The 71,305-nt window shown below is 35.6% G+C and overlaps 1 protein-coding gene and 1 pseudogene across 3 annotated transcripts; one reads left to right on the top strand and one right to left on the bottom strand.

The window, feature by feature from the left end:
• Positions 1 to 14,007: 14,007 nt before the first annotated feature.
• On the bottom strand, positions 14,008 to 69,086 carry CLINT1 (clathrin interactor 1). Of its 3 annotated transcripts, none has more exons than XM_057730054.1 (12): positions 68,853 to 69,085; positions 42,432 to 42,536; positions 41,783 to 41,879; positions 40,224 to 40,332; positions 39,121 to 39,285; positions 36,118 to 36,295; positions 32,328 to 32,574; positions 29,856 to 29,925; positions 22,676 to 22,750; positions 18,297 to 18,589; positions 16,484 to 16,688; positions 14,008 to 15,500 (listed from the first exon to the last, which is right to left on the bottom strand). In XM_057730054.1, exons 1-12 carry the CDS (start codon positions 68,891 to 68,893, stop codon positions 15,154 to 15,156), a joined length of 1,932 nt encoding a protein of 643 aa, XP_057586037.1. In that variant the 5' UTR covers positions 68,894 to 69,085; the 3' UTR covers positions 14,008 to 15,153. The 3 variants fall into 3 exon arrangements, with proteins under 3 accessions (XP_057586037.1, XP_057586044.1, XP_057586050.1); XM_057730061.1 differs by having other exon boundaries at positions 16,484 to 16,634; XM_057730067.1 differs by lacking the exon at positions 22,676 to 22,750 and having other exon boundaries at positions 68,853 to 69,086.
• On the top strand, positions 35,478 to 35,676 carry LOC130842921 (U6 spliceosomal RNA; annotated as a pseudogene).
• Positions 69,087 to 71,305: the final 2,219 nt, after the last annotated feature.

The raw sequence follows: 71,305 nt of genomic DNA, 5'->3' as shown, positions 1-71,305 counted from the left end.
AACAGAGCGATGGGTATACATTTAGTTGTGAAAGTGCAAGCTCTTTTAGGTCTAATCTCTCCTCATCCATAATCTTAAACAAGGCTTCCATGGATGTATCCCTCAAGAAATCTCATCAATAAACTGGGAAAGTGTGGTCCTGATCATGCAACTATTAATATTAGGTGGATGTACTTACTTACTTACTTGAGGGTCTCATTTAGACGGGTTATCAATACGTGACTCACTGCCTGCACAGGGAGTGAGGGGTTCCCTTAGTGGGACCAAGCAGTTCCCAAGTTACCTGCAGACACAGAATGTTCATTCTAAATAGTTTCTAATTCACTGCAAGTCCACCTTGTACCAACCTGACCCTGATATTTCCTGCCTTTCCCACCTGGAAAAGACTTCTTTGTTTTAAAAGAGTCTTGGCAAACGTGTGGTTTAGTGGAACAAATGGAAGACATTTTTGAAACACAGACGTTGTAAGCCTCAAATCAAGCACTCAGGAGAAAGAAGTGGTACATCAAAAGCATGGCCACCAGTTTGAGGAGAGTGTTAGCACGAGTGTAGAGCTACAAAGACATGAGTACCTAATAGTGGATTTTTAACCTCCCAAACTCGATTCAATGTGACAGTGACACTTCACAGCACATTGCATCCAATCTCATTTGAAGCTGACAAAGATTGTTTCTGCTTTACATCTATTGGTTTATTAATGGTCTACAGCCTCTCAAGCAGATGCATATTCATTAGGTAGCCAGCTGTTAGGAGGTTCCCAGATGTCGAATGTAACTCCGTCTTGGAACATTTTTTTTCTCCTTATCATGAAACAAAGTAATTGAGGCCTTATTAAAGAACCAGTTAATTACTAAAGCGATACCTTATGGCACCCTTTTTATCATTCAAATTTGAGAGCTCTTGGGACATCTAAAAAATTTGGTGAAGAGACAATATTTAAGAGCCAACCTTTATTATATAATTATAAATATATAGAGACAGATATAGTATGTGTGGAGATATACATACACACCCTTCCATGTTGGAGAAATTAAAAGTAAGTGAAATGTTCCTAGCAACTGAAAGACTTCAGCTGCAATATCCTTTCCTTGGTTCATTATAGGAATTAGGTCCGAAGGACAACAATGATAAACCTAGTAAATTAATTAAAATTAAAGTTACTTTAATATTTCTTTAATCTTATCACTTTCCTATGAAATATGACTTGAAAATGGGTCTTTGTGTAACTTATGCCTCAAACTTACTTTTATATTTTCATTAAAGCTACTATTTTTTCCCTGTCAAAAATAAGATAGCTTAATTACTGACAATCAAACTAGTGTTTTTAAATTGCCGAGTACTTCTGAATGCCCTTTATAGCGGTCTATATCTGTATATGTGATTGTTTTCAGTTGTTGATCTCTTAATTTCAAATGCATTTTAAAAACCCTGCATTTGTACTCTCCTTCCTTCTTGTTAACTGTTTTTTATATCATATTTTACATCTAATTGTTTCGTGTATCCCTTAACTGCTTATTGTGAATATAGTAACTCTCCTACATACGAATGAGTTCTGTTCTGAGAGTGCGTTCATAAGTCCAATTTGTTCTCAAGTCCAACGAAGTTAGCCTAGGTGCCCAGCTAACACAATCGGCTATATAGTACTGTACTGTAATAGGTTTATAATACTTTTCTCACAAATAATACATAAAAGAACAAAAAATAAAGCAAATGTTTTTAATCTTATAGTGCAGTATCTTGAAAAGTACAGTAGTACAACAGCTGGTATACAGGGGCTCACATTGAGTGAACAGGCAAGAAGAGTTACTGACTGGAGGAGGGAGAGGAGGTGGGAGATGGTAGAGTTTAAGGATTGTCAGCGATAGGAGACAGAGTGTAAGCTGCAATTTCACTCTCGCCTGACATTAATGGCACAGGTTCTGGTTTCTTGCTGGATTCAATTCTATCTACTCTCTTGAAAAAATGATCTAGTGATGTCTGGGTAGTAGCTCTTTTTTTCTCTTCATAGATGACATGGTAGCACTGGATTGCATTCTGAATGGCTGCTGCAACATCTGTATACTGTTCTACGTTTGGGTCCTTTTCCTCAGAAACTAACAGTTCCTCCTCAAGTAAAGAAAATCCCCTTACCTTTTCCTGCGTCATGAATCTCTTTGGCTCTTCAGTTACTTCTTCCTCTCGTCTCTCTTTGTCTTTTCTCTGGGTCTCCAATTCCATTAGGTCTTCATTAGCAACCTCCTGGTGTTGCACAGCAAGTTCCGTCATTATCACATGGTGCTTATTAGCTGTACTAGTTGCATCGCCGCTGCTCTTACACTTGCTTGTGGACATCTTGGGCTTGAAACAAAAATACTGTACTACTGAACTCTATACAGTACTGTACAATAAAGTGCAGAAAAGCACAACCACTTGTAGAGGATGCATGCATGTGACAACGTTCACCAAACATGTAAACTAACTTACGTGATTGGACATGCGAATGCATGTTCGCATCTTTGAAAGTGCGCAGCTTGAAGTCTCCTATGTAGTGGACTTATTGTATAATTTTACTGCTTTTGCCTTTTAACCTCCCGACTAGCTTCGTGTGTGGATGATTTTGTACCTTTACTGTATGTTTGCCTTTACCAGTGAGCTTTTTCATTTTATAATTTTCTTGTTTCTAGTTGTGGCCTTTTCTTTTTTGCCTGGAGAAGTTTCTTTAGCATTTGTTGTAAAGCTGGTTTGATGGTGCTGAACTCTTTTAGCTTTTTCTTATCTGTAAATCTTTTGATTTTTCCATCAAATCTAAAAGAGAGCCTTGCTGGGTAGAGTGATTTTGGTTGTCAGCTTTCCGCCTTTCATCACTTTAAATATATCATGCCACTCCCTTCTGGACTGCAGAGTTTCTGCTGAAAAATCAGGTGATAGCCTTATGAGAATTCCCTTGTATGTTATTTGCTGCTCTTCCCTAGCTGCTTTTAATATTCTCTATTTTTTGTCATTTTGATTACAACGTGTCTTGGTGTGTTCCTCTTTGGGTTAATCCTGTATGGGACTCTCTTTGCTACCTGTACTTGGCTGACTGTTTGCTTTCCCAGGTAGGAATGTTTTCAGCTATTATGTCTTCAAATATTTTCTCAGCTCCTTTATCTCTCTATTCTCCTTCTGGGACCCCTATAATGCAAATATGAGTGTACTTGATGTTGTCCTGGAGGTCTCTTAAACTATTCTCATTTCTTTTCATTCTTTTTACTTTTTCCTGTTCAGCAGCAGTGATCTCCACTACTCCATCTTCCAGCTTGCTGCTCTGTTCCTCTGTATCGTTTAGTCTACACTGAGTCCTTCTAGTGTATTTTTCACTTCAGTTATTGTCTTCTTCATCTCTGGTTGTTTTTTTACATTTTCTAACTCTGTTAAAAACTTCTGACTTCTCTGTGCACCCATGCTTCTTCTGAGTTCTTTGATCATCTTTAGATCATTACTCTGAACTCTTTCTTGAGTAGATTGCCTATCTCCACTTCACTTAGTTCTACTTCTGGGGTTTTATCTTGTTCCTTCATCTGGAACATGTTCCTCTGCTGCCCCATTTTGTCTAAGTTGCCTTTTTTTTTTTTTTTTTTTTTTAATATCTGCAGTTAGTTTCTTGACCTTGGAGAAGTGGTCCTCTGTAGGAGATGTCCCATGTGTCCCAGTAGTACACTCCCCTCTGGTCACCCAAGCTATATGCTCTACAGGTTCCTGGGGCTAGTGCTGGCTCACTGATCGGTGAAGTCCAGGTGCAGAAGACTCTGGGGCTGTTGCCCACCCTTAGGTGGGTGAAACCAGGTCCTGGGGTTAGTGCTGGACTACTGGCAGGCAAAGCTCATCCTTGAGTCTGGATGCAGGGCTCAGGGGTCTCAGAGCTAGTGTCAAATCACTGGGGTCAGGGGCAAGGCAAGGGGGCTGGTTCCTGGCACACAGTTGGATATGGGGTCTGGGGTGTCCTGAAGATTGCATTGGCCTGCTAGTGGGAAGGGCCAGGACCCAGCTGGTCTCAGGGCATGGTCTGGTCTGCTATGGGTGGGCTGAGTCCAAAGGGTATGGGATTGTGGTTTTCTTCCGCCTGATATCTGCCCCCCTTGTGGGTGAGGCTGGTCCAGTGGCTAGTGCAAGCTTCCTGGAGGGCAGGGCTGGTGCCTGCACACTGCTGGGTGGATCTGGGTCTTGGCCCCCTGGTGGGCAGGGGCATGTCTAGAGGGTGGCTTAGGAAGTCTTTAGGCAGCCTGTCTGCTGATGAATGGGGCTGTGCCCTTACCCATTTAGTTGTTTGGCCTGACGCATCCTAGTACTAGTACCTACAGGCTGTTGGGTTGGGCCAGGTCTTAGTGCTAATGAGCTAGAGGGAGGATTCCAAGATGGTGGCCACCAGCAGGAGTGTCCACGCAGTAGATAACTCCCAAATATAGCTGCCATCAGTGTCTATATCCCCAGGATGAACTGCAGCTGCCACCCTTCCCCACCTTGCCTCTCTGGGAGACTCTTCAAGACCAGCAGGTAGGTCTGGCCCAGGCTCCTATCCAATTACTGCATTTACCCTGGGTCCCAGTGCATGTGAGATTTTGTGTGTACCCTTTAAGAGTGAAGTCTCTATTTCCACCAGTTCTGTGGGACTCCCCAAATTAAGCCCCTCTGGCCTTTAAAGCCAAATGCCCTGGATGCTCATCTTTCTGGTGCAGGACCTCCAGGCTGGGGAGCCCGACTTGGGGCTTAGAACTCTCACTCCTGTGGGAGAACCTCTGCAATTATAATTACTCTGCAGTTTGTGGGTTGCTCACACAGAAGTATGGGACTTGATTATGTTGTGAGTCTGCCCCTCCTACCCATTTCACTGCAGGTCCTTCTTTATGTCTTTAGTTGTAGAAGATCTTTTCTGGGAGGTTCCAGTCTTTTTTTTATTAATGGTTGTTCTGCAGATAGTTGTGATTTTGGTGTGCTCGTGAGAAGAAGTGAGAACACCAAGACTCAAGATCTTTCTACTCTGCCATCTTGGCCCCTGAATATCTCTAAATGCCCTTTAAAAATCCTATTCTAAAAATGTCAATTAAAATATTCCGTTAAGAGCACCTTAAATCTAGAAATTCCATTTCTACTTTTATTTAGTGACTAGACATCTCAGTTCTATTTCTTAAATGCAAGAATCACAGGAGCAAATTAAAAATTGCCTAAAGCACATAATCTTTAGAAAACATTGCAGTGCTCTTTTTCGAATGGATTTCCTAAACAAGTAATCCAAGGCCATCCAACCGTACTGTGACTTGCTCTCAATATGTCTTTCCATCCCTTGAGGAGCTTTTATGTTACACTACTCCAAATCTGCTGGAATTTTCTGCCTTTGAGATTCGGGTAATGTCCTCTGCAAGTTATATCACCATTCCTACAAAAGAAATAAAAGGTTTACTCTTCAGAAGAGATCAGTTTTTATTTGCTTTGTGGCTCATCTCCTGCTGGTAACCTTTAGAAAATGTAAATAGATTTCATAAGCATTCAATGCTTACTTAAAAAACATACTAGTTAACAACCATTTACTAGCTGTCTACTATGTGTGGCATCTGGGACAATGTGGTCAGAGATCAGGGATATGCAAGAAAAAACTGACAGTATATCTGTATGGCCCGTGCAGTCTTTAAAAGGTCTGAAATATTAATAGAGGAGTAATGAGGGATATTAGAATAAAACTGGATTTGGATTCCAAAAACCTATCCTAGGAGACATGGCTTCACTCATAGCTTTGCTCTCTTGTAGCCTGTTTCCTCATCTTTAACAAAGAGATAATAACTGTTTTACCTTCTTAGCTTAGGGCTATTGTGAATATCAGGGAGGAAATGCATGTGAATCCATTCTGTAAACTACTATGCAGATGCAAGTTACGACTATTTGAAATACTCAACTCGTTTTTATAAATGCCCCTTAGATACCAAAAATTGATCTCTTTCACATATAAATTCACTGATACTGTGTTTCAGGTTCAACAATAAATATCAAAGTATTGCCATACAATTTTCCACTCAAGTTTTTAAAGTCCAAGTCAAGTTTTTAAAGTGAGCCCTATGATACTCTGTAATGACTTATATATGAAAAGAATGTAAAAATAAAGGATAGATACATGTATATGTGTAACGATTCACTTTGTTGTACAGCAGAAACTAACACAACATTGTAAATCAACTATACTCCAGTAAAGATTTAAAAAGTAAATAAAATGAGCCCTATGACAACCATGGCAATGAAAGCAAGCCAGGCCTTTAGAATAAACAATCTCTGGTGGTCATAGTTCCCTCTGAGGAACTTTTGAGGAGAGTGAAGTAATTACTTACCTCAGCTCCCAAAGCACCAATTATTATTTTAAGCTTTGAAACTCTTTAATATGATTTATTAAAAGATTATAAAGTATTTGTGCATTTTTAAAGGGAGGAATTTGTGACTCCTTTTTTTAAACTGAAGTATAGTTGATTTACAATGTTGTGTTAATTACTGCTGTACAACAAAGTGATTCAGTTATACATACATACATTCTTTTTTAAAAATATATATTATTTTCCATTATGGTTTATCATAGGATATTGAATATAGTTCTCAGTGCTATACAGTAGGACCTTGTTGTTTATCCCTTTGATATATAAAAGCTTACATCTGCTAACCCCAACCTCCCACTCCATCCCTCCCCCAACCTCCTCCCCCTTGGCAACCACCAGTCTGTTCTCTATGTCCATGATTCTGTTTCTGTTTCATAGATAAGTTCATTTGTGTCATATTTTACATTCCACATATAAGTGGTATCATATGGTATTTGTCTTTTCCTTTCTGACTTACTTCACTTAGTATGATAATCTTTAGTTGCATCCATGTTGCTGCAAATGGCATTATTTCATTCTTTTTTATGGCTGAGTAGTATTCCATTGTATATATGTACTACATCTTCTTTATCCATTCATTTTTTGATGAACATTTAGGTTGTTTCCATGTCTTGGCTATTGTGAATAGTGCTGTTATGAACATAGGGGTGCATGTATCTTTTTGAATTATATATTTGTCCAGATATATGACCAGGAATGGAATTGCTGGATCATATGTTCATTCTATTTTTAGTTTTCTGAGGAAACTCTATACTGTTTTCTACAGTGACTGTGCCAACTTACATTCTAGAAGGGTTTCCTTTTCTCCACACCCTTGCCAGCATTTGTTATTTGTAGACTTTTTAATGATGGCCATTCTGACCAGTGTGAGGTGGTACCTCATTGTCATTTTGATTTGTATTTCTCTAATAATTAGCAATGTTGAGCATCTTTTCATGTGCCTGTTGGCCGTCTGTATGTCTTCTTTGGGGAAATGTCTATTTAGGTCTTCTGCCCATTTTTGGACTGGGTTGTTTGGTTTTTTGTTGTTGTTTGTTTTTGTTGTTGAGTTATATGAACTGTTTATATGTTTTTGAAATTAAGCCCTTATCGGTTGCATCACTTGCAAATATTTTCTCCCAGTCTGTAGGTTGTCTTTCGTTTTGTTTATGGTTTCCTTTGCTGTGCAAAAGCTTGTAAGTTTGATTAGGTCCCATCTGTTTATTTTTGTTTTATTTCTACTGCCTTGGGAGACTGACTTAAGAAAACATTGGTATCATTTATGTTAGAGGATGTTTTGCCTATGTTAGCCTGTAGGAGTTTTATGATGTCATGTCTTATGTCATGTTTAAGTCTTTAAGCCATTTTGAGTTTATTTTTGGTATGGTGAGAATGTGTGCTCTAACTTCATTGATTTACAATACACGCAGCTCTCCAGCTTTCCAATACCACTTGCTGAAGAGACTTTTTCCCATTGCCTCTTTTGTCTGAAGATTAATTGACAATAGGTGTGTTGGTTTATCTCTGGGCTCTCTGTTCTGTTCCATTGATCCATGTATGTGTTTTCATGCCAATACTGCACTATTTTGATTACTGTAGCTTTGTAGTATTGTCTCCTGCTTTGTTCTTTTTCTTCAGTATTGCTTTGGCAATTCTGGGTCTTTTATGGTTCCATATGAACTTTAGGATTATTTGTTCTAGTTCTGTGAAAAATGTCATGGGTAATTTATAGGGATCACATTAAATCTGTAGATTGCCCAAAGCACCTATTATTACCATGTCCTAGCTTCTCTCTCCAATCCCCCTCCTTTTACATAGAGCTCCAGACACACGCTGCTGAACTTCTGTTTCTTGTCCACTTGGAGTTTTCACATGTATAGTTCACAGGGCTGGCTCCATATCATTCTTCAGATCTCTGCATGAATAAACACGTGTGGGTAGTGGTCCTCTGGTTTAGTGGCTCATTACCATATTGTAGTCTTGTTTCCTAGCTGGGAGGGTTTGGACTTTCTACATTTTTATCATGACTATTTTGGGATTGTTTTCCTTGATTTAATTTTTAAAGATTGAGAAGTGAAATATCATGAAAAAATCTAGGAATACTGGAACTCAGTCTACTATTGAATATTTTAGCTACATTTTAGAAAATACAGTCCAAACTGGTTTATAAATTATGAGACATAAAAGATCAAATCTTCAATGCTTGATTCATTAACAAAAGCTGATTCTGTGACTACTATATGCACATTTCCAAAATGAAGCTCTTCTGATATGAGAGGGAATTCTGCCTACGATTTTCTTCCCATTTCCATGATTAAAACTCTGCAGGCATACTTACTGAAGGCTGACCATGGTGATCAGTTACTGGAAATCTGTTTTGGGGACCCGGCACAACAATCTTTGCAAAACTGCTTTTGGTTATTTTGTTTCTGACACGCCTGTTCTGTATTCATCAGAGGGAGGTCATTGTTCCATAGGTTATGACAATGAAGGGAGCTGATGTGTATAAAGACAGAGCTAGCTACTGCCATTTCATGAAGAGGATGGAAACCTTTCCGGATTCCTCCAATCTTAGGGATCAAATTTATCTAGAATTTATAAGGAACACTATGAATGTAGATGCACTATTTCTATAGCCATATCCTTCTGTGAAGTGTTTGCCAGAGAACACAGTGTACTAAGTTGCCAGGCCCTCTTGCAAACAACTCAGAGGCCTTCAGGCTTGACCCATTTTACTCTCTTCTCAAAGGATGGAGAAGGAGGTTCAAAAGGTTTATAATTCACCAAGCACTCAACACCCAGTCTCTCAATCTAAGCTTTCCTAAAAAAACCTAAAGTGGATAAGACACTTACTTCTTCATAATTATAAAAAGCTAGTAAATATGCACTATGTATAAGAAATAATCTCAAAAATTTAGCAAAAGTTCTGGGGTCACCAATTTTTAATATTCAGGGTCCAGAGAGCAAGTTCATGACAAGCATTTCATTTTGCTTGTGACTGAAGTGAAAGGCAGAACTAAATTCTTTGTACCTCAAGCAGATACTTTATAAACAGAATAAATCAAGTAAATGGATACCTAGTTACTAGGAAATACTTATCTGTTAATTCTCAACAGACAGCAGCAGTTCCCGGTGTGGCGTGAGGACCCCTGGGGGTCGCTGAGACCCATTTGGGGAACCTGCGAGGTTCCACCTTTTCCAACCACATATTCCCGAAGCTAGATTTTTTCATGTATTTCCACCAAAACAACATGGCACAGCATACTGAATGCAGAAGCAGGTAAGAGAATCTAGCTGTATTCTTAAGCCAGGTAATAGATTTTCAGAAATGTAAAGCAATGCCACTCTTCTCACAGACTTTTGTTTTGAAAAACATAGTTTTTAATAAAATTGTAATTTGGCAGGTGATGGGCTTGTTACTGTAAAACCAATTAATATTTTTGAAGTTTCTCAACTTTTATTTCAAATACAGTTAATATTGACAGATATGACACATATAAACGAAAGCTCTTTGGGGTCCTCATTATTTGTTAATGGCATTAAGCGGGCCCTGAGGTCAAACTGCTCCATATGCCATCTATGCACTCTTATCTCAAATGGAAGAATGTGCTTGGAGCATTTAAAGAACATATGTGCAAGATGGACAGTTAAGAAAAATCAAATGGAAATGTAGGGTTCCATAGTCCAGGATTCCCTTATTTAAAGTGACGACACTTATTTTATTATTTTTATTTTTATTCTTTTGGCTGTGCCTCATGGCTTGCAGGATCTTAGTTCCCTGACCAAAGATTGAACTTGTGCCACCGCAGCGTAAGCACTAAGTCCTAACCACTGGACCACTAGGGAATTCCTGACACTTAAAGAGTAACAAATGAAAACTATGTTTGCCCATCAGGACTTTAAAATTCACCTAAAATCCCTGGGAAACTAAGCATCTGAATTGGCTGCATGCTGATTCCCCACCCACTGGGGTAAGCCGGTGCAGTGTGAGGGGGTCCTAGGAGCTGCTTATTATGTCTGTGAGAACAGTGCATTAGCAGGGCTGCCACTGTCATAGAAGGAAGATGTAAGAATTAAGGTCATAATGAGTTAAATGTAAACTTAAAATCCTCTTTTAGGGACTTCCCTGGTAGTCCAGTGGTTGGGACTCTGCACTTCCACTGCAGGGGGCATGGGTTTGATCCCTGGTCAGGGAACTAGGATCCTGCAGGCAGTCCAAAAAAAAAAAAAAAAAAAAGGGAGACAGAGAGAGAAATCCTCTTTTGCCACTATGGAGAACAGTATGGAGATTCCTTAAGAAACTAAAAATAGAATTACCATATGATCCAGCAATCCCACTACTGGGCATATACCCTGAGAAAACCAGAAATATACCACAATGTTCATTGCGGCACTATTTACAATAGCCAGGACGTGGGACCCACCTAAATGTCCATCGACAGATGAATGGATCAAGACGTGGTACATATATACAATGGAATATTAGCCATAAAAGGAATGAAATTGTCATCTGTAGTGATGTGGATGGACCTAGAGTCTGTCATACAGAGTGAAGTAAGTCAGAGAGTAAAACAAATACCATATATTAACACATATATATGGAATCTAGAAGACTGGTACTGATGAACCTAGTGGCAGGGCAGGAATAGACAGATGTAGAGAACGGACTTGTCGACCCGGGTGGAAGGGGCCGGTGGGACGAATTGAGAGTAACATAGACATATATACACGATCATGTGTAAAATAGCTAGCTAGCGGGAAGCTGCTGCATAGCACAAGGGGGATCAGTGCCGCAAGTTGAGGACCTAGAGGGGTGGGGTAGGGAGGGGATAAATATATATACATATAGCTGATTCACTTTGTTGTACAGCAGAAACTAACACATTTTTTGTTGTTGCTACAAAAGGTATTTTTTTAAGCTCTTTATTGAAATGTAATTGCTTTACACTCTTGTACCAGTTTTTAAGGTACACCAAAGTGAATCAGCTGTATTTATACATGTATCCCCATATCCCCTCCCTCCCACCCTCCCTGTCCTGGCCCTCTTAAGGCATCACCCATCATCGAGTTGATCTCCCTTTGTTATACAGCAACTTCCCACTGGCTATTTTACAGTTGGTAGTGTATTTATGTCTATGCTACTCTCTCACTTTGTCCTGGCTTCCCCTTTGCCCACCCCTCCCCCCGCCTCCAGTTCGTTCTCTACATCTCCATCTTTATTCTTGCCGTGTCATTGGGTTCATCAGTACCATTTTTTTAGATTCCATATATATGAGTTAGCATATGGTATTTGTTTTTCTGTCTTCGCTATAACACAACATTTTAAAGCAATTATAATCCAATAAAGATTTAAAAAAAAGAACCCTAAAAAAATCCTTTTATTTTTTAGTCTTTACATCAGATTGCTTACCTGGATATCAGAATAACAAGATCTTAGTCAACAAAATTGCAAGAAGTCAATAGAAAAATTGAGGTCTACGCCTTCTAAAAACTGAGAACATTCTAATGAGGATTTAAGATTGTGTGGTAAATCAAGAGTTCACTTTCATAGTTCTTTTCCCTCAAATCTGCACTAATGCGGTAAGTAAAACTGAGTCAATACATTCACAAAACAACTCATTTACAATTTCCTTGTCTGTTAAAAAAAGAAAGTAGAATTAAATTCAGGTAGATAGGAAAATCCTCAATTAGAAATCAACTTAGTCAAGTCTCTCAGGCTTTCTTAGCTACATACACACTCCTTTAAGTTAGGAGTATGAGGTTTTGGGGTTTGCTATGCAGATTAAATGACATGCATGTGAAATGGTTAGCACAGTGACTGGCACATAGTAAGTTCCTGATATGTAAGCACAATTTACGTAAATAATAAAAATGAGAGGCAGAGAAACATTTACAGCATATATATGTCCATGCTGCTGATCTCACATATCCAGTACTTCCAGATTTTAAGTTCATTTTAGAAAAAAATGTATTAGGGCCCAGAAGTCAAGATAAATTGATCAAGGTGTCCACACAAGGGTTGAAATGGGATTAGAGTTGTCTGCTTCCAAGTCCATGCTTTTTCCACAAGGCAATGCTATCTTCCAGGAGAGCTGAAACACGAAGTCAGTTTATTTCAGAAATCTATTTACCATAAGGTGTGTTCTGAGCTTAGGACAGTTAACTTTATTTTACTGTTTCACAAATATTTGAGAAGAAAAAAGTATTAACCCTTCCCTCCAAATATAAGTACCTATAGGCCTCAGTTTATTAGTAACTAGCTCCTAACCAATACCATTATGGGTATCATTCAGGCAATTTATTTTAAACAAAAGTTAACATCCAAAGTACTACACAAGAACACTGTATACGTTTATGGTTCCTAAAGATATCAGAGAAGTAAAAAACATTTTAAGAGGGAAAAAAATGAATCTGGAATGGCAGTGGAGATTCACACATTATATGTAACTTGCAAGAATAGTAACTAATTTCTTTTCTTCCTAAAATATTAGGTGAAACTGTTGAAAAAGGAAAGAGGTATAGGATGGGCAAAAGGGAGCCCAATAGATTATGAAAGAAGAGTATTGTCTTGCCAGCTTCAAATTATTTGAGGGTTCAGACCTTTCATTAGGTATTATTTAGTAACCCCTTCAGAGACATCATTAAATTGAATGGAACCCCAGTGAGGCAATTCTTGTTTTCCACTTTCATGGGCTCTGAAACAAAATATACTGGTAAGACAGCAGACTGTATGCTGAGGTACAGTAATAACTGAGGTAGGGGCTCCCTTCTGTCTTCAGAAATACAACATTGGAAGAAGGCATAGTACAGAAAATGCTTTAGAGATAAATCTGTTTTACTAGGAAAAAAACTTAAACACAAAAGTTTAGAAACAAAATATTTATTTCCTTTAAGAACGATATATATTTGAAAAGGTGATGCCATACCTCTCAATTTAAAGAAAAACTTCATTTAAGATTAGGGGTTTTAAATATCAGTGAAGATGTTCTCCATGCTGCCACATAGTCTGGCTTGATTGCTCTGAACTAACAACACTTGAAAGCTCCTATTCTTTGAAACTAATTTAAACACACTAAATTGTTGAAAGATTAAAAACCACAGTCAGCTAATTACACTCTCTCTCATCTCTTATTCAGCACATGAATCACTTTTCATTACCGCTTAGCTGAAGTACATGAATTTCTGCCTAATTAGAAATGTTGTAGATGGAACATTAGCAAGAATGGAGCAGGTCAGGGTATCTTTGCTGCTTCATTTTTAATTCCTAACAGTAGAGTCTGATAGGAAGGAATAGAGAAGTCATTAAATAATTTTAAATTATTTATAAAAATTACTTTGCCCAAATTATAATTATTTTTTCCCCAAATGGTCTCAAATGTCTAACATAATGAAAGAAAAAGCAGTTCAACATTGATTTTAATGAACATTTTAATGTTATGTATAACAGAACTTTATGAATACAATGGAAACAAAATTTCATCAATTTAATAAAAAAAATTTCAACACAAAGTAGGGAGGTAATAATTTGATACCTATATTATAATATTTATTTTAAAAAATATTCCCAGCTTAAGGGGAAACAATTTTGCATTCCAAACTCTAGAATCATGATTTTCATGTGAGCTTAATGCAGAATTACAGCAGGAAAACAAAAACATTTTAATTAATTTCCTTTATTTGCCATTAAATCAATAAAATCTTTGACTGCTACAGGTCTCCTTTAATAATATATATATTTAACTCCTTTCTATTGGAACCATATTGCTAATGCCATATTATATACACTCAAAACCAAAACAAAACAATACTGTATAAAATTTAAAAGCCAACATTGTTGAGTTCTAACATTTGTATTTAAGGTCTTAATGGATTTTTACCCTTTTCAATTGTTGAAAAGACCAAAAAAATATAAATAAATATTTTTCTCTTTTGACTGCTCCTATTACATGGTGGCTACAGGGATAAACACAGAAGGAAGCCTTGCCAAGTTAATCACTGCAAAGTGTAAATAATGACTGCTAAAAACAAATAAAAATACTGGAGGTTTTTTTTTTTTTTTTCTTTTCTTTTCTTTTAAAGGAAACCATAGAGCAGTCCTGAAAAAAATACTTTTCCTAGTTCTGCACAGGATAATTATAGCAGAAGAAATAGGAAAAGTCCCATAGCTATCACCAATTGCTTAAAGAGGTTTTGTTACGATAAAAATTTGGATAGTATAATAGCAGTGTTGCTGGAACATTAGCAAAAGTATATACATTCCAGTTACCTTTGATTTAGCCATAATCACATATGTATGCCTTTTTTGGACAAAAATATATATTTTTATAAAAAACCGATCATCCAACTTTAATGATTTCATATATGGACTCAAGAGTGGTAGTAAAAGGAACAGACCCAATTGTGACAAGGCAATTCAGGGACAGAAAAATCAAGTTCTTCAGGAAAAGAAAAGTATAAAATTAGAGATTCAAACACATTTATTCAGCCCTATTCTAGTACTCCCACATATTATGATATTAAAATGGGCTCTGCATTTTATAAAGGCTTTCAACAGCCTCTCTACCCCATTTGTGGTCTAGTCTCACTGGGAAAAATGATTCTGACTGCCTCATCTGAAGTGCCCTTGCCTGGCCATCTGAAATACTAGATATTTCACTTTTATAAAACAACCTTTTTGGTTCTTAACGTAGGTTTATTTTAATTAACTGACAAAAGAAAGGGGAGTTGTTTAGCATTTTCCATCCCAACCTCACCTATCTGCACCGCTAAAAATCCTTCATTCAATCTGCTCCTTTACAATCTCTCATTTGCTAAAGTTGGCGAAATTTGCAAAGGCATCTTGCTTGGGTTGCACAGTTCCAGAAGTCATGGCTAAGTTGGGCATGCCCATTCCCATCGTGCCTGTCAGGCCCATCCCAGCAGCTGACATCCCCATGTTCATGTTCATGCCAATCATGCTCTGGTTCATCATTGGACTATTTCCAAGAGGGGCCATCGCCATGGTGCCAGTCATCACATTGGGCACGCTCATAGGCATGGGTCCTCCCATGAGAGGGTTAGTTTGGGGCCGGACAGGAAGCATGTTCGATGGAGAACTGAGGTTTACAGCTCCGAAACTTTGGGTCATCACATTCATAGGCTGTTGCATATCTAACAGAAGAAAATAGACAAAAGAACTTTACAACACTGAATCAGATTTGTAGGGCAGAAAAATAATACAATCTTCCTGACCATCAATATTTGTAAGCTCCAATAAAATTCCTTCACAGTGATTTTATAAGAGAAGTCAATTAACTTGTATTGTTTACTCTTGAGAAATATTCAGTAGCTGTTAGCTCTGGTTTCCCCAAGATGTAGGAACAATAAGAGTGGGCTGGGTGAAAACAGCAGGCACTTTAAAATCACTCCTATAAAATCCATTATTGAATCACACATAACAAGCTGTCAAGAGCTACTGTGTATCAAAAACCTTAAAAAGTTTATATCCTTTGACTTGCTCTATTTTTAGAACATTATATTAAGAAAAAAATCACAAGTACAAAGATTTATACAAAAACATGGAGTTATTTATAATATGAAAAAGCTGGAAACAACTGAACCAACAAAAGAGGAATGTACACTAATATGATGGATAACTATGAAGATCCCCAAATCATGCTTTCTTAAGAATATTCAACACAGGAAAAACAATAATGTTGAATGTGAACAGCAAAAAACAAAATAAAGACAGAATGATCTCGTGTATTAAAAATGTAGTTAGAAGAGATGGAATATGAAGAAATATAATTAATGGTGACTATCCCTGGATTATGGAGTTCAAATGATTTTTGTTTCCTTGACATACCTGTGTATATTACAATTTTTTTCTACAACAAAGATTTTTATTTTAGTGATCAGGCTCCCAAAACTCAACACCATACAATAAATGTTATCATGTCAAGAGCAGAATACAAAGCAATTCAATGTGCCAGGAGGGATACCAGGTATTATGTGAAAAAAATCTTAAGTGAACACACAGTTGCTTTCAGTACAATTTGTGCTATGTATTTTTATTTCATGGCTTGAAGCAGTCCTGGCATAAGGGCAAAGGATTACAAGTACACAAAGAAATGGGATGTCTTGAAGTAACTTACTCTGTTGTTGTATCATTGTATTGAGTGATGGTTGCTGGGGTTTGGAGGGCTGCATACCAGGTAGTAAGTTGTCTAGGCTGATGTTTACACTGGGGTCAGACCAAGTAGAGGGCAGGGTTTTGCTGACTGACTTCTGGACCATATCTGTATTCTGATTATAGAGAGGATTAGGCTTCTGCAGCACTGTGCTAACATTTTGCAAAGGCTGGAAAACAGAAAAATGCTCTAAAAATTAAGCATTTGCTCTATAAAGATTATCAGATGGCAATTTAATCATAGTAACTCCAAATATATACTAGATTTTGTAATAAACTCCTGAAACCAATAAGAACCACAAATGTTCTATGTTAAGGTCTTCAATATCCTGACTCACTAGCCTTCCATAATATTCCTCTAAAGTCCAAATCATGTTTGGGGTGGGGAAAAAACAAACATATTTACACTAACAATTATCCTCCCATCACCCCAAGTCTAGAAACCACAATCCCAGGGCAACTACTAACTTCAGGTTAGTACAACTTTAAGGAAATATACAAGTGGAAATTTATTCTTACAAAATGGAATTTAGGGTATGATTTCTCATGTTAAAAAAAGCAAAACCATTAAAATAGCAAATTATATTTCACACACCTGACATATCCCTGTTCCATTTCATTTCTATTGTCTAAAGTGAGCAACACTAGTGGAATTTGATATATGGACCAATTCAGAAGAAAGGAGAAATTCAGGAGAAAGAAGCAGAGGTGCCTGGTAGTTACTACCAGAATAACTGTAAAAAGACAGAAAAAGGGAAAGAAATAGGAAGAGGAGGAATAATTAAAGATGGACCAATGCAAAGAATCACAACAGTTGCAATTAAGATTGCAGATAAGTAGATTGGCTTTATGCTTAGACCATATGAAAGAAACAGAATAAACTGGCTTGGGCTTGTTCAGTTCAATTTAATGGTACTGTTATGGCTTTCATGTCCTCTTTCTTAATGTTAGGTCTAGTATCTGTTACACAGATCAGTCACCTTTCTGCTTCTTTCTTCTATTCCTTCATCCTAACACCCAAAAAGAGAATCTACCCATTAAAATGAATAATTAGCATCATCAACAAATATTCTGAATAGCTTGAGTCAAAAATTGCAAGTTTCTGGTACAACTCAGACACATGTATTCTTCACTTGTTTGAGTTCTAAGCTAATACTAGGTAATTTAGATTTAATTATAAAAAGTGAATTAAAAAGTTCCTATTTATAGTTGTTTTCATTTATGAAAAAGAGAGCTGAAAGCAGAGCCTATATAAACATTATGTAATGTAGCGCAGGCCCAGAATAGGGAATAACATTCATTATTTTAGAGAAGAATTTTCTATAATCCTTCTTTATCTTTTTATTTTTAGGTCATGCTGCACAGCATGCTGGATCTTAGTTCCCTGACCAGGGATTGAACCCACGCCCCTGCTGTGGAATCACAGAGTCTTAACCACTTGGCTGCCAGGGAAGCCTTCTATTCCTCCTTCTTAAAAACAATTTTTTTAAACTATTAAATACCAATGTGTTTGTTAACTCAATAGATTTTTAGCAAATGTCTCCTCTGTGCAATGCATCACACTTGGCTTTGCATGGACAGCAAGATGGTAGAGAAGGCCTTGCCCCGGAGAACCCAAATGACTACTCCAGGGGAAAGTGCACAAAGTAAATGCAATGTACAAAAGTAATCTATGTATCACTTGCTTATTTTTCTGTTTTATGCTAATCTGCCATTAGATTAGTTAGAGCACCTCAAAGATTATGAATCGCAATTTCCAAGGGAGGCATACAACTTACCTGTGATCTTGACATGGGCAAACCCAGCCCTACAGTATTACTGCTCATCATAGAGAAATTCATACTCTGGGAAGATGTCATAGTTGCCTGCGATGAGCCCATAAGATCAAACAGGTCTGAAGAATTTGAGGCAGCTGGAGGTGGGCCTAAAGCTGGTTGTGAGCTACTGACAAGCTCTACAGCTGGCTGTGAGGCACTGCTGAAGAGCTCACCACTGGCAGCAACAGGGCCTGATGGGGCTTGGTTGAAGGCACTCCAGTCACCAAAGTCTCCATTCCCACTTGTTGCTGTTACTGAGAAAGAAAGAATGATAAGGGTAAGAAAGTTTCTGAAATGCACAGAAATAACAGTCTACCAACTGAAACAAATTAGAGCTGATCTGTGTCCATCCAGATTAACATCTGCAGGTGCCATCTCCATCTGGACATTATTCTTTCTCATGAATATTCTACAAGTGTTAACAAGGTGGCAAAGAAAAAAATAAAACTTCCACATATAAAGTAAAATTCATCTCTTGGCATTGGCAGGTCTGAGGTGACACAAATTACAGAAACCAAAACTTTCCTTCAACCTAAATTTGCACATCAAACATGTTTCTAGTAAACAAATATAAACTAGCCTGAGCTCGCCAAAAAACACGAAGAAAATGCTAAACTGGTTAAACTTTTTGATGGGAGATCCAGAATCCTCATGCAAGGATTAACTCAGTAAAATCAGAGAGTTCAACTCATTTTGTTCATTCATTATTTGGAAAGGTTCAAAGAGAAATCAAACTATGAGTTATACCACCTTATATAAATAAACCCCCAAATTCATTAAAAAAAAAAACACCCAAAAACTCAGTAAAAGTAAGACTAGGATTAGTAAATTTCTGTAAGAAGTTTTCATCCATTTGGCAATGCTTCCACTGACAACACAAAGGCTACAGAGAGCCATGATATATAACCTTAGTACATTCTTACTTCAAATGGGACTGTTCAATCTATTTAAGTAAAAAGTGGGGTATAGTCTTAAGAGGGGAACGTATGCTAATATTTAAAAAAGAAACAAAACTATCACTATGCATCAAAGTATAATTATAACAAGTTTAAGATTTAATGCATTTAATAATATAAAAATTAAAAGGTTAATAAGACTGAAACATTTAAAAGAACAGATTTTGTACTTTACTGGCTGTGTGACCTTATTTAACCTTCTCTGTGTCTTATTTATTTTTATTTTATGTTTTTTAAAGGAGAGCTTTTATTTATTTATTTATTTGGCCATGCTGTGCAGCATGAGGGATCTTAATTCCCAACCAGGGATCGAACCTGGGCCCCCTGCAGTGGAAGCACAGTCTTACCCACTGGACTGCCAGGGAAGTCCCCTATGCCATACTTTTAAAAATATCTAAGTTGGGGCTTCCTAGGTGGCGCAGTGGTTAAGAATCCGCCTGCCAATGCAGAGGTCACGGGTTCGATCCCAGCTCCAGGAAGATCCCACATGCCGTGGAGCAACTAAGCCCGTGTGCCAAAAAAAAAAAAAAAAACTAAGTTGCAAAGATTAAATAACAATATACAGTAAGTGCCATTTAAGGTCTGTTATTGTTACTTTGGATTAATTGTGAGAAGATAAAGGAGAGCCAAAGCATCACGCTTTCTTTCCTTTAGGTATGCCACATAAAAGTGTAAGTCAAGCTTTTATAAATTCTGCATACATAATATTAACTACTTGGAACACAATAAATATAAAGGCACATGATATTAAAAAAATTTTTTTACACTAGGCTACGCTAAGTAAATAAACCTTGCTTTAAGAAAGGGACAACTAGATAAATATGAATTAATGGAAGTTGAAAAAAGCAAAGGTGAAGAGCTACATATAAACTGTCATCTGAAGGCGAACACTATGTAGTTCCAAGTTAATTAACACCATTTCTTTGCATTTCATGTTCACTTACAACTTGGAAATACATTTTGTCTAGCCTAAAACGTAACCAATCACTGCAATACTGTGTCTCATTATGCTAAATATCAAAAGAGAACAATAACATTAAGTCTTTAAAATTATATTCTTCTATTACCATCTTATAATGTAAGCACCCTCAAAAGAGAAAATAATTCACTTAGAAACCCCAAGCTCTATCAACAATTTAATATAAGAACTGGGCTAATATTCATTACCTCAGAGTTTTGCTAAAACATGTCTTTGATCTTCTCTACAAAAAAGACCGAATTAAGAATTTTACAATTAGTTCTATATATTAAACAATTTAAACTAATTTAAGGAAGACTGCTGGATAAAGGTAAACTTGATGCTGATTTTCTATTTGCTTGATCTAGAAAACAGAATAAGAATGGGAACTGGGGCAAAATGTGTTGCCCCATCTGAAAACTTTATCTGAGATGATTAATCATGGGAAGAAGAGATTTCTAGTGAGACAAATATTGTTCAGAAAATGATTAATCATTGTTGTAACAGTTTCAGCCCCCTGCATAATGATGATCAGGTTATATTAATCACAGGCTTACAGATGAAGAGATGTACCACTTAGCAACATTAACATATTCAAATTATCTGCACAGTAGGCAACTTTACATACAATAAAAACTTTGAGAATTATACAGGCAGTCTGTAAAATTAGGGCAATGTTTTTTTTCCCACTTTGATTTGCTTAAAGTAAGGTATTAACCCCTAGAAAGCATAACCACACTTCTAAAATGAAGCAGTTCATTATTCTACAATCTTGATTTCTGGGAATACTTGCAATTTACACACGCTGTCCAAATAACCCAAATCACATTAACACCTATGCATCTTTCTTCCTAAATCCTCACAAACCTAAACTAGACAGTACTAAATATAAATTTTAATCCAATTAATATAATGGGGATAGATAACTCTACTTGAAATAAATAAGACTAATTCAGTTAAATATTTCCTCCTTGCCTCACCTCACATTTATGATTTTTATAGCTAAATTTTTTATATTATCTCTCAAACTTCAGACTGGCCAGATTTTAGAGAAAAAAACATTATAACTAACCCCTTTACAACCTAAAAGACACTTAATAATGAACTCAGACCCTATTCTACACATCTCTACAGACATTATTCTTATAAAGAACCATGACAAGTAGCATTATTCCCAATTTGAGAAAGGCGGAGGCTCAGAGGCTTTCATAAACGTAAAGAGCTACCAAAGTATATGGCAGATGTAGCAAGATAAACATATTAATAGTACAGGGGAAAACTACAAGCCCTTCCCCTCAACCCATGATGTTTAAGCCTATATTCTGCTTGGACGTTAGGGTTTTTTTTTGTTTTTTTCCATTTAAAAAAAATTGAGGGTATAATTTAACATATAACATTATATTAGTTTCAGGTGGACAATATAATTAATGATTTGATCTTTACAAATATTGTGAAATGATCACAACAAATCCAGGTAATTTAAAATTTCTAATTTTACATGGAATGAGGGAGTTTTTTTTTCTTTTTGGTCTGAGGTTCAACTGCTTACATTTAAAGATATGTCAAAATGAAGTTCAGTTTTTTCACAGAAATTCTCTTAAGATATCTAAATTACAAAGAAATGAATTTTGGTAAGATGGTCTGCCCAATTCCAATGTCTCTGAATTTCATTCAAGAAAATTATATAAGCGGGCTTCCTAGGTGGCGCAATGGTTAAGAATTCGCCTGCCAAAGCAGGGGACACGGTTCGATCCCTGCTCCAGGAAGATACCACATGCCGCGGAGCAACTAAGCCCTTGTGCCACAACTACTGAGCCTGCGCTTTAGAGCCCATGAGCCACAACTATTGAGCCCATGTACTGCAACTACTGAAGCCCACGCGCCTAGAGCCCGTGCTCTGAAACAAGAGAAGCCACAGCAATGAGAAGCCCGTGCACTACAACGAAGAGTAGCCCCCTCTCACCGCAACTAAAAGAAAGCCCGCGCACAGCAAAAAAGACCCAACACAGCCAATAAAATAAATAAATTTATTAAAAAAAATCATATAAGCTAAATATAAACCATAATATTCTTGCTGCTAAAATGAGATTTATACTTATTCACACTTCCTACCCACTTACTTCCCACTCCCCCATCCCCCGACCCGCCCAAAACTAGAACAAGAGTCACTTATAAGTGAGGGCAATTTTATTTAGGTGTACCTGAGTAGTTTGCAACCAAATTAATTTGTTTGGCGCAGTTAAGATACTGGCCCAATAAAGTACCTTTCTGAATAAATTCTTTGGGAATTGGGAATTATAAACATTACTACTACAAGTAGAAAACTGCCAAAAGAAGCAGGTGGCAGGTAGAGTGGGGAAGAGTTGTTCTGTTTTGGTAACATTTTCACTGCCCCTATATTTCTGGCCCATCAAATCATATCATACCTTGGGAAGGGAAATTGCCTGATGCAGCAGCTGAGCCAAAGTCAGCAAATCCTCCAAATAAATCAGCTGCTCCTCCTATAAATTAAGTATAAGGAAAAAAACCTGTTAGGACCACAGCACAATCAATGGTACTTTTAGGAAGCCATTTTAGCACTGCACTCAAAAAATAACCAATATTAGAGCCCCGAGACCCACCATAAAAGCTAGTTAGCTGACCTAGCTTTTCATGTCACCATGCTCCCTTTAAGCTACCACAGACTCTTCTACATCCTTCAGTTCTATATCTAGTAATATAATTGATACTACAACTGTGGTTAAAGTTATCCCTCACTTACATTTCACAAACATAATACTGGGCATGCAGTTTATCTGGCCAATTGTGCTCTTTAACAAGAATCTTCAAAGGATGCTAAAACCTGGGTAAAATGTTGCTGGGTAATAAGATAATCACATATTCTAAAATCATCACCCCACAGATTTCTAACAAATAAAAAGGAATGAAGCTACTTTTATAATGCAGAAATTACATAGATACTACCTTAAACAAGTGCTCAAATTTAACATCACTAATAATCGGACAAAATAGTACTCATGGGCCTTCTAAATGTAAAAGGGACTCAAAAAGAGATCATCAGGGCTTCCTAGGTGGCGCAGTGGTTAAGAATCTGCCTGCAAATGCAGAGGACATGGGTTAGAGCCCTGCTCCAGGAAGATCCCACATGCCACGGAGCAACTAAGCCTGTGCGCCACAACTATTGAGCCTGTGCTTTAGAGCCCGTGAGCCACAACTATTGAGCCCATGTGCTGCAACTACTGAAGCCCACGCACCTAGAGCCCGTGCTCCGCAACAAGAGGAGCCACGGCAATGAGGAGCCTGTGCACCACAATGAAGAGTAGCCCCCGCTCACTGCAACTAAAGAAAGCCCGCGCACAGCAAAAAAGACCCAACACAGCCAATAAAATAAATAAATTAAAAAAAAAAAAGTAAAAAAGAGATCATCGCCCATGTGGAAATTCTTCCCCAAGATATTTAACCTGATCTAATCATGAAGAATGAATTAGACAAATACAAACTGAGGGACATTCTGCAAAACAACTCTTGAGACTTTTCAGAAAAGACCATCATAAAAGACAAAAAAAGGCTGGGACCACTCCAGATTAAAGAAACCTAAAGAAACATGACAAGTAAATGAAATGTGTGATCCTTGACTGGACTCTGGATTTTTAAATAAGTGCTATCCTGAAATGATGTAATTGAGACACCAGGGAAATGTGAATATGGTCTACTATACAATAATACTATTTTAATGTCAAATTCCCCAAGTGTGATAATTATGATTATGAAGGAGACTGTCCTTGTTGTAAGGAGATATAGGCTGAAGTATTTTAGGGGCAAAATGTCATGATGTTTGTAATTCTCTCTCAAATGGTGCACAATAAATAAAACCAAAAAAGAACTAGAGAAAGAAAATGTGAAAAATTTTCTGCAGTTCAGACATTTTTTTAAATGAAGGAAAAAACAAAAAACCCCTTGAAACTGATCTGTATAGAAATCACTTTTATAGCTATAGGAAGAAAAATGAATGCAACAATTTAAGTGGACTTTTTTTCCCTATTGTTTACTTGCAAATATTTGTATTTTTAATACTTGGAAAAAAACAGGAGCTTTTTGCTACTTCCAGACTGGTGTTTTTAATGGGGTGAGATTCAAATCATAAGGCTGCAGATCAGCTTCCGCACTCATAACATCACATTCTCATACAAATTTTCATTTGTAAACACTACATAGGTAAGAATATTTACTTTTACCGACAATTTGAATAGTACCATTATGTTAAATTTTATATTCCACTTCTCAATTCAGTTATCAATGAAATAGCAACAAAGGATCTAAAACCTTAAACAGTTGTCCTTATTTTTGTTTGTCCTTAAAGATTTCACCTCTTAAGAGTCACAACCTTAGAAATTTAGAGCAGCAGTTCAATTATAGTGCTTTTAGTGTTATGTGAACATTATATAGGTTACATCACAGCTGCTTAGCCTGCAGTGCTTAGAAACTAGCCAGGTGGGACTGGAACATCTGGGCTGCACTCAAACACCACCAGGGACAGCTTCCAACATCTGGTGCCATTTCTGAATTGTCTTATCGCTGCAAGACATTCTGCCCCCATCTGCTACACTCAACTGGGTTAATTAAACTAGAACCATCTCCCCTTCTTAATAAATGGCCAGCAGTAATAAAAGGAACAAATCAGTTTCTGATACATGCGAACTTGGTATTTCTTTTTAATGAACATTTACTGTAGTCAACTATCAGCAGGCCTAATGAATTCCTCATTCCTTCACTCATTACAGATACACATATTCACATATATACTCACTCACCACGAAATAACTTTCACTTAAGGCCAAGGTTCTCCTATCAACAACTACAGCTCATATATCTACTTTTGCTTTACTGAAAGGAAAAATCAGTGATTTTTCTCTTTTTTAAAGGAACATACGTCATAATAAATGTGACGATGGGTACAAAAGATCAATGAGCTATATTTTTAAACTACATAAGCAAGCACATATATTAATAAAATCTAGCAAGGAAATGAATGTTGTGAACAGTTGCTGCTTAATATTCTTAAGTGTGGCTTCTGTAATATTCCTTCATGTTAAAAATATTGATCAAAGTATACTGTTAGGTAACAGAATGATAGTTAATCTTTTATTATAACATTAAGGGATTTGAAGATTGGGGATTATTTTCATTTTCTTCATCCAAGCAGTGAAGATACATCAATAAATAATTTATTATGCCAAATAAGTTAGCAATTTTCAAATCTTATCCAGTCTGGGCTACAAAGAAAATTCATGCTGTGGAATAAAGCACTGAATACTGTGAATCACATATTCAAACTGGGTGATATTTTATTTTTGTCATATCCTGAATTAAATATTTCAAATAATTATCTGTTTTAGTTATTCTATTGCTCTACCTTCTAACACCTAAACTAAAATTATACTATGTTCATAACTTGTCTATAACAAATATTATTCTTCTCTCCATCCATACTACAGGGAGTTTAATTTCAAACATAACTAATTTAAGAACACTGGAGGTAAAAGACTGGAAACACACACACGTATTTTACAAATAGAAGGCACATTTCCTTGAAAAGGATTTAACTTCTCTCTATCTTTTGAAGTGCTGCAGATTATGCCTCTACTTGTGTTTTACATAATGTTATCCTCAATTTTGGAAACTATCTCAGAAACTAAAAATCTCTTGTTTCATTTAGGAAAAGTTTCTCCCTCCCAGGAGGGACTATCCATACCTATATACATGATGTTATTCACACCAATGCCTTATATTTAACAGACATTTTCTGTACTTAAGCTTTTTTCCCAGATAACTTCTAAGGGAATTTAAATGAAAGTCTACCAAAAATTGCTGCATGTGGAAGACTGCTAAATTTCACAATAAGAGCTATCCTTCAAGATTCCCACATGAGAGGTGTCATTATAAATGAACCATTTCCATCTGCCTTTTCAGGGCAGCAAGGAGATAATTTACAATCACCAGCTGGGAACATGTATTTTCCCAAGCAATACTGTGAACAGGAAAAATATAGCTGAACTAGACAGTGCTTTAACTACAAATGGAAATCTTCTTTAACAAAGAATTTAATCTAGATTACAGGAAAACTTCTGCATGAGGAATTCTAATAAATACAAAATTAAAAGACATGACAATATGCAAAAATTATAAATACATGATAAACTAAGTAAGCTTTTAAAAAAATCAATAAGGATAAATAAACAACCCCAATTGAAAAAAAAAAGGACAAAGGGCATGAATAGACAACTTACAATTGGCACATAAAAGCATGAAAAGTTTCAAACTCAGTCATCAAACACATGTGAAATAGAATGAAATATTTTCTCCTTACCAAAATGGAAGATCATGAAACATACTATTTCACTACCTTATAACAGAGAAAAGTTTGGAAATAAAACAAAACCTGATGTCCAAAATATAAGAAGCTGACCGGTCAAGTAAATTACTGCATATTTACACAATGTTAATATTATAAAGCAATTAAAAGGTCTGTAAAATACCAACTACCATAAGGAAATGGTCATGAAATTCTAGACAAAAAAGTTTACAAAAAAATATAACAATAAAATCTTTATCTAGAAGCCCCAAAAAGATTTGCAACATAATAAATGCTTAAATATATATACTGACTGATTATATAGAAAATGTTAAAAAAAAGTATTCACCAAAATTATTCATAGTTAACTTTACGCATCTAAGTTACGGTGAATCACTTTTTTTCCATAAAATTTCCAAAATGAGCATGCAACTGCTTTTAATTAGTGAAAACAGAATATGGTAAAACATTTTATTTTTAATAAACTTAGCTTAAACTAGAGACAACTCCCATGAAAATTCTAATATATAAGTTGGTTTGTAACAACCCGTAACTTGGCTGTAACAAGGTGGTTCACCATCCATGTAAATATCCCCACTTAACTTTAGTGGTAATTAGGTACAGGGCAACAGGTTCGACTATAAATGTGATGAACATTTTGGATTTCATACATTTTAATCTTAAAAAATATTTTTAACTTAAAAAAAATTCAAAACATTACAAATCTTGTAAAGTCTTCCTATTTATATTTTCTCTTCACCCGCATTCATTGTACTGGAAATAACTTAGGTAGTAGCATGTTAATCAAGACCTAAATTCCTTAATTACAAAAGGGACAAAGGAGACAATGAAAACTTTTAAGACCAGATATACTAAAAGTGAAATGGAATGGTTCTTGGCATTGTATTTGTAACTGACTTATTTTCTAAATACATTAAACTATTATTCATTTTAAAAATGTTTACTTAGAAACATACTACATATAAAAGTCACCAAAATATCATCTGAGTACAGATTTTAAAAGAACATCACCATCATGTCTTAGCTTTAGCATAAAATTATGCAATTAAAAAAAAAAAAAAAAGAACATCACCAGAGTGGGACATTTATCAAGATAGTCTCAAGTAAATCTTGATGAATGGGTTTCACATGTGTGTTTAAACTTGGTTGATATTCCACAATGGTTTTTACCACATATACTTCTAAAGATGCTAACAAGAAGCATGTAACAACACATAAAAAAAGAAAATCTGAACATTTTCTCCAAGGAGACATTTATCTGGTGAATGGTACAGAAACCCTATCTGCTTAGGTTTACAGTTCATGTCCATATTACTTGCAAGATGGCACTATTTTAAATATAGGCACATCTGGTAAATGACACTCAAATGGCATACGAAACAGCAATGCTAATATGGTAAATTCTTAGACGTTCTCACATGTAGGTGCTAAAGATTTAATACCCAATTTTTGTTTTCCACTGCTGAATTCAATTTAAAATATATTATTACTAAAATATTTAAATAGAAATTCATGGTAATGAAATTTATCTTACTGACTGGAGGGGTTCTGCACAAACTGGTTAAACAAACTGTTTCAAATAGGAGAGAACTTTAAAAAAATAATTATGATGTCAACCCACTTTCAGTTGGTTTTTAGAAAATATTAAGATAAAAAAATTAAGACGAAATATTCCAGATTTCATTCAGATTTTGTCTCAATTACTGTATTAATATTAATTGCTACTTCTATTTAATTAGTCAATCTACTGTTCGCACTGGAGAAGAAAACCACTCAAAGGTTTCTTGCCAAGCAAAGGAAGCATGTTGGTATTTAATAATTCTCTCTGTTCAAAGCAATCTTGAACAGAGAGAATTAGGAAAAAAGTTATACTCACTCATCTGATCTTCCTAGTTAATTCTTCTCTGATTGCTCCATTAAAACTTTCCAAAGATGCACAAAAGGGGCTCTTTAATATTTCATACCAGGAAGTCCAAAATAGTTGATATTCTGTGACACTAAGTTTGTATTATATGACTACATGCCACCTACCAGTTAATACTACAGTTAAAATCTTCAACATACAAAAAGACAGCACATAAATTGTTAAACAACTAATGTAGTTGTTTGTAACCTTGGGCATGACAGTTCAATGGAGTTTAAAGAATAATTTTAGGAACAGTTACAGTTACAGAAAAAAGGGAGTGGGAATTGAAGAATCTCAGAAACTGGATTGAACCAGACACCGTAGTAAATTCATACCTAGTCTAAGAATTAATTTTATGATAGCAGGCAAGGAGATGGAGAAAATAATAGGAGATTTTAATCACATGTACTAAACTATCAGTGAGAAGTAATTTTCATCATAAGACGTCCACTTAAACATGAATGTAAAATTTAAAACAATTTAGTTTTGAAAAATCATTACACACAACTAGAAGCAACAGATTTATTTTGACATTATTTCTATGCCAATCTCACCAGTTAAGACTCCATAATCATCAAATGCAACCTATAACATTGTCTTGAAAACAATTTATAGGGAATTGCTCAAAAAAAAAAAAAATTGAGCACATACTGGAAATCAAATTGAAGAAATCATCAATCTCCTCTGTGAGAAAATCTTGGTGAATGGACTATTCTTTTGCTAGGCCCTCTTAAAATACCTCAGGTAGGTAGTTACATGCTTTCACAGAATGCATCTTTCCTCCAAAGAACTCTGCATGTTCATAACTAGGTAACTATTTGTGACTCTTTGATTAATGATTACTTCCTCCACTTGACCTTCCCATGAGGGCAAGAACTGTTTTACTAAGCATTATACCTCAAGCTCCCAGGCCAGTGTCTGGTTCAATAAATGTTTACTGAATAAATGAATGAAAAGTTTAAATGAACTCTAGATGTGGCTAGTTTGAGAGCCAGAATTAAGATTTATGGAAAGACAGTGAAATGGGCAGAGCAGTACATTTTGCTTATAGAGAAAGCAAAGAGACCCCAAATGCTCAGTGCTAAAGAAATTGAGAGAGATTACTGAATTATCAGTCAAATACTTAAGCACTGACCTTCCTTATTTTAGGCAATTAAACACTTCCTCCCAAATAATGCTCAAGGCTAATTTCACATTAAAAATGAGTCAAATGCAAAAAAGTTTTTTTTTAAATTTTTCATTCCATCTTTAATTTGCCATTAAAAAAAGATTACTCTGAAACCAAGGTTACTATTGATAAAAAGAAAAAGCCAATGTGGAAGCTTACCTGTTGATTGGCTGGTGCCATCAAACAGATCAACAAGGTCACCGGATGACTTGCTGCTAGGCACTGAAGTCTGAAAACACATACAGAACTAATAAGCTTAGGAAACAATTTACTTTTTTTTTTCTTTTTTAAATTTGCTCTACTCATCTCTAATTCCCAACTGAGACACAAATACCTCATTATCTTAATAAAGGTAGATTTCCTTTTTTGAAAAAAGAGAAGTGACCTTGAATCCTTATACAGAGTATTTTTAAGTAATTTTATTCCTAGCACTGTAAAAGTCCCTAATATCCACAACTCCTCTTTTCCCTAACTCATTTCTTTTTCGAGATCAGACAAGATTAGGCATGTTCACTACTCCTGGTTACTTTCTCATTTCTTTTCTTACTGCATTTCACTCTGAAAAAAGACACCTTCCAGATCCCACTCAAATCTTAACAGAATCACTTGAGAAGCATTAAAGAAATACATATGGGGACTTCCCTGGTGGTCCAGTGGTTAAAAATCCGCCTTCCAATGCAGGGCACACGGGTTTGATCCCTGGTTGGGGAACTAAGATCCCACATGCCGCGCACAGGGCAACTAAGCCCATGTGCAGCAACTACCAAGCCCACATGCCGTAACTAGAGAAAAGCCTGGTGCCGCAACAAAGAGGCAGCGCGCTGCAACAAAAGATCCCACATGTTGCAACGAAGATCCTGCATGCTGCAACTAAGACCTACGGCAGTCAAAAATGAAAAAATATACATATTTTTAAAACGTATCTTAAAAAAAAAAGGAACATATGTGCCCAGCTCCATCACTATGTAGTGAATCGTAACTGCCCAGGGTGGGATCTTGATCTGTAAAGTCTTACAAAGCTCCTTTAGTAATTCCAAAGTGTAAGAAGGTCTGAGATCTACTGTATTGGAGGCCAAGATCCCATCCAGCTCTAAAATTTTATGATTCTGTGAACTTTAGCAACACTGTTTGTATACCATGCGTGTCAGGATAATTCTATGTTGGTCTGATATACCTTGAAATTTGTTTTATATTTAGTTCCCAAACTAAACTGTGGAGCTGTAATATGATTTTTCTCATCTCCATAGTCCTAAGCACCCTAATGCATAGGTCCTGTATGTTCAATTCGTACATGTTAACTTAGAACAGAAGTGCTAGGAAACAGGAAAACACTGTAAATTCCTAGGCATGTTACTCTGAAGATTAAAACACTATATACTATGGTTCAAAAAGGCCTTGAGATTGAAAGAGATCTGAAGCAGCTGAGTAACTTTTCAAGAACTTTATAGTTATAGACATTTTTTCGGTAATAAAAACAAAGTCAAAAAGCTTACACTATGAATATAAAAATATAAAATATTTACGGTAGTGACATACATTCAGGCTGTACTACAAATTGATATTTAAAATCCTTTAAGATACAGAAGTCTCAGTTTATTGTTAAAAAAATTATACAGGTTGGATGATTTTCCTCATGCAATCTTAAATGAATTCTCCATGTAACAGCCATCATGTATTTGAGTTTTAATTATGACTATCTACCAGATCTAAGACAGTCATCAGTAAGCTAACCATATCCACAGCATGGGAAAGCAAAGGCTGCAAAGAAATAACAGAGCCATTTCCCCTTTTTAACTGCAACTAAAGCTGAGTTACAATATTGAGGTTTTCATCAAAACTAAAAAGAGCACAATATGGGTGAAGCACCAGAAGACATCTGCGAAAAGTTGACACAGTTCCTGCCACTAAGTAGGACTAGCTTTATTTTTAGTCACCTGCAATTTGCAGGATACATTAGAAAAATATTTTCCCTAGCTTTCAGCTACATTTGATGCAAAGATACAAGCTGGGTGAACACTAGTGGCAGGGAGAGTAACAAAACAACTATTTAGCCTTTCCGGGCAAACCTCCGTCTTAGGCAGATTTCTGTCCAAAAGACTAGCTTGCAGCCAGGTATCCAGTAGGTAGATTTCACTTCTGTGGTCAATAAAAAACAAATGAAGATGGTACAAGAAGTAATGCTGCTACTGATTAATACTAACCACAGGGCAAATAAGCCTCCTTTCACAGCCACCATCTCTGAATTAACCAAGACCACTTTCCCTGTATAACTACTTATCATATATACAAGTTGTCACTTCTTACAACTTCCAAACACTACCATGTTTTCCTTAGTGAATCTCACACTTGGTACCAGTGGTGGTATCTAAAAGGAAACATTCTGATTCACAACCTTTCCCAAAAGAACCAAGTGTCATTACTATTTTCATAGAAAGTACACAGATAATCATTCAACAGTTGGACAGGTTTCTTCCTCCAAAGAGATTTCTTATTATTAATGAGTAATACATGCCAGATGATCTATAATTAATATGATTACCTAGAAATGCCTGAGTCTACTAATGCAGTAATTCTAAAAGTAATTTATAAGAATAAAACTGTGTATAAGGTATAAAGTTGTGCCATTCCCACCTTAACTGAAGACTGAGGTGTATAAGTTGAAGCATTCTGATCTGGACTTGCTTTGTCCCCCGTGTAATGTGCTGCTGCTCCAAGATCAATGGTTTTGGAAGGATTTGCTGTGCGCTTGTGTCTTGTGGTGGTGGTCTCTGTGGCTTGTGTGATATGGATATGCTTTGTCGTCACAGTCTCCTCTTCATCTTTGAATTCCCCTTTGGGAGATCTGCCTCTTCTTGCTTTCTTTTCCTCATCACTGTCGCTAAAAGATATTAAAAATGAAGGAAAATAATAAGACTAGGGATTACTTTAAAATGGAGACCTCAGTGATTTGAGCTAAAGAATTTCAAATGCAGTAACTCCAGAATTCCATACTTTGACTATTTGACAGGGATCAAGAGACTGTTATCCAAGCTATCTGAATAATCATATGTATGCATTGGGGAGGGGACGTAGGAACCCATCAAATTCCCCAGGTAAGTCTAAAATACCGCTACAAAAAAGTATTTACATAAGTATGCACAAATAAAAAAGGCTGAAATAATTCAGGTGCTTATTTATTATGGATTTAAAGCTTAAAAAATAAAATAGGGATTATCATATCAGAATCAACTGATTACACCCTAGGAGCTCAATACTTGCATTTGATAACCATTTTCTTGAGATGGACTGTGTGTAACAACCACAGTTCCATTTATATAACATAATTCTGTCACTGACTCTCATATACTAATGCAAATATATAATAAAATACTATAATTTCAATGGATATTTTTTAAATATTATCCTATCTGATTTCAAATGATTAAACTCTCATCTGTAAATGCAGAAAATGAGGTGATGCACTTTATAAGAACTGTGCTCTATTTTATTATATAGAATCATGAGATCAAACTTCTATAAAACTATGAAAATAGCTTTACAGAAAATTTAAATATATTTAAAATATTTTGAAAGAATTCCTCTTCAGGCACATTCAAAACTTTCTTCTTTTTCTTAATAGTGCAAAAGGAAAAAAATACAGAATGAGTAAAAAAACTACATTTTTCATATGCCACAAATTAAAAACGTCAGCACTAGTGTGTTCTCCAGTAATGACGCATTGGGTTTTTTTTCTGGTGCAAGGACACAGAGAGAAACTGCGTGAAATATGTTCCATTACCTGTATTTCTTAGTTTTAGAGTAGGTGGTTTAAATTATAAATATTCTGAAACAAAATACTTAAAATTCTCCTTAAAACTATGACATGCAATTTAACTTGGACTAATCTAAAGCAATTTCTACTTAAATATAAATCAATTTGGAACCTGTATAAATCAAGAATCAAGAAGAATGGCTTCCCACACTGAGCAAAAGGGTTAAATGTATTTATATCTATAAGCATTTTAGGGAATCTACAAGTTCTGATTAAGTGTTCAAAAGCCCTTATCACTTACAAATTTCTCAGCAACAGATTCCCACTGTCAGTCCTCTATCTAAAATTGAAATTTCTTACCTTTCTGATGTCCAATTTGATGCCAGTGCAAGATAATTTCTTTACAAGGTGAGAATATAAATCTGACTAGCACACAATGAAATGAAAGCTTTATATATGATCAATGTTCAAGAATTCCTGAATCTAATAATGAACTAGTAAGTCTAAAATTTTGATAACATGCCAGAGCATTCCCATGCAACTTTGTCTAAAAACCTATTCTTCTCTCACAAATACTCCAAAATATAAAGTCCCTGGCTCTTTAGTTACTAAAACAAATAACACATACCATATTTTCACTCTTTTAAACCTGAATACTCTGTATAAAAGATTTAGGAACTCTAGCAGATCCTGTCTTAGAAGCAAATGTAGGAAAAAAAAATTCAAGGGAGAAACAGAAAGAAAAAAAAAAAAGAATAAGAAGACAGAGCAAGGAAAGAAAAATTGAGGGTAGAGGGAGGGCAAAGAAGAGAAAGTAAAAAGAATGTATGTAGTTAGATTTCTAACCAGCCTACCTACCTGATGCCTATACTTCTTCAGGAAATAGCAATAGAATATGTGGCCATTGTTTTCTAAATCAAACCAAAAATGTAAACACAAAAGCCACAAGAACATGAATGAGGGAATAACAGCAGAGTATCTGAGGTATGCATCGTTTTCCAAAGTTTAGTTACTTATTATTACCATATGCATACACTTTCAGCAGAAAGGAGCTAGAAACATAGTTGTAAAATATATTCAAAGTGTTAAAAATAGACTCTGATTCTACAAAGATCATATTCCAGAAATAGAGAGGAATTCCACAGATTTAATAAATATGGGAACATACTAAGAAGACTAAAATATTTTAGAACCTGAATAGTTTCAAAATTATATTTTTATTTCTTTTTAATGACCCCTAAATCTGAACTGTTAAGATCCTTTTATAAGAGAAAAAGAGATGATACTTAGTTACAAGAACTCAAAGTTTTGGTTGCATCTGTGTTACTTTAGGCAAAGTTCCATATAGCCTGATTGGGCCTCTGGTTTTACCGCCAAAAAACAAGGGTAAAATCCTTGCTCTAGACTATCTAATAGAGATATGGTGAGGTACAAATGACAGAGGTCTTATAAAACTTGCTTTGCAAATTAAGTGCTATATATATTGTCCTATTTAACTGGCAGAAAAACTAGTTAATAGCTATATTGGTAGGTAAGAACAAAAAGTGAATGCTAAAAAGTTCCATGTAAAACTAAACACAAATACCCCACCATCAGAAAATGTAATCTATGAAAATACAGGTCATAATTGAAAACATTTTAGTTCAAAAATTCATCTGGATTTTTTTTTTTATGGTATAAACTGGCACAGAATCTTAATGAAATGTCACAGGTAGAATTTTCAAGCCCCTTAACCTTTGTTTAATATAATAATAAACTTCATTATCCCTCAGTAATACCTTAGATCCCTGGATCATCAGATGCCAAGTGCAAAAATAAGCTGTCAAAGTTCTTACTGGGAAAAAAAATTCCAAGAAATAGCTTGAATAAAAACATACAGGAAATGTGATCAATTTTAGATATAAATGGACACAGACAAGGAAAGTGTGTCAATAAATGCAAATATATCTGACCTAGCATCTTATAAACCGCTGCATTGTATATATGATATGTGTGTGTGTGTGTGTGTATATATACACATACACTATATATGCATAAATCGGCAGCAATATACTAAAACTGGAAGAATTCAGAGAAAATTCACATGCCACGGGAATTCCCTGGCAGTCCAGTGGTTAGGACTTGGTGCTTTCACTGCCTTGGCCTGGGTTCAATCCCTGGTTGAGGAACTAGATTAGTATGTCCCCGTGTAAGGATGACACATAAATTCATGAACTGTTACATATTTTTGCACGAGGCATTTTTAGGGGAGTAAAACTACTCTGTATGGTTCTGTAATGATGGATACTATGCATCTGTCAACTGTACAACACAGTGAACTGTAATGCAAACTAGAGAGTTCAGTTAATAATACGGGTTATTAATTGTTAATATATGTACCACACTAATGCAAGATGCTAATAACAGGAAAAACTGTGTGTGTGTGTGTGCATTTACGCTTGCACTTGGAGAGGTGGGGTTATGTGGCAACTCCCTGTACTTTATGCATAATTTTTCTGTGAAGCTAAAACTGCTCTAAAAAATGAAATATACTAAAGAAACAAATCAAAAAAAAAAAAGCTGAATTTCAGATAATGCCAACATCGAAAACAAACAAACAAAAAACCCCCAAGACCCAGGTGTGTAAATTTAGTACCTTTCCAAGAGACCCAGGAGACAAAGTGTTAATACCTGCATCTTTCCGGAGAGTCTTCTCTATCTTTCCTCCGGAACTTGCTGATGGTGTCATCAATTGTGCTTCCAATTTTATCACTCAGTTCACCTAATTTATCACTGAATGGAAAAGCACTCTTGTTTTTATCCCAGTCCTCATCCCATTTTGATTTAGGCTCAGGATCATATCTTTCACCTAAATAAAGCATTAAAAAGAGAGGCAACTTTAAGGACATTAAATTCAAAAGGTGTCTACAGTCCTTATTTCTGAAGCTTTTCCTCATAATAAAATAGTTTTCAAAGGAAAACAGAAAGCTTCCACAGTGCTGAATCAACACAATTACAGCAAGGCACAGCATGTAGTGCCAGTCATTAAGTGGCAGGAATGCAGATTCAAAAGCTTTTGTTTATGAAAACTTACACAACCTTAATGCACAGCACAGCATATCAGGAAGTTCTTAATGAAAGGAGTAGAGAAAAACACAAAAACCAACACAGGCTATACAAGCCAAAGAGAAATGGAAAACTTTTTGTTTTTACAAAAGTCACAATGCTTTATTTCATTCCCATCTCTTACTGGTTTTTCAATTATCAGAAAAGTACTGGACAGCAACAATCTCATAAAAAAACACAAACTATAGGAAACACCACTCTAAATGCTACATATCCCAATACACTGTAAAGACTCATAACTGTCATTCTTTACTATCGAACTAGAAAAATAAATACATTTCATGGCATGGGAAAGCACCCTTCAATTATTTTAAAAAGAATATTCTAACTACCTAAAACTATACACACTAGAATCATGAAATATGCTCAAGCAATTCAGAACAGTGATGATCTATTCAAATACCAAGTCCAAACATATACTGGAACTGGCAAAACCTAGGGAGCCTCTGTGTGAACTTGAGAATGGAGATAGTAGATCACTGGCAGTGAAAAAAAGCCCCAAAATGTCAAGATTTGTTTTAGTCCTTGACTTTGAGGGCCTAAAGGAGAGACAGGAACTATAGGCACTAAATGGAACCTTTTCCATTTCCATTTCCATGTCCAAACTCAAGAGGCAAAAGTACAAGGTGCAGAAAAATCACGTGAGGTTAAAAAGAAGACTGAAAATTAAGGCAGGGTGCAAAGAAAAAGGAAAGACCAATAAGAAATAGCAAAATAATCAAAAGGTGGGTAACTGAGCTTTTGTTTTAAACTTTGATTAACATGTTCTTATGGCATACATGCCCTTTGGAGAGTGAACAAAACCATTTTGCTGAATTACTCAATAAAACTGCAAAGCCAAAATTTTCTGTAAGAGTTTGAGGATTTAAAAATATGTCTACTAAATCTAAAAGTGACCACCAATTTAAAGAAAACAAGACAAAATATTTTCCAGGCAAAATTTAAGCCAGGATGGTAATATAAAATGAGTGGCTTTCCAACAATGTATACGTACACTTCAATAACAATGCGATTAACTACACTTTGAAAAGAAAAAAATTTACAGGAAAAATGAAAGCAGATGAAAACTAAACTGATTAGCATGCTGGGTATCATACTAAATGAATGCCAAAGATACTGGATACTGGCAAGACATCTAATGTCAAAATGAAAAACATGTAAAATAAAGTTGATTACTTAAGTCTGAATAATATATATAACATTAAAAATAATTTATAAAAGAAGGTAATGCAGATACACAGGACATTCAACTCTATCTCTAATGCAGATGCTGTAATTAGTTCACTCTAAGTCTAAAAATTTATTCAATTCTCTAAATGTATCTAATTATATATTGTGCTGATTAAAAAAAGGGCAAGTAGTATGAGGAAAAGAGTGACAAATAGCTATTTCTACTCAAAAACACATTAAACTGCTAAAGCTACTCTGAAAAACCTAAAGAATAAAAGATTTACTTGGGTAAATAATTAAAAGACTTCTTGTCCTCTAAACAAATAAAAACTCCAAAACATATTTATGTGATTTAAGAGAAACATTTTTGCCCAATTCAAGAACTGACTTATATGTGATATGAGACATAAAAGAAAGGAATTTTTCTGCTGTTAGAAACATTAGCCAATTAAGTGCAGTATTTTTTCTTTGAGGGCAAGAAAGCAGAGGAGCAAAGGAGTGAAGACATTTTATAGATACTCACAAGATAAGAATAGAAGATTTTTACATGGTTACAATGCAGGAGTTATGAGATCTCAACATAATTCAAATATAAACAAACTTAGATATGGTTGGGGGGTGGTTAGAGAGCCCCAATATGCAGCTGCTAAGTATACACAGCACTGGCCTGTCTGTGTATACACAAAATGACAAGGGACTGTCAGCGTTCACAGGAGTCAGAACCAGTCTAAAGGAATATCCTGTGAAAAAGAGTTCTCATTTTCTGTATCTGTTTCAAGCACCTACCTAATGATCTATTTTAGGAAAACTATATTGTTACATTAAAAATAAACCTGAGAGATGAATGTTCTAGCTGTTCTTAAATATGTTAGGAATAACACAGTGATAGGTCTAGATGGAAAACTGACGGTATTGCCAGTTACCTTCTTCTATGTCAAATTAACACAGTGCTTAATTAAGAGAAGAGACTGAAGATAGACTAACCTGTAGCTCTATGTCTGGCCAAAAACAGAACTAAACTGGCTTCGAATTAGGAGGATGAATCTCTTGATCAAACTTTCTTTTTTAATGCTCTACATGGTAAGTTAGAGAAATCCTTTTTTTCTTCTTAGAATGGGATCCCCAAGAGGAAACGGCATATATCTATTTTATTCTCTGTATGTCAACTCAAAGTTTGGTCATTCAATAACACTTAATGCTTAAAATGATATTCTTGAACCAAAAAAGTATAAAACAGAAAGCTTCCTAAGATCGACAGTAGTCAAAATGAGTATTACATATATCTTAGTACTGTATGTATTCAAAATAGCACTTTTGTCTTCTGTATTTCAATGATTCTTAAAATACACCCAAGAAGCTAAACTGATGCTTAGGTGCCAGTCTGTCTTTGATACTCACTGTATCTGAATCCTCCAACACTGTCTGAGGAAACCCCAACATATTTGTCTTTGTTCTTCTTTGCTTTCTTTCGCTCTTCACGAAGCCTGTCATCATCCTGGGCAAATTCAACCAATTCTTTCACCTTCTGGCGAATATTTATACCTTGATCCTTGCCATGCTCATCTGTGAGGATGGTTTAGGGAGAAACAAAACCCTAAGAATTCAGTTAATGTGTATTAAACCCTTTAACACACACACATAAGACATGAAAATTTCAATATAAGAAACCAACTTCAATATTTTAAAGTTAATAAAAAGTGGCAAATTGTGTACTGAATTCTGTCATTTCCTCATCTAATCTCAAGTCTTGAGATGAAATTTGGCTTGCAAAGGTGAACTAAAAAGGACCACAGATAATGGTGCTATGCAAAATAAACTAAAGATCCACTAAAAAGGATTACTAACAATAACTAACCAAACAGACTAATATCCAAAAAAGTTATTTTCTTTTTCTATAATGTTTTAACAAAACAAAACAAAACCTACATTTTAGTGACTGAAAAGCACTCAAATGCTTTTGTCTCCCCAATACAAGTTTGGAAACACTAATTACCAGGATTTAGTGTAGCTGAAAAACTGAATTTTTAAAGTGCTTTCAACTGGGGTATGCTACAAAATGAAATGTGGTTCATTCTGTATCCTCTTTCACATTCAAAACACACTCTGGCCTTGCTGTCTTTGCACAGTAAATATTATTTGGTGGGAGAAAAAAAAACCCAGCTTCAAACAGATGTGTATGTTTTGGAGCTCTAACCTTTTCTTCCCATATGATTAAAGCTATTCCTTTATGGACACCACAGGGGACCAGTCTCCAGTGCATATTTTAATATAAACCCGAACACTCATGTTGTGTTGGTTCTGTTGTTATTAGCTAGTCTTTTCTGCAAGTTCTTGTCTTCACTAATTAATACTCTAGGGCCCCACGTCTTGGATTCTGCACTCGTCACACAACCAGCAACAGTCACATTCTAATTAGAGCGGAGAAGCTTCTAAGCTGGTTCAGGTGACTGACAACTCCAACTACTGTTTTAATTTGCTTATAAGGTTTTTCTATTGCTCACCTACAAAGTGGTAATTTTCCAGGGATCGCAAATCATAAATGTGTTCTCTGGCACTTGTAACAACACGCTCTGATCCATTCCTTATGAGGTAAGCTAGGAGCAGCAATGACTGTAAAAATACAAAGCACCAAAAAATTTAATGAAATAAATTCTGGTAGAGCTCTGGTAAATGGCTAAAAAAAATTCTAACATTAGCAAATGAATAATCTGTGTGTGTATACGTGTAGGAGGTTCTTTACCTTACATGAGACTTTAAGTACATTTAAAAACTCATATTATCAATTTAAAATTCCTCTTATACCAAGCATAATAAATAATTATAAACTGTCTACTGGATACATGTCAAAAGATTAAAAAAAAACTTAGATGTTAAATATCTGCATGTATGATATAAACCAACATTGAGCTTTTAGAAAGCTGGTTCAGTTTTACTGTTAGAAACATCAGTTTAAAAGAACAATTATTTGGTAATTATGTGATCTCACAGCATTTTTCCCAGATAAAATTTAATTTGGGAGGTTTATGATATAGCTTTTGTTTGAAAAACTTGCTGCCAAAAATATAAGAAAAAAAATGTTTACAGGATTTCTTTTTGAGGTGATGAAAATGTTCTGGTTTAGACAGTAGTAACTACTACACAACTTTGTGAATGCACTAAAAACCAATTAATTATGAATTCTGAACTTAACTCTGGAACAAATCTCACATAAAGATGATAAGATCTATGGAAATCTAGTTAGGTTAGGTAAACTGAGAGGCAAAAACCCCCTCATCCTACCAGGAATTTATTGTTTAAAAAAGTAGTTTACCCAAGAATTATTAAAACAAACAGAAAGCTCTAATTTAAAAAAATTAATTTATGGAAATTTAAACTATTTCATCACTACTACTATACAAGCTAAAAGAATGACAGTGAGTGTTTTCAGAAACAAACAATATCAAAAACATGGAACTAAATAAAGCACTGATTTTCAATACTAAAAGCCAGAAATGTTGCTTTCAAAGTTTCAAATATGAATATTATAACGCCACCTTGGGAAGCACAGAAAAACTTTCCAAGCAGCAAGAAAATATCGTGGGGATGGAAAAACAAATTACTACCTTGTTTGAGAATTATACATTATATGATGAGATAAGAATTAAATGAAAGGAATCTAACAAAAGAGTACATATTTGCAAATTTTAAAATGTGAGAATTTTAATGTTTTAGAATATCTTATTATATTTAAAATTAACACATATTTTTGGTGCACAATATTGTAATAATACAGGCAAATTTTTATGTAGAGATGACAAACCATACTAGAAGGTGGTTTTCATCTTAATTGCTCATACACTAAACATACTATAGGTTCATTACTTTCGATATGTACAAAAATATGAATAGTTTTTTATGGTGACTAGAAAACAAGAACACAAACAGCAAATCTACTTATCTGTTTTAGAATACTCTATTCTAGGATTCAACATCCTTCACAATTACTTAGGTATATACACCTTAAAATTTCAATCATTTGTCTTCAACATGTCAAATAATAAATACAGACTAATATCCATACCTTATAAACTCTTCTCCAATTTTTTTTGTTGTCTTTTAACATTCGTGACCAAAGCATGTTCATAAGTTCTGGAAATTGTTCATACATAAATGTAGCCCTGAAAAAGAATAATTTTCCTCAAGAGTTTGCAATATGTTAATTTTGACAGTAGATGGCAGGCTTGTTCTAAGTTACTGTGTTTTCCTAAAGAGCTTTAAAAAATTAATAAGCTTAATTCAAAAAAAAAAAGATATGCTTCCTTAAAAATGTCTTTTTTATATTTTATACAATATCTAGCACATTTCCCTAAGTCCCACTAATTAATATCATATTTTACAAGTCCTTCATTCACTGGCATAGTTGTCCAGATGTTCATCAGGAAAAAAATTTCCTAGCTTTTAGTCATTTTATGTGCATTTGTCAAAATTTTACATAGTAAGCTATAGTAACTCTCTAAACTTCATTGAAAAAGAAAAATTTTGTTTTACTTTTTTGAGCTAATATTTAAGGGGAATGGATCCTCTGTAAAACTTCCTCCACTAATACCTGAACGATTATATGCAAAATTTATGTCTGGCAGCTAAATAGTTTAAAACTGAAGGCAAATTTCACATTTCTCGGTAAAGATAGTTGCATTCTTTCTGCACTGCTGAGTCAAATTATCACTTACTTGGCAATCTCTCCCATGAGTTGCCCAGAAGGTCCCCAAGGATCGTCATTCGTTGCTTCTCGAACCTTAGACTCGATCTCTGAATAATTCATCACCACATTGGTGCTGCAGAGGAAAAAAATGCACACACATACGCACAAAGATTAGCATCAAAACTGAGAAACACATGAAAACTTAATAATGACACTACTGGGTGTCCTAATGAGATACCTCTACAGGGTGGGAAAGAAAACATCTTTTGTGCACAAGCTACCCTGAGGACACTATATAACACATTTAAGTTATCTTTAAGAAGATTTTACAATTCCATTAGCCTTCAAGAATACAGATGAGAGATTACATTAGAGCTGGCATAAGTCCAGCAAAAAATGGCTTTAGGTCAAATTAAAAAGGAAACTGAACATGCTAGAGTCTATTATAAAACTAAGTTGTCAGTTTGCTGACCAGATGTGGTTTATATGCAGTCTTAGGTTTCCTGTTACAGAAATTCTTTAAATTAATGAGCAAAATTATATAAAAGCTGAACGTTACTTATACTGTATTAAAAAAGCACTGAAAAATCAAAGATAACACTCTAAAGTTGTTTAGAACCACTATGAATATTTAACTGCAATCCTTGTCTTTTTTCTTGCTGTACCACATACATTTTCTATATCACTGTGTAGTCACTGGAACCCTCAGATTTTTGTTTTTTGTTTTTTTTAAAGTTTTATTTATTTATTTATTGGCCACACTGTGCAGCACGTGGGATCTTAGCTCCCTGACTGGGATCGGACCCACGCCCCCTGGGGTGGAAGCGTGGAGTCTTAACCACTGGACCACCAGGAAAATCCCAGTCCTCACTTCTAATGGCTACATAATATTCCATCAGGAGATTATGTGATAATGTATTTAACTTTCACTTAAGACTTCAGCAGTGGTCAAGAACATGGGTTCTAGGAGTCAGAAAGATCTGACTCCAATTACTTACTCTGTGATGTTTGGCAAAATTATTTTATGGATTGGCCAAAAAGTTCATTTGGGTTTTTTCATAAAATCTTACAGAAAAACCCAAATGAACTTTACGGCCAACCCAACACTTCTCTTAATGTTTCCTCAAATGTAAAATGGGAATAAAGAAGAACACTACTATCTCAAAAGGTAACATATCAAATGGTACACAATGGTACAGTGTCTGACATAAAGGAAGTGCTCAATAAAAGTTAGCCATTATTATTAGAGATAACATCACCTATTAGAACTTAAGAATATCAATATTAAGTAATATTTTTATAAGAAAGAACTAACTTTGAAAAGAGTAGCTTACAATTAAGATATAAGATGGAAAAATGTCTGGTTATTAAAAAAAGAATTTCTCATGCTTATATGAATTTAAGAATTCAAAGACATTCAGAGGAATAAATATTGTGAAAATGTGACATATTATAGTAGTACTCATTTGATATGTAAAGCTCCAATTATTACTGAACAATTGTTACAACAGATGCCTGTGAATGTGGTAATTCAAATCTTTCATTTAAAATTGAGTTTTAGAAATACTGGAAAAATAATAATTTGGTAACTATTACTAGTTGTATGTGCCCCATTTTTGCTGTACGGTTTTTTAGTCATCAAAAAGTTGTTTTAAATAAGGAAGGTTTGGTTATAATTGGCACTCGACTATAAATTTCATTATTACAAATATTTCAATTAATAAATGGTATTAGTTCAAATTTTAAGGAGCCATTATGCATATAAATGACTTGGCAAATCACAGAATAAATCTGGTCTCCAGATTTACCTTCAGAATACTGTTCTATTAAGGTAGAAAAATGAAACCCTATTATTTTATTTCAAATCTTAAAGAAAGCTACGTCCTAAAATATCAACTGGTTTGATAACATAAATACAAGTTATGTCTCTGGCACTAAAATAAGTCCATGGTCTCTATTGCCTCCTTCAAAATTTAAGACTACTAATGAATGGATTTTTATAAAAACCCTGTAATCATTCTATTCACAATAATTTTATGTATAAAGAAATAACTTTTTTTTTTTTTGCTAACAATGGAACCAAAATAAAATCAAGGCAGCCAATGACTTATTTGCAATTTAAGATGCCACAAAATAATGGATTTCAGAATGCTTTTGTTTATCTTACTGGCTGAAGAATGCATGGCTTAGGCAGTTAAAAGTGTCAAAATGCAGCTGTGGGAATGAACAACAGCAATTAGGATTATAATTCATCCAAGCATTTCATGACCAAGAATACACTTGAAATCATTTGCATTGTTTAATTTGTTGGAGAAAAAGATGAAAAGAGTTAATCTCTAGTCCATGTACATGAAATATTTTTTACTAGAGCCTTCATAAATGCTGTAGCTTTCAGAACACTACTTTCCTTGTTCAAGCTACAAAAGCCCATGGGTCAAATGAGAAAGGTCCTGTTTCCCTAACCCTTCACAAGATTTTTAACTGAAAGCCTGTGTGTTTGAATGCTGTGTGTTTAAGAGGAAGAAGTGGCAGAGAGCCAATAGCTTAAGAATCTTATTTCCTTGGTTGAAAAGCAGTAAGACAATCTGCCATTAGAACACACTCACAATATAAAATATAAAACAGTAACAATACAGAAAAATACAAAAACAATAGTAATAAAAAGTAACAAAGTTAGAACACTTCCATAAAGAGTGTTCAGGCTCTATTTTAAAACCATTTTCCAACTAAACAATTGCTTTCCAGAAACTGCAATGCTCAAGATGAGATCTGATGGCATAAAGAATTCCAAAACAAAGTATTTTTAAGCTGCACTTAATTCAGAAACAAATGTAAACTGAAACAAAACAACACTGTATAGTTTGGCCTTATTCCAGGTCGTTTAAAAATAACTATTTCTAAAAAGGTAGAAATGGCATTTTGATCCTTCCTTTCCCATGTTTTCTACTGCCCTCAATCCACACCCTACCCATAATTCCAGTGACCTTTTAAGAAAGGAAAATAATTCTTCCTCTCTCCCCCCAAAAAGAAAAGTTAAAAAAAAAATTATGTCCAGATGTGAAAGGAAAAAACAGCTAACTTGATTCCTAAAACTTCTTATGATTGACACAAATGTTTTAAGAATGAACAATTCAGACACTAGAGGGGGCTATCTCATCAGTTTTTTAAAACAAAATTCAGAGGAAGGTTGAGGATCTGTTCTGCAAACAAAATTAAAGGAAATAACCAGGGAATGACCAGAGTGAAGAATATAAAAAGCTGCTCACGTTTTGAAGATTTTTACCTTAAAGTAATATTGAACCACTGCTTTTTATAAGGATAAAATCCACAATTAAAATCAAACCATAGTGTTTTTACACACTTCCACATTTGCTCCTTACAACACCCTGGCAATAGGTAGGTAGGACAGGACTAAGAGTCCTCAAAGAGAGTACTTAACTCTGAACAACCCAGCACTACTCACTCATTGGATTTTTGATGCCAACTACTAAAAGTTACCATCCTCAAGTCTTGTATACATGCTTCTATGGCTATATGAACACAGCCAACATTCAATTAAGTCAAGGGTCGATTATCCAATTTGCAAATGATTAGTGTTCATTTGGGCCCTCCTCTTTATTCCCCATTTTCCGCTTATTTCACTGGTCACTACTGTTAAAGTATCAAGTTATTTTACTTGGTAATAGTTTAGAGTCAAAATTGGTTGAAAGTAAAAGCTAAAATGTAACTTTTACTTACAGATGGTCAATGACTCTTCTAATCTGCATTAAGAATAATCAGTAAAATGACTGACAAAAAATTTGAACAGTCTTATGGTATTTTTTCCTGCCAAAAGCTCAAGAACATGCTTTGCTAAAACAAAACAACAGACCAAGAGAAAAGGTAAAGTATAGGTATAATCCAGTCCTAACTGCTAACGAAGGAATATGAAAATCAAAACTGATTTAGTAAGAAGTCTTTTTCCTAGCCTGCCTTTTAAATTTTACTTCTTTTTAAACAAAATGTAATCAAATTGGTCTGCATTTTTAACATGGTTTCTTCTTTTTGTTTTAAAGTTATTATAAAGACTATTCATTCCGAGCTCAGGAAAAAATATTTATTTAGCAGTATTTTCTTAAATTAGATGGTTAACCTTGTGTTTTTTCGTATGAATATCCAAAGTTACAAACACAAGAGAGTCAGAAAAACAGAGGAAGCAAGAGATAGAGACAAATATAGCATTCAAAGTAATAGTTATTAAATAATGGTATTTTTTTTTTCTTCAAACAGTGTTTTCTTTTCCCTGTATTTTCCAAAATTTCCCCTCTGAACTTTATATTGTAACCAAGGGAAAAGTATTAAAATGCCATTAAGAATACAAACCAAGTACTATATCATCATTAGCAATATTTTAACTATTTACAGATAAGCATCATGGTAGACCAAATGAGTATTATTTGTACTTCCAACATCTTGTTATCAGGCTAATAAGTGCAGCAAACTAGTAACTAAAATACATGTATACATACTAAAATATCTATATCAAATGCTATGTGTGTAAAACCACAGGGATAACTTAGGTACCTAATACTGAAATTAACAATTAAAAAATGAAAAACAAAAAACAAAACTGTATTAGGGAACAATGATTCCCAAAATTAAAATCTATATTTAAAAGTGACCTCTTAATCTTAATGCCACAGATTTCAGAAGATACCTTTACAATACAGGTAAAACTATTATGCTCCTTCTAAAATATCAATCTTTAAAAAACTTTAAAAAAACAATAAAACAAGGACTTCCCTGGTGGCACAGTGGCTAAGAATCCCCCTGCCAATGCAGGGGACAGGGGTTCGCGCCCTGGTCCAGGAAGACCCACAAGCTGCAGAGCAACTAAGCTGGTGCACCACAACTACTGAGCCTGCACTCTAGAGCCCATGAGCCACAATTACTGAGACCAAGTGCCATAACTACTGAAGCCCGTGCGCCTAGATCCCATGCTCCACCACAAAAGAAGCCACTGCACTACAATGAAGAGTAGCCCCTGCTCTCTGCAACTAGAGAAAGGCTGTGTACAGCAACGAAGACCCAACACAGGTAAGAAAGACTGAAAGACAAAGAAGAAAGAGAGAAAGAAAGAAGCTTTAAAAATCAAAAACCAAAAACAATAAAACACCCTTAAAATGAACACTGAAAAAGACAGTTTTCTCAGGTAACAAGTTACTTATACCGGGAAAATCTGTTCCTTTTTAAAAATGTTTCTAACCCAAACAGCAGGGAAACAGTTTTAAGAATACTTGCTCTAAAAGCTAGATAATGGACCACGTGACATTTATTTTTCATCAGGGGATAATGATCTTCACCATATTACCCTCATTTGCAAGCTGAACATTGATAGGTTCAATACTCATACTTTAAAACCAAGTTACATACTATTACAGTCCTATGAATGGTATCAAATTTATGGTCAATAACCAAGAAGACTGGTACTCCAAAATTCAACAAATACATAACTTTCACTGTTAGCAGAAAATCTGAGTCTATAGAAATGGAGAGTGGGGAGGTGGAAAAACTGATTCATCTACTCAGCCAGGTATTTGTTACCAATCCAAAAAAAAAAAAAAGCCTTTTCTTGATCTGAAAATGAAACACAAAGCAATGAATAATGTCTTAACACAAGCAATGAAATAGTTCAGTAGAAGAATTAATGTTGCTAAAGCAGATATTATCATATTTGATTATATAGTATCTTAGTTATAGAGCGCCAGTGCTAAAAAACAAAAAGGAAAAAACTACAATACTCCATCCGTATCATAAGAAGAAAACCAATGAAATAAATATTGATAAGTAAAGAAGAAACAAATAACAAACCTGATGCCTGCCACTTTCTCTCTAGTGCTGCCACACTGCCATTACTAGCAAAAAACCCCCTACCAAAAAATAATTTAAAAATTTAAGTGAGAGGAGAAGAAAAAGTACTTAATAGCACCTCCTTAGCAGAGAAGTTTAAATAAACTTACACTCAGGATCACATGACTAGTAAATAGCAATAGATGTCCAAATTTTGTTAGATTTTCTAATTCTAATTAAATGTAGCCCATTTTCTATTATGACATAATGCTCTAAAATCAGAGAATTGGTAATATCATCTGAGCTAAAAGTCTACTAGTTAAAATATAAGATGATATCACAAATTGTGCTACTAAAAAAACTAAATGCTGAATTAATGTTTAAAAAGATATATTCTCGGTCATGGAAATTACATTTTCTTTGGTTTTAGTAAAATTAAATACAAACTATCCAGTTGAAAAGGAGGAAACCAATGTACCCCTCTCTTATACATATTCTTAAAAGCAAGGTAAAGAAAATATCAGTTTAAATAGGAAGGAACTGAAACTGAAGACATCTAAAATCTGAGGCTCTCAACCATTCTTCTGCAGTAACAAGATTTCAGAAAAGAATAACCTGCTTACTTAAAAAATATATATACCCTATTTATATCCAAGTATAAGTAAGTATGTAGTACGCTCATGTACACATTATTTATGTACCTTCTGTTTTCTTCATTTTTAAAGAGGGAACTTTAAAATGCTAAATGGTACAATATTTAACTTGCTACTTTTTAAAATAATCAACAAGAATATGCACTGAAATACTATACCTCTTCCTTTAGTTATCACAGTCCAAAAAAAAAAAAAAAATTAAACCCAAATAAATATTTAAGAGCAATTTACTGCTAGGTTTTATTGAGGGAGGAAGGGGGTCCCACAGTCCTTTTTAAAGCTTCTAACTTTTAAAATAATTCTGGATACTTAAAGATCAAGTTAAAGATCATGCTATAACTAGACACCTCATACATTTTAAAAACATGGCACAGAGAAACTAAGTCCGAACTCAAGTAGCCTGCCTATATGATATTAAAACCATAGAAAATGCATTAATGTTCAGAAACACCATTTAGTTGTTCCCTTCCCACATATTATTAGACAACAGAAAAGTACCCCTAACTGATACAACTATTTTTGAAATTCTAATTGTTTTATTAAGTTGTAAGAAAATTAAGGACTATATAGTCTTTTCTTAATCAAAAGCTATTCTCACATCAATTCTACTACCAAATTCTTGATCCATTCTGAGTTGCTGCCCTTCAATTTCAATAATAGTTCAGATCAGTATTATCATGGGGTGGAGAACTGAAATACAGAATTTTAGTCACCTGTGATGTTTTCCTGTTACTGAACACTGTTGAAAGATATGGTTCAATATTCTTGTAATCTTAACTCAAAAATTTACACTGCATTTGTACTACTTGCAGAAAAAGTGGAAAGAGAAATCCTATAAAACTATTTTCTATAAAAGTGTCTCATGGGGGGGGGGCAGGGTGAACACAGAGCAAATTAAACACAACCTACTCTGCAGGCAGAAGAAACTATAAGAATAAACCACTAACATTCTTGAAAGATAAGCTGAAGACCTTTGTAATCTTTAATATTGTGAAAATAAAAATGTTTATGTCGACTCCTGACAATCTCCCAGATTCAATCAAGAATTAAACTATCCTGTGCATATTATACTTCCTCAACACAGGGAAACCAATATTTAGATTCACCAAATTTTATTTCGTAGGTAAGAAACTTTTGCACGGCAGAACACCTTAAATAAATTTCTTTTATTGATTCTGTATAGATTTGACTGTCATCAATTCAAGGTACCACCAAACCCAATGTGTTCCTCTTTAAATATGTGTAAAAACCTGATGTGTTCCTCTTTAAATATGTGTAAAACTTCTATTTTCTGCCTGTGAATCATCATTTTCTCAGGCCCTGCCACATTCAATACCAGTATGAGAGGTTGGCTTTCTTTGAGTCGTTTTTCACAAAAAAAGTTAAGGTGTTACCACAGCCTCAGAGCTGGAGCACAACAAAGCTGAGCTGTAAGGTGGACGCCAGTGACTGGCTTAGCTAAGTGACTAGTTCCCACACTGCAGGTCAGATTTGAATCATAACAAAATTATACATTATTTCCTGTTAACAGATCTTCTAGATCTGTTTTAAAAAGTCAAAACTCTGAACAGAAAGATCTATCAAGACTCTACTATAATTTAGAAAGGAGAACGGTTACACAGTAGGAAATGTAATGCAAAAGAATTTAATCTAAGAACTTTTTTTTTAATCTAAGAACTTTTATCAGTAGCTGACACAACCATTTATAACATAATTTCTCTTCTAATCTCTAAAAACACCCATTACAGATTATCAGTATTCCAAATGATATCTTTATCTAAAGATTTCAAACTTAAAAACCAGCATTCTAAACCCACATAATTTCACAATGTGCATTAAAAAAAATACTTGGTCCCTTGTTTATGTAACAGTTTACTAAAAAACATTCCAAGAAAATTTCCAATATTGATTCAGTATCAGTTTGCATAAGCCAAAACTAACCAGACCCACACCCATAATTTCTAAGATTCCTAACCGATTTGTTCATTTAAGTATAAAGTAGTCCTAACATGTAACTAGCATTAATAATAAATTTTACGTTTTTCAAAAAAAACGGAAAAATATTTTATGGTTTCTGTAGAATTCAAGATCAGGAAAGGGTACATAAAATGAATAATCATCAAAGAAGTCAACACTCCAAATTTAGTTTCAAATGGCAAGCTTTGTACCAGACTAGAATGTATACATAAATTGATTAACTGCAAAGATAACTTACAGAAGCGGTAACTAAAATACCTCATTTTATATGAAAGATCATTAAATATTTATAGTCCAACATGAAGTCTTCTGGGAAACACTAGAAACCGCATAAATTATTTCAATTTTCCAAAAATATAGGAATTGATCCAAAACAAAAAAATACTTAAATTGCGATGGTAGTTGGATTTCTGCCCCTCAGTCTGTCATTTAATTCTTTTTTCCAAAAGGTACCGACCCCTTGATCACTATTAAGTGTGACTTAAACTGGCAACTTTTCAAGGAAATAGTTTAGTAATTTATGTAACAGATGTGCAAAGGAAAACTACATGGATGAGATAAGCCAAGAAAAACATCCTGATGTCCACAACTAAATTATGACCTGTGGGAGGAAGAAACTATAAAACGATTTCCCTTTCCTTACAACTACAGTGGTTAGCAATACCAAATTAAATAATCCATTTGATAGCAGCCCTTATTCAGACATTAAAATGGGCCTTGACTCCAGGAACTGTTCCAAAACACAAGGCCACACTAGAAGAAAACATTGCACATCTACGTATTTTCATAATCTGCTTCATCTTTTATGGTTATGTTGTAGAAAAGCAAAGTAATATGCATATTAATTAATAATTTACTAGAAATGAATAGGGCCCATATCTTGTCTCTGATCCCTGGACAAATCAACCACTCATGTGTCTCAGTTTCCTCATCTGAAAGGTAGTTCCTATGTATTACAGAGATTAAATGAAATGACATGCAAAAGCATTTAGCACACATGGTTATTTTTCTGTCAATATTTATCATTTTTAGTTTGAAGATCTTCCTTATATGGCTCCTTAGAGTACATTGGCATTAATACTTATTACTTACCCATCTCATTCATTGTTGTGGAACTTTACAGTCATGGTAACTGGCAGCCTATCTGACCCATGGTGTGCACACTGAAATGAAGACTTCAAGGATACAACTATACAAGGCAGGATGGCTATTATTTAAAAATGGCCAAAGATCTGGAAATGAGTTTCACTAAGAGAGAGCACAAGTATCAATACAAGACCTATCACAGAACTGCTATTTTATGCTTAATAGAGTTTGTATTTTGAAATTCACTCTCTTTAATCTTGGTACACCACCAACCATGAGCTAGGGTTTCATTTTACATTAAGCAGCAATTTCTCCTGTAGTGGTAATCTGACCTCATTTGATAATGTCTCTAACATGTTTGGATTCACTAAACTAACTCATTCACATCAGCCACTAGAGTCACACATCCCAAAGCAAATTATGCGAAAAAAACAAAGACTTTTAAGCTATTATAAGAATAAACTTATTTAGCATAAAGTTTATATCTACAATTTGGGGATAATGAAAGTTGCAGAATTCTGAGCTTTCAAAATGCCAAAAATAACGTCCATGAGGTGTCTAGCTGAACAAAGGATGTTAGAAAAGCCACGACATCCAGTTTCTCTATCCTGTTTCCTCTATAACAGCACAAATCATACTACTAAATGTCTGGATGTTCACAGGTCTTGATGGTTTATATGGAAGCCATTCTAACATCTCTCTAGCAAAGTGCTGCTAACATGACCTGGGTGGCGGATGATAGGCTTAGAAAAAAGCTGTTCCAATACAGGCTAGTCCCACAATACTAAGGAGTTATTTTCCAGAGAGGTACTCTGGCAGCAATAAGATTTGGGGAGGCTGGCAAAAGGGAAGACTTTTTTGTGTGGTTCAGAGAAGCAGAATGAAAAGCTGCTCTCAAAATGTTGCAGCAACGGTGATTGGAACAATATAGCAATAGAACAGGCAGAGGCAGCCACTACTAGGAAATTCTTTCTTTCACGGCCATAGGAAAAAAGCTCTCACAACTCAAAACTATATGAACACTAACCACTACCAACTATATAAAAAACACATGTGCATGTGGACAAAGCCTAAAGGAAAAAAGCCCATAAAAAGTACTGGGGTGGAGAAACATTTGTTTAAAATTTCATTGATACAATGAAAAAACATGACCTTTTTTTTTAAAGAAAAGAAAAATAGTACTTGTAAATAAAACTTCTTTTCACTTGCTAGGGAAGTGTCCATTGGCTGCGCTGAGTTAACTCTGCCAAGGATCAGCTTCCACTCCCCTGGCTCAGCAGCCTGTGTGTTATATCAGCGCTCTGTCTGCACAGATAAAAGCTCTGAAGACAGCTATGGATGGAGGGCCAGAAGGCAAAGGTATCAGGTTGCTCTCTGCCCCTTGGCTCCTGCAGAACACTGCTGCCTCAACAGGAGACTATTCCCGAGGAATGAATGCCAGCCTCAACCTAAAACCCTTTTCTTATTTCCAGCTGACTTTTTCTTTTTAATCATGTATCTCTGTAACTGTTAAGATTTTCAGTTTTTATTTTCTTCTGAAACAGTACTCTAGTGTTTTGTGAAAAATACTCTGGGAGACATTAATAGGTGTTATGTGAGAAATGTGTTCTATGGTAAGGTTTAGGAAATGTTATGTAAAACAAAGGCAACTTTATTTCTGCAACACTTCTTGGAGACTTTACTATTCTCATGTGCATTATAAGTCTTCAAGAGGGACCACATTAAACATTTCTAAAACTTTGTGGACAACACACCTTTTCCCTGGAGCATTTTGTAAGTGTCCCAAGAAACCTACTTTGCTGTATTTTTTAAAAATGGCCCTTTTCCCCAAACTTCCAAAAATATTGTCAGTTGATACCAAAACTTTTATCTTACCTTTTTTTTAGTATCTGTTATTTCTTATTTTTAACCTAATGAATAGTTTTTCCTTTAACTTTTTATGGTTTTAAACTCGTATCTCTTGACCAGCTTTCAGCCTTTTACCTTGCTTTCCTTCTTATTTTTATCATACTTTAAAAAAATCCTTGATTGAACTTTACTGTTGATCTTATATATGTGTGTGTATGCATATATGTGTGTGTGTGTGTGTGTGTGTGTATATATATATTTTTTAAATCTGGCCACACTGTGTGGCTTGCAGAATCTTAGTGCCCGCACCAGGGATTAACCCCAGGAGGCCCCAGCAGTGAAAGCACTGAGTCCTAACCACTGGACTGCCAGGGAATTCCCTCAATATTATTTTAAGTCTCTTCTGTTTTACTCTTTTTGTATCCTTTTTGCATTGGGTTTTAAAAAATTTTTAAACTTTATTCCAATCCCTTCAAAGTTCTCACTTTATTTCAGCTTCAAGTTTTAATTTCTTAATCCTCATTTAATAACTATATGTTCAACATCTTTTTTTATTTCCTGTATATTTTACTTATTTAACGATATTTTATAATGCACAGCTGAACAAAAAGAAACATGGCAAAGAGCTCAGGAAAAGAGATGAATGGCCTCTCCCCATGGCCCCTTGCTCTCACACTAGCAGCTGCTTTTCTAGGCTCCCTCATGCAGAGCTAACATTTCTCACAAGGATCAATTAAATACATAGATGAGATACCCCAAAAGAAAGTCCCAAGAGTGGAAAAAAATGATTACTCTTAAAAATAAGAGCTGCTTTTTAACAATAAAATGTTAGTTTCTATGTATATGAGAGGTAGCAACATGAAGGTAGCTTCACAATTTTTCATCCTGATATATGATCTCATGGCACATCATAAAGCTGGGCAGGCTGGGTGCAGTTGTTGGGATTTTGGAGTCATCTTTGGGAGTCTTTTCCCTCAGTGCCCACTTCCCATTAATTTCCAAAACTTGTTCATTCTGCATTAAAAATACAGGCACTCACCTCTAGCCTAGACTTCTACAAAAGCATTTAACAATATCTCCAAGCACAATCAGATTCATTTTCCTATTATTTAGTACTGGTCATGCTAGTTTACCACAAACTCATTACCACTTTCCCCTGAAACATCTTCCTCCTCCTGTACAGTGGAGAGTATCCTCCTGGGTTATGGCTTGAACATCACTACTGATTACCTCTCTCCCCTCTTCTAGCCAACATCCAATCCATTCCCAGGTCTTTCCAACCCTGTTTTCTAACTCTCTCTCAAATATGTCCATCCACTTCAAGTTACACACACTGCCACTACCTTATAAGGGTGACTACCATTTCTCACAGGGATTATTGCCAACAACCTTGCAACTAGCCTGTCAGGTATCCCCTCTATCTTTCAACAGGTTAGACCCAAAGTGAACTCTTGCTGAAATACAAATCCTATCTATCTGAGCCCCCATTTTAAATCCAGCTAAGGCTTCCTTATTACCTTCAAGATGAACTCCACATTCTTTCATATGAGATACCAATTTATTTCTTCAGTCCCATCACGGTTATTCTTTCCAGGACTCTGTACATGCTATTTCCTCTGTTTCTAAATCCTCTGCCCACCCATACCATCCCCCTACCTCATCTTACCTTATCATCAGATTTTAGCTTAAATGCTACTTCTTCAGAGAAATCTTCCTTCAACTCTGGGGATCTGCCTATATGCTCTACATAGCAAAGCACACTATGTGCTTTCTATTACCTTGAAGTAAAACTAAACCCAGCGCAATACACAATGGGCACATTTGTTTACTTGTCTCCCCTTCTGGACTGAAAACACCCAGAGGACACAAATTGTCTTACTCACTTAAAGATCCCCTGTATCTGGAACAGGCTTGATGACAGCAGATATTTATTAAATATTTATTGAGTAATTGAACAAAAGGATTAAAATTCTTAAATAGCTTCTTTCCTCTGACTAGAAAAGTCCTAAATGATCATGTAGGACCTGCATAATCTGGCCTCAATCTGTCTGTCTAGCCTTTTCTCCCACTACTTCTGTTTCATTTACTTTATGGAATAATCATACCATATTACTAGATGAAATTTAAACATGCCCTTTACTTTCTTACCTGAATAACTGTTCACTCCTGGGAGCCCCACCTCTTCTTTCAGTTAAAATCAAGCCTAGTTTTAAACAAAGATGCAAAAACAAAGCCTTCCTGACTCTTTCCAACCCATAATCTCCCTTTCCTATGAAGAAGTAAACATTACATTTGTAACTCTTACAAATTATTCTGCCCATACAATGGCTATGTATGAATTTATCTTAATTCCCTTAACACAATGTAAGTTTTTAAAAAGCAAACAGAGTTGATTATTTGAGGACTCTTAGTTTATTTGCTCACTTAAATGTATTTTTAATACCAAAATCAATATCCACAGCACTTTCGTGGTCATTTGTGAACAGTGCAGCAAAAAATTTGAGTCATCTGTCATACATTCCCAGATGAGGTCAAAAAGGTGATGCTCTGTCTTCTTGTTTCAGTTTTCATACTGTAAACAAATGTCCTTTCTCTGGTCTATTCAGTGTTGTTTTTTCACATCTTTATGATTTTTCTTGATTTTGTTGTTTAACATGGCCCCCAAGCTGAGTGCTACGTGCTGTCTAGTGTTTCTAAGAGTAAGAAGGTTATGATGTGCCTTACACAGAAAATACCTATGTTAGATAAGACATGAAGCATAGTGTGGTTGGCCCTGAGTTCAATGTTAATGAATCAACAATATACGTATTAAAGAAGGTGTCTTTAAACAGAAACACACATAAAAGGTTACCCACTAACTGGTTGATGAAAATGTGACCAGAGGCCTACAGGAACCTAACTCTGTATTTCCCCTAGGAATAAAAGGTTCAGTGTTTGCAGGTTCAGTGTAAGCAAAATAATTGTGTATTTTTTGAGTGTTGTGAAGAAATCGGGCTAAAGTAGAGAATGATGAATGGGACTATTTTAATTAGGGTGGTCAGAGGAGGCCTAAGGATATGGTATCTACGTTAAGACTTAAAGAATTAAGACCACAGAGAGTGAAGGAGAAGTGTTCCAGAGAGAGGACGTGTTACAGAGTGAGCAAAGACCCAGAGTGGGGAAAGAGCTGGTGAGAAAGAGAACAGTATGGCAAGAGCATGTGGAAGAAGAGTGGTAGGCTTAGGGATTTGCAGGCCATTGCATAGCAAGTATTTTGCTTACTTGTTCTTTTTATCCGTCCCCACCAAAACTTGCTTACAACTGTACTTCAAGTACCTGAAAGAGTTCCAGATGCTCAGTAAATATTCATTAAATGAATAAGCCAGATTATTCCGTGGCTTCCTTCAATCCTTAGCACAACACCTCATTCTCTTTGTTGTATGGGTATCTGACATGAGAAGCACACCAATAATTTGAGTTTTCTTTATCAGAGATTATCTAAGCACTGAGAATATAACTCATTCATTAAAAGATGATCACATCACCATTTATTCTAAAAAACTCGTATCTGAAAAATGTTATCAGTACAACAGGAATGTTAATTATGTATTGTTTATTATTTTCAAATTATTCCTTATAAATCTAAACATGGCCAAAGGGATATTACCTATGTTAAATTCAAATATCTCCAGCAAATTTCTCAAGTTCTTCTAACTCTTAAAGTTCAAATTACTTGCATTTAATTATTTAAAACTGTGTAATTTTGCTGCTTTTTAACATTTACACATACATAGTTATTTTTTTAAATTGTTTGGAAAATGAGACTCTCAACATATAGCCAGTTTCTTCCAATTTAAGTCAAAAATGATTTCATATTCCAAATGAGTTATCTATTTGGTTTTGGGGTAAAGTATGCATAAGTCTACACTTAAGCTATACATCCTAAGATTACCTACAGAAAATTAATCTTCAATACTTATTTCTACAAATGTCACAAACATAAGTATTTTACATCTGCTTGCTAAATAAAGTGCCAACATCCAGCATCCTAATTAGAATAGCACTGCCATAATCGAGACTTAAATTACTCAGTAATCAGCTGCTAGTATAAACAATTCAAAAGCCAAACAGGAGTTAAAATAAAAAGTATGTGAATTATTGGTAAATGGTTGTAACATGAAATACCATTAGGAAAAGTACATTCTGTGAGAGCATTTTGTTGACATATTCAGATTATCTGCAATATATACACTTGTATAGCAAACGCTTTGATTTTTGTCTTTTCATACTTGATTTATGGAACACAAATTACATTGCTGCAGGTGGGAATAGCAGGAGAGAATAGCAATGTAGCATCCTTCACAAATCTTATTCTCTTAAGGTTTAAAAATACAAAAACAAAATGCTTAATTATCCAAAAGAAAAATACCACCACCACACTTCCAAAGACGTCTTTATCCCATGTGCCAACTCTTTGTACTGTAGGTGTTCCTACATGTAAGAAGTTCTGACAACATCTTAATTATGACAAAAATCTCTTTAACCTACCATATAGTCTCTTTTTAAAATCTGTTCCACTGCTAAAAAGAACCAAAACCAGGGGTCCTTGCAGAAATGGCTGACTCCAGGGCTGAAGCAGAGAAAATACAGGACAAGCTTGAAACATCTTGTGTCAGAAAGTGAGAAAGCACTCCAAAAAATTAAAGGGCATGACAACACGATACAGGCCAGCTTCACAGGGCTCTCACTTGCTAAATCAGTGACAATTTGAGTGCTGAAATAAGTGGTGGACAGTAATGAATTACAATCCACTGAATAAAATGAAAATCCATGAAGGAGGGATGGAGAAAAGAAGAGAAAAAAAAGAGAGAGCTCTTGCTTAGAGTAAACTGATAACTATGAAGAGAAGGGGAGGGATGAGCATCGCTTTTTGTAACCACTATAGTAAAGACTGGCTCAAGCAAGCATCTGTAGATGCTAAACCTAGAGGGGAGTCTACTGAGGAGGCAGTCTCAGAGTATCTCCCCACAGACTGCTTATTAGCTGCAATTAGATAAACAGTAACCATATGGTAAAGGAACCAGACCACACCTTGACTGAGTGACCGAAATTAACAGCACTAACAAGGAACAAAGAGAAACTGTTTTCCCCTTGAAAAGGACACAGCAACACAATGTAATTTTTCAGCTCATAATATATAACCTGAGGAAGTATCGGCTAAACTTAAATTGAGAAACATTTTATAAAATAACTGGTCTATAACCTTCAAAAGTGCCAATGTCATTTTGGTTAGGAAAGAAAGGTTAAGGAACTCTTCATTCAAGGAGAGTAAAGAATCATGACAATTAAATACATGATAGAATCCTGCACTGGAGTGGGATAACTGGCAATATTGGAACATGGACTATAGGGAGATAAAATTGTTTCAATGTTAAATCTTCTGAATCTGATAACTATATCATAGCCATATAGGTAAATAATCCTTGTTCTTAAAAAATACACACAAGTTTTGAGGCAAAGGGGTCATGTAACCTACTTTCAAATGGATCAGATGAGTGAGTGTGAGGGAGTGTGTGTGTGTGTGTAGACAGATAAAGACAGAGAGTGGAAGAGGAGGAAAATGACAAGCAATTAATGGCAAAATCTTAAAAATTGGGGAATATGGATAAAGGGTATACAGGTATTCTCTTTACTATTCTTAAAACTTTAATTTCAAAATAAAAAGTTATTTAAAAATCTGCCTCATTGCACAACACTGTGAATGTGCTAAATACTACTGGATTCAACACTTTAAAATGGTTAATTTCATGCTATGTGAATCTTACCTCAATAAAAAAAAAATCTTTTTTTTTCTAAAACTACTCCTCTAAGTAACACATATAACTTGGAACAAAGTCAGACTTCATGAAAGGACTGGTTGGTTTATTTCTTCTTCATTTCAAGCTGTCATTTTCTTGATTCTATAATCTGAAGAACATTTATTTCAGGGCTGAATAAGGCAGTAACTAGCTTTCTCAAGTGCAATCATTCCTCCATTAAAGCACTGAAGAGTTTTTGATAGAGTGAACATTATACATTATTGCTTTTAGACACAGAATGCATCAATTTTAATGTAAAGGAAATTTATCACAGTTAAAACATAAAATTTTTTATAATTAATGTCATTTTATTTCATAATTAAATTATAGTAAAAAGGAACAATTAGTAATATAACATATGCAAATCTTATTCTTTTGGTACACCAACTACCACACCCCCTCCTCCAAACTATGTTAGTATGTCAAGCAATCTTAAGTACTTATATGAGTAATAACTCCTAAAGGGTAAACATTTCACGCAATTAATAAATAGGCCAATCACACCCTCAATGACTCTTTCAGGATTATTCTTGTTACAAAGTTTTCATGAAAAACAGTAATCTATTACCATTTTTAATGACAAAAGTTAATAAAAGCTAGCAAAATGTTATACTTAGGTACAACAGTAATATTCTATTTATGACTCTAAATAACTAGGACACCCATTCCCAGTGCTAGAAAAACTTTTAGTTAAATATTTAGCATAAAATTTTTATTTGAAAATTGTTCTGGAAATACCAGTCATTACAAATTCAACTATATATCTTATGACACACATTATCAATTCACCCACAAGTTCCTCCAATGCAATTTCTAATAAATTTTGAAAGCATAAACTTCTGAGGTCCATATTTTTTTAAAGTATGGGAATATTATTCCTATTCAACAACCAGAAACAGTCCTACTCTACTTAAACCAGCTTCAGACTTGCATTGTTTTGTGTGTTTAATTGTGAAACAATCTTTCCTATTGCTGACAGTTGCTTAAGGTCACTTGCACAGGTTATTTGGTAAATCAATCCTCCCCCCTCCCCCCCCAAAATAAAGGACAGTGTGATGTTTTTCTTATCAAGAGATGTCATATGTTAAGCTGGTTTCAGAAGCAAATCAAATATCCCAGGGTATTAAAAAAAGGAATATAGCGTAAGAATTATTAGCATTATAGATCCCAATTCTAGTTTTTACAGGTATGATAAATAGTAGCTACTAAAATAACTTTAATAGTAAAAAATTTTACTGTTAAAGGGGTTTAAAGTTTATTAAAATTTTTTGCCAACTTTTAAATTCCTACTCTTTAGAACTAATCTAAGGACTGACAGTTTTTGTTCACCTGTATCTTTTAATTTTAGGTTATAGCTTTTTAAAGCTATTTCATAATGACTAAACAAAACCAAACCGAAGAACAAAGGATGTATTGAGAACACAATGCTAAACCTTTTCACAATATATGAACTCATTTAATTCTCTTAACAGTCTTGGAAGGTAGACCTTATCCCCATTTCATACAGAAATGGACAAAGTCTCTTGACTTATGATGTCCTCCCTCAAATTACTCCTCCCATCCCTCATTTAAAAATAAAATTGATGGGACCTCCCTGGTGGCACAATGGTTAAGAATCTGCCTGCCAATGCAGGGGACATGGATTTGATCCTGACACATGCCATGGAGCAACTAAGCCCGTGTGCCACAATTACTGAGACTGCACTCTAGAGCCCAAGAGCCACAACTATTGAGCTACTGAATCCCCATGCTCCTAGAGTCTGTGCCCCACAACGAGAAGCCATCGCAATGAGAAGCCCGTGCACCGCAACTAAGAGTAGCCTGAAGACCCAATGCAGCCAATAAATAAATAACATAACATAAAACTGAAACCCGAAGAAGTTTGCTCAGCTTGGACATACTCATAACAAATTATTTTTTAAACTATGTGGCACCCTATTTAAAATATCCTATTAAGGTAATTGTATTAACTGTATTATGAGACTCCTACATATAACTATAAACCAAACATATCAAACTAAGGATATTATTTTTAACCATTACGGTTTAACTGCAAATAAAAAGTTTTAATCATACAATCTTAAGTCACTTTTAAAAATTACAAGTGATGAATATGCACTGTTCTTTAATGATTTGCTAATACTGCATGAGAACAAATAGCAAGAAAAACAAGAAATTGAATTTTAAATGTATGTCTTCTTTCTACTACAAAAATAAAGGCTAAGAGAATTCCCTGGCAGGCTAGTGGTTAGGACTCCGTGCTTTCACTTAGAGGGTCCGGTTCAAGCCCTGGTAGGGGTACTAAGGAAATAAAATCCTGCAAGCCGCTCGGCATAGGCTATATCTGGACGAGAATTTTTTGAATGAAAAATTTTTAAATGCATACACACACATTTACCACCTATGGTGAGTCTGCGTAGAAACTATAAAAAATTACATTAGAATTACATATAATTTACTCTCCTAAGAATTTCTAAACTAAACAAAACTCATATGTCAAAAGAAGACCCCCCAAGATAACTGGCTAACTACACTTTCCTTAAGTACAAAACACGCCTGGCTACTGTTGCACATTAACAAAATCACTCATATTTAATACTTCATTAGCTAAATCTATCCACAGTCATGAAGAGCTATCAATTGGTTCCAATGTGGGAATGCATTATGTTATTTTACCTGTATTTAGTTTTCTGGCTAAAGGGTTCTGGTAAGCCAGAAGAATTTCTTGCCAATTTGGGAGAGTATACTGAAAAACTGTAAAGCACACTGCAATGTGCTTTCCTTGTACATATTGTTCACCTATTATCAGATATTAGGAATTGAATATCACATTTTAGAGGGTTATTTTTCTTGATTTTGTTCAGTTTCTTTAAGGATAGATTATCAATTTCAATTTGCCTTCATAAAATAAATCTTTTCATATTTTAGAAGAAATATTTTACAATAGCAGAATCTTTAAAATCTTGAGAAAACACAAAACAAGCTGAATAAAAATTAGCAGATGGAAACTGCAATATGTCCTTCCAAAGACTTTATTTCTCAAAATGTCTTTTGAAAGAGTTTTTTCTGTAAAGGCATTTGTGATTTGGTAAACACAAGGCACATATAACAGATATTTTTATGAGTTCTACACGTTGCTTAAGATGTCTATTCAGTCGAGGATGGAAGATGCCTTAGAGGACTGGGGTGGGGAGGGTGGGGGGACTCGGGGGGGGGGAGTCAAGGAAGGGAGGGAATATGGGGATATGTGTATAAAAACAGATGATTGAACCTGGTGTACCCCCCCCCAAAAAAAAAAAAAAAAAAAAAAGAATCAAATACAGACCAAATATGAGAGAAAAAAAAAACAAAACAAAAAACAGATGATTGAACTTGGTGTACCCCCAAAAAAATAATTAAAAAAAAGGTTCAAAAAAAAAAATGTCTATTCAGGTGAATGCACACTAAAAATAATAATTTATGGATTAAGACAGTTCTTACATACTTGTAAATAATCTAGTCTGACATTTTCTTTATTCCTTCAAACACTATATTCCTTTGACTTTTTTCCTAACATATTATAAATTGTTATAATTTTGTTCACTACACAATAATAATAGTGTTGCAAGAGTTTATTTTATTTCAAGTGCTATGCTAAGTGTTTCACATAAATTTAATCCTCACAAGAACCCTGTAAAATAAATACCATCCTATTTTATATATGGGAAAGTTTGGAGATACAGTCCCAATCTCCAAGATCACTGTTTCTTAGAGTTGGACCTAGGATTTCAATCCAGTTCTGATCTCTGAACCACAAACTTCTTTCCAGACTCATTAAACATCACATGGAGGTGTCTAAGTGCGTGTATAGCTAGCAAATTAATATAAAAATATACAGATGGATGAACACACATAATTAGACTAAACAATGAAAGCTCTTATGAAGTGACACCTTAAAAAAAAAAAAAACCGTTAAATATTGTCCCAGAATGTTAACTAATGTCACTGTGACTAAAAAGAGCTAAATCTTTATACATAAGACCCATTACAAGTACTAAAAATGTACTTTGAATCTATGAAGTAGTCTTGTTGCCCCCAAAATGGAACTTGAATTTATCAAGTGAGTAGATACAATTATCAAATTGCAAGATATACAGAGAAACACTTAAACAACCCTATGTGATCCAACTAGCAAAATCCAAACTGAGGGGCGTACAAAAAACTCAGCTTCTTCAACAAGTAAACTGTAAGAGGGAAAAAAAAGAAGACAGAGATTGAGCCTACACATTAAAAGAACCAAGAGATATACCCACCAACTCAAAAACATTAAAGAGGAACTGAAGCAAATGAGAAATGAATGCTGACTGGACAGTTGCTATTAAGTAATGATCTTTTTAAAAAGGTGTGATAATAGTATTATGGTTATGAGAAAAAGAGACAGACTCTTTACCTTTTGGAGATTGATATAGATGAAATGATACAGTGTCTGGGATTTGTGTCAAAATAATATGGAGTGGGGGTGGTAGGTAGAGGCATAGATAAAGCAAGACTAGCCAGACTGCTGAAGCTAGGTCTGTGTACGCAGAGGTTCAGTATAATAGTCCCTCCGGTTTTGGATATACTTGAAATTTTCCATAATAAAAGCCAAACACTAAATTCCAATGAGACAGATCTAAATAGGAAAGATAAAACAATAAAATTTCTTCAAGATTATAAAAAGTTATTTAAGCTGCCTATACTCTTCCTTTTTTTCTTAAAGGAAATAGTAAACAAACATTGGAAATAAGGAAATAATACAAGAGCATAGAAAAAGGTTCAACTGTGGAGCCATACTGTAAAATCTAGGAGTACTAGTAAGTGGTACTTAAAATAAAAAAGGCCAAACACTTTTAGTGGACGTATCAGTAAACACATGAAAAACTACTCGAAAACACTAAGGGCACAGGAAAACATAAGAGGCAGCTAAGAGCTTTTTAAAAGCACCATGGCAATAGTACTAAATAGACTAAACTACAGAAAATCACTCCTAAGAAATGCTGGCAAAAGATAAACTCATCTTTCTTTGGAATTAAATTCTTAATATCTACTTGTGTCCAGTTACTAGAAGAGAAGAAGGAAGGATAATGAACTTACTGTCTCAGCAATAACAATTGGTTTCAAGAAAAGTTGACATGGGGAGACTAGAAAGCTGAAAATCACCTTTGTTTTCAAGTTCTAAGAAGCAAACTGAACAGAGATTTACTGGTAAGATAGGGAAATAAGGGGGAACACATCTGAGTACTGAAATGGAAAATCAATTTTAAGTTGAAGTTGCAGCATATTTGCAGTGGCAAATTTCTTGGAGGCAGGTATTGTAATCTGTATTCAGAAAATACAGTACTATTCCAATAAATAATAAATGTATTATCTGTTGAAATAACTGAATGAAATATTTTCTATAAAAGCAAAGGGTTCTCCCTCTGGGGTCAGCTGGACTAGAACAGTAGTTTTCGCAGTTTTATTACACTATGTGAACATTAAGAAACTAAAAACAGGCAAATAATACCCACAAAAATCAACTTACGGGGAAAAAATGCAAGCTATGTTTAAGAGAATACCTTAAGATGGACTATCTATAGCAGTTGCCTCAGGACCTCGGCCAGCGCTGTTTGAATCACTATCATAAAAAGAAAAGGGGCCGCTGAGGAAATAGATTTACCATTAATATTGCTTCCTGCATGAAAAAGGAGGATTGGCTGGGCTTGAACAGTAAGCAGCACTTTGATTTACCACTACCAAGTTCCCTTCACTGCATTTCCAAAATCTGAAGAAAAAAGACAATAGAACTGCAGCAATTTTCAATTTATATCATAAACAGGATAACAAAATATAAAAGTGTTCAATTTTATTACTGCCTCAAATAAAGGGAGGCAGGTCAAAGTATGACAATGGTCAAGCTTTTCCCAGTTGGTGGGAGTGGTGCCACTTATCCTTTCCTGCCACAGCTCCCTTTAATCAACTTGGGTACAAGTGGGAGGAAACAGGCACTCCAAGCTCTGGCTGGGCTATGGTTTTATCTGCTTTTCCTCAGTTCCACAATGTTCTGCAAAACAGAGCCATTTAATACCACCAGCAGGTGCAACAACTGTGGAAAATATCTCCCCAACCCTCCATAAGTCTTCAAAATCTCAAAAGCCAATATTTGAAACATATCATTACACTTAAGATCTGCCACCATACTGGATCTAACAGTAGCTCCAGAAGACATTCTGAAAGAGCACTTTTCTTTCTGAAGTAAATGTCAATGGGTAGGGATATACGCTAAATAAAAGTCCTAATCTTCCAGAGTCATGAGTTGCACTTATTTACTGCGTAAAGCATTTAAACATAACATTTATTGATTGCTATATTTTTTTTTTAAATGCCTTTTTCAGCTGAAACTGTCTCTGGAGAATAATGACTTTCTAAACTTTATCTGCTCTTATGAAATACTTGCTCCATTCCCCACCACCCATCCAAAGAAACTGATGTTTCCAAAATGCCAGCGAAGTTGGAGAAAGTCTTACCCTAGCTCAATCTCATTATTTTAAAGATAAGGAATCCAAGGTCTGGAGAGTCATTTGATTCTGCCTCAAATCATTCACATGGTTAATTTAAAAGGCAGTAGCAGAATCTGAACCCAGGTCTCCCAAACCTCTAGCTGGTGCTCTATCATATAAAGCCTCATTTCTATTCAACAAAGCTCTCAGAGCAGTCCTTAATCACTTCATTGTCTCCTCATTTGCAAGTTTCCTCATCACCTTATCCCCTTGACAATCAGAACAGCCCATTCTATGGATCTGCCTCACCTTTATTATGGCAATTTAAGGTCAACAATCTAAACATACATAGTGCTACAGGTACTGGTTCTGTAAAATACTTTCATTTGGGGGAAGAATTTCTTCTCTCCTGCTAGTGAAAGATGAAAATTAAATTTTGAGTATTCATCAGTAAAATAACCTCATGTTCTAATCCTAATATCATGTGTCAGACACCCACTGAAAGCTTTAAAAAGTCCTTGTTGGCAACCTTCTTACATGTTCTTGAATAATGTGGTTCAAGTCTCCATTCTAAATTGGATAGTAAAAAGGAAGAGAGAAGTTATTTTTCAACAGCCACTCTTCCATTAGATTGACTTGACAACTATTTATGTGACAAATTTAACCTGAAGCACTTGAAAACTAGCAACAAAGGCGATAAAAACAATATAAAATGAATAACAAAAGCAGAAATATTGCCTTGACTTGTCTCCTGAAAAATGTACAGTCTCTTCAAATTTTTGAGTACCACAAATTTAGTCCCCTAAGTGAAGGTATTTTTTAGTGGTTTTTCTTCTGCTGTCCTCTGGCAAAGAAATAGTTTTATAGAGACTTTTGGATTTTTAGAGATTATTTAAGCTGGTATCCTAGTCTTTACACCATATATAAAAAAACAACCAATGAACTTGGATCTGGAAAAAACAAAAAGCCATCATTTTATTTTATCTTTGGAAAGCAAAGCGTCTATAAATAGCAAAAGAAACCCAAAATAAAGGACTGAAGACTTAAGGGTCAAATAAATAGTTGATAAAGCAAAATCACCAAACCACTTTTCAAACATGGAGCTTCTCTCTTAATGAAGCTTCATCTTACTCTTGATGCAGAACATCTGCTATAGTTATCAAAAGCATACTGATATAAACCTATTGTATTAAGGGCTTCATATGCTATCTAAGCCCTTGACCCTTAATTCTCACAACACTCTAAGTATCTATCATTATTTTCATACTGCACCTGAGAGAACTGAGGTACTTCAAGGTTAAGTAATTTCCTAAGGTTCCAGAGCCTGGATTCAGCTCTGCAGGTTCAAAAACTTGTGCTCCTTAGGCACTCTACTGCCTTCTTGGTAGCACAGAAAACTTGAAAACATGGTCAAACTCTCAATTCTATCTAATGTATTATCCAAAGCACTGTGAATTTTTTTCTTATTGAAGTATAGTTGATTTATAATATCAGCTTCAGGTGTACAACATTGATTCGGTATTTTTATAGACTATACTCCGGTTTAAAGTTATTATAAAATATCGGCTATATTCCCTGTGCTGCACATTACGTCCTCGGATCTGGTTTATTTTATACCTAGTAGTTTGTCTCTTAATGAATTATTTTTTCTGGGGTCAAGAAAGCCTCAGGAATTTGCCATCTACACTTCCTGATTTTAGGTTGGGTGAGTGGCATAAAAGAACTGTTTTTGTTACCACACTTATTGCATCATCACTAAAACCTAAAAGGAAGGGGAAAATTCTTAAACTTTATTTCCTGCTGGCCTAGAAGGCCTTACTTAACCACTGTTATATCTGATACACTCAATTTAAGTGTTAAGGTTTCCCTAGTATAGTAAGATACTAAAGTTATCACTTAAATCTTAAAGAAAATCAACTATATATTAGTCATTTTCCCTGTCAGTGAAGTTAAAACTAGATCAATAGGGTTGTTTCCTTCTTTAGGGGAAATTTCTTGTTATTTCAATGATTTGTTAATTAAACCAAATAGAACAAGTGGCCCTCCCAAAATGAAGTGTAGTGGAAAAGGAAACAGAAGAAAGGAATCACAATACGTTACGTGGTGATCTACTCTCACTAGTGTTGGAAAAGCAAGGGATGAGCCTCCTCTTGAGTTAAGTTCAGTCTGACCACAATGGCCACTTGTTACACCGACCACCCACTCCAACACTCGAGGTTCATTAGGAATTAAAAGAAACCCAGCAAAGTAAAGGACACAACCCGACCAGGCCTAAGGTCTCTGCACCACACTCTCAGGTGCACAGAGAGCCAGTGAAGTGAGTCCTCCACCCCCAAGCTTTCGCTGCTGCCCAGGAGGCAAAGCCCAAAGCCTGGGGCCAAGATAGCTCTCCGGCCAGGGCAGTGACCCAGCTCCAGACAACCCCGTCCCCTCCCCTGACCAAAGTGTCCGTCCCTAGAAAGGTGGGCGTACGGGCAGGGTGAGGAAGACCTGGATAGGAGAGAACGGGGCTAAGAGGACGTTTCGAAAGAGGAAGGGTCCCTGCGCCGACGGGCGGATCGGGACGCGGCCCGGGGCCGGCGAGAGAGCCGGCCGCCGCCATGATGGGGCCGGCCGAGCCGGGGGGCGTGACGTGGGCGGACCCGCGCGCAGAGCCAGCTCCCCTTCCCCCCCCGCCCCTCCCCCGCGTGGGCCTCGGCCACAACTGCCCCCCGATACTCACGCTTTGTCCACCAGCTCCCGCACCTTCCACATGTTCAACATCGTGCCCCGAGCGGGCCGGGCCGCCACCTCCCTCTCCTGTTCCCCACGGACCCCGGAACACTTCCGCGCCGGGGCAGGTCCAGGCCAGGGTCGCCGCCGCCGCCCGCCGCCTCAAGCTCCCCCAGTCAGCTCCTTCTCTGGCCACAGCCGCGGCGCCGCCAGTGACACGTCGGGACGCGGGGGCAGAGGCGCTGCGTGGAGCGGAAGCGCCTGACTTTCCGCCCGCTGCGCGTGGGGCACGCCGGGACCTGTAGTTCTCTCTGCGCGCCAAACAGGTTAAGCTGAGAGAGTTGCTAAGGTAAGATTATTAGGGTTCCTCTTAAACTCTCCGGGTTCTCCGCCCTTCTCCCCAGCTCCTCCGCCCTTCTCCCCAGCTCCCTGACCCACAGAACCAGAAACTCTTAGGGGTGGGGTCGGCAGTCTGTGCTTTAGCAAATCCTCCGTGCTCACGTTTCAGAACCACTGGTATAGAATCTCGCCACACTCAAACTTATTTTTCAAATATAAAGTTTTGCTATGTTGTTAGCAATGATTACATATAAGTGTGATTGGCATATGTATTCGTCATTGACAGAAGCAACGCTGTGTTTTCTTCCAAATGTCCAAATATACTTACCTCCCTGGGCTTTAGTTTCCATCCTTATAAATTGAAGAGGTTGTATTTTAAAACCTATCCCGCTCTAATTCTGTGTTACAGTGCTCTTATCTTTAGATAGCTACTTGATATCCTTGTTAGATACTTTATTATAAAGCTCAGAAACTCAGTTCACACTCCATGGGAAACTGTATAAAAACAGCACTACAACACTTAGGCCCAAGAACTTTGCAGGTGTATTTTTTTTTTACTTTATTTTATTTATTTATTTTTTTGACTGTGTTAGGTCTTACTTGCGGCATGCGTGATCTTTCCTTGCCGTGCGCAGCCTCTTCGTTGCAGCACGCTGTAGTTTGGCCCTCCGGCTTCAGGGTGCGTTGGCTCTGTGGTTTGCAGCGCTCGGGCTCTCTCCTTGAAGCTCGCGAGCTCAGTAGTCGCGGCACGTGGGCTTAGTTTCCCCAGTGGCATGTGGGATCTTATTTCCCCAACCAGGGATTGAACCCGTGCTCTCTGCGGTGGAAGCCTGGAGTCTTAACCAGTGGATGGCCAGGGAAGTCCCCTGACTACATTTTATTTAGGCTGAAACTTGAATGATAAAAAGGGGCTGGCAAACAAACAAACAAAAAAACAACTGCAAGAGAAGAATTCCTGGTAAAGGGAACAGATGAAGAGTCTGCTTCACAAAGGAGATGTGAAACTGATTGCTGCTAGTGATGAAGCTAGGTAACAATGATCCCAAATCAAGAGTCTAGAACATCTGACCCCTGAGTTAGTTCTTTAGGTCAGATCACCCCTTCATATTGCATCCACTTAATAACTGCAAGCAGCTCTGAAAAGGGTTTCAATAAGACCTAAGGATTTCAACAAGATAAGCAAGTTGAAAGAATTGCCAGGTAAGAAAAGTACAAAAAGCAGAAATTAGGACAAAGCTATCTGAGAGATTTGTCAGGATAGGAGTGCTTGGGCAGGGAGAAGTAAAGTGAGTTGGAAAGGTGGGTAAGGAGGGGCAGGTAAAGAGATAGGCAGAGAAATGGGGCTTTCGAATGAGAAGTTTGTTTCATGTTGAAAGGACTGTCCAGCTTAAGATTCAAAGGATGGAATGTGGCCAAGGGAGATAAGAAAGAGAAACTGCTTTCCATAAATAAGTGCAGCAAGTTGACTTTCAGACAAGCAGGTCCAGGGTACACCAGCAGAATGTGACTAACATAAAAGTAACCACCTTCCCTGCCCTAGGCCTGTTTGCACATTCATAGTGATTCACAGTCAGCTTCACCAGTTACCCAGAGAGTACAATGTTGTTATCTATGTTGCCTGTTCTGACAACAAGTTTGAAAGTGTCTAGACTTATTCCAGAGTTGTTACCTGTAGTATTTTCACAGTTGACCAGTGGCATCTGGAATGTTTAACACCGAAAAACCTGCCAATCTACCTTTGATTTAAGAGAACCCTTAATGGACTCAGAAGAACCAGACAAAGAGAGCTTGTTAAAAAGAGGTCTGGTCTCCAAAGACTAATCATTTACATTTTAACAAAGTTCCATTTTTACCCTTTATCTTGCAAGTTTGGGAGCAGTTTCCATAGTAACTTCTTTGTGGCAATTTAAAAGTCTCCACAGTAGAAAAATATACAAGAAAATATCCCCCCTACCTCTCTTCAGGAAAATGTATTTTTCACTAAATAGGCTTTTAGTAAGGCCAAACCAGTACAAGGTTTGAAAGCAAACGTACTCAGCAGTGTTATTTATGTATGAGGGGCAGTTGTAAACACTGCTTATCTCCTATGGCTGGCTCCTTGGTGTTTCCTTCAGAGGAGTTTAC

This window comes from Hippopotamus amphibius, chromosome 1 (genome assembly GCF_030028045.1).
Source record: "Hippopotamus amphibius kiboko isolate mHipAmp2 chromosome 1, mHipAmp2.hap2, whole genome shotgun sequence".
In the NCBI taxonomy this organism is placed as follows: Eukaryota; Metazoa; Chordata; class Mammalia; order Artiodactyla; family Hippopotamidae; genus Hippopotamus; species Hippopotamus amphibius.
Note: the sequence above shows the minus strand (reverse complement) of the source record. Positions and strands in the feature narration are given on the sequence as shown.

What these genes read in the sequence shown, in the direction of transcription:
- CLINT1 (XM_057730054.1), bottom strand. Translation starts at nt 68,893, where the DNA reads ATGTTGAACATGTGGAAGGTGCGGGAGCTGGTGGACAAAGC. An exon ending in CTCATGGGAGAGATTGCCAA is followed by an intron (nt 41,880 to 42,431) that starts GTAAGTGATAAT and finishes ATTCTTTTTCAG; the next exon opens with GGCTACATTTATGTATGAAC. An exon ending in GACTCTCCGGAAAGATGCAG is followed by an intron (nt 32,575 to 36,117) that starts GTATTAACACTT and finishes AATATCTTTTAG; the next exon opens with CGACAGTGATGAGGAAAAGA.